The 53,612-nt window shown below is 34.2% G+C and overlaps 2 protein-coding genes across 2 annotated transcripts; both read right to left on the bottom strand.

Annotated features, from left to right (window-relative positions):
- Positions 1-305: 305 nt before the first annotated feature.
- On the bottom strand, positions 306-21,900 carry LOC139973951 (fibrinogen beta chain-like). The gene is made up of 6 exons (XM_071980842.1): positions 21,761-21,900; positions 16,135-16,180; positions 15,525-15,697; positions 14,243-14,510; positions 13,767-13,924; positions 306-494 (listed from the first exon to the last, which is right to left on the bottom strand). Exons 1-6 carry the CDS (start codon positions 21,836-21,838, stop codon positions 306-308), a joined length of 912 nt encoding a protein of 303 aa, XP_071836943.1. The 5' UTR covers positions 21,839-21,900.
- A 17,748-nt stretch (positions 21,901-39,648) lies between these two features.
- LOC139973950 (uncharacterized) lies at positions 39,649-44,053 on the bottom strand. Its single transcript, XM_071980841.1, has 7 exons — positions 44,026-44,053; positions 43,675-43,847; positions 43,174-43,441; positions 42,645-42,856; positions 42,143-42,454; positions 41,403-41,667; positions 39,649-40,012 (listed from the first exon to the last, which is right to left on the bottom strand). The coding sequence occupies exons 1-7, from the start codon at positions 44,051-44,053 to the stop codon at positions 39,783-39,785; spliced, it is 1,488 nt and encodes a 495-aa protein (XP_071836942.1). The 3' UTR covers positions 39,649-39,782.
- Positions 44,054-53,612: the final 9,559 nt, after the last annotated feature.

Here is a 53,612-nt window from a genome sequence, read left to right as displayed (position 1 = left end):
TGTAGATTTGAACTAAAATTAACCTATTTAAAAAAAATAAATTTATGCCGCCTAATCGAGTTTGGCATCAATCTATTATAGGCGATATTCATTCAAAATCTTTGTCCATAATCTGAATTTAATCATGTTTAAGAATTTTTAATTGTCTTTGAAGTGGTTGACTGCTAGACATGGACGTTCACACAAATATGGTTAGCATAAATAACAGCAATGTCCCTATAAAGTAATTCATGGTTAATTATACATACCTGCAGTTCCACTATACGTTCCAACCTCGGTTAACCGATAGTTGTCGCTTTCGTCGTTTATCCGAAAAAAGTCAAACTTGGCGTAGTATGGAGCTCCGTATCTATTTCATATCTCTTTTGGTTAGTCAAGTAATAAAGTTTATCATTTCGGAGCCAAAAATTAAAACTTAAATTCCCAAATCCTTCTTTGTAGCTGTTCCATCCAAGGTAGAAGTCCTCACTCCCATCGACACGTCGTTGGAACACCTATAAGATTTCAAAGGAAATATCGTAATTATAGTTTGTAACACAAAGTTGCATAATATTGGTGGCCTCTCGGATGTGGAATTCTGAAATCTCGTATTCTTGAAATGGAATACCTTTATGGTAATGTGATTAGCAAAAACTTTCAACCTAGGCTATACAATGAGTATATATGAAAAAAGAAATCAGAATTCCTCAGAAGGTGAAGATTCAACACGATGGGATTCAAAAAATGCATAAATGGCAATAGATTGCGGTACAACTCATGTGAAATAATATTAAAATTATCCGACAGAAGCCATAGATCGGTGAAAAGTCTGTTAACGATTAAAGTAAGCCTTACATCAGAAAAAATCCATTCCATTTCAAGTTCTAGAAATGAACTATATAGTTCGTAATGTATTCCCGTGCCTATCGTAGGCTATAACACTTACCGTCCATCCTCCTCCGTCAGACATGTTACAGTAGACCTCAAATGCTGACCCTGTCCATCCGGTCGGTTTGATTCTGTATATACTGCTGTTTCTGGTACTATCATCCTCAAAAATTTCTTGACAATCTTTAGGTGGTCTCGTGCAATTTACACCGTCCCCTCTGTAGCCATTAGCACAATAGCATTGTCTTATTTCATTCCGTACGCCACACTCCGCTTTAGGGCTGCATGCGTAACCTTCATCCCAGATGATCTCACCGTTCGTACAAACACCCTTTCTTGTACATCCAGAATTCACAAAAAAGTCACCTTCCTGTCAGAAAAATGGTATGTTATAGTTTAACACGTGTTGATATCACAATATGCAGTCATCCCTTACTCCAGTTTGTAGCAATTATTTAAATTGAGATTAAAGTTATGTATAACATATTAGTAACGTACAAGTTCTACATTAAAGTTTATTAGTCGTTTTTATTATTTCTTTAATGGATGACTCCTGTACTTACTGCTACGATCGTCTGCCCTTCTGATACGTAACATCCACATTGTTTAGGAGCTACACAGTGAGATCCCTTCATGAAGAATCCATCGGGACAAAACAGACTTCACCATCAGTACAGACCTCATCCTGACAGATTCCTGGGGCTTCACAAGTTCGTTGACACGCGGTACTGCAGTTATCAATGTCCATATTGCTGGGACAGAATGTTAAAGCATCTGTAAGATAAAATTAATTGGAACTATTATTACATTAATGTTACTAGGAATGTATATAATCCAATGAAAAGAATTAAGTGTTTGATAAGTAAAGTTCAGATGTATTTTTGTATTTAAACGATGGTTGACGATAGAGGGATGTACCAAATGGGCCAGAGAGGATTGTCAGTGATATTCCCCCCGATGACCCTGCATATATGTCATATTATGTAATGTTTAACGACGTCACGAAACAATACATTTTCACATATATATAAGCCTTTTATGTCATATGAGTATGTTATTGCGTTGTTAACTAATTTATTAGTGATAACTCACCAGTATTCTCTCCGGAATAATTGCTGAGGTTGCCCAGCTTGAAGTGACTAAAGGCGTCACTTACACGGAAATGATTGTAAGATACTCGGATTAAGTAACCACTTGATGTTGTTATCTCAATCACCAGCTGGTATTTCTTCTGGTTGGTCAAGAAAGACAACTTCTCGTTGCCTAGCCAGAATTCATGAGAGAGAAACCCGAAGCCAGACTTGTAGCTGTCCCAGTCGCGCCTGAAATCGATGGATCCGTCGGTGCGCCTTTGTATTACCTATTGACAGAGTCGTTACCGAAATGATTTTGTAGCCAGTGATCTCACATTCAATCTTCAAGCAACAAATAAAATGTATTTTTCTTTACCATATGTAACTTATACATATAAAACATTGTTAACGGTATTTTAACATCATGAATACTATTCCAGCTGCTGTGAACAATGTCATTTCAGTCTGAAAATTTTTGACATACCGTCCATCCACCGGAACTGTCGATGTTATCACAGTAAACCTCAAATGGATCGGGATAACCATCTGGTTTGATCATAAAGACACCGGAAGAGTCATGGGATGAACATTGCTCCTGAACTTCTCTGCAATCTCTCGGATAAGTCGATTGTTGATAGAAGAAAAATGATGATTGACCTATGATGTGATGGAATAAAAAAATAGTTGTTCTCATCATTGTTAACTTTGCGTTTTCAATGGGTTACGCATATAACACACAACACGTTCTTAATTCCCCTATTCGAAAGACTTCACATCCGTAGCTTTGCAAAAAATATGTGACTTTAGGAAAAAAATATATCTGTGAAAAGGTGGAACACTACGTACTTTACACTTCAACAGACATATCTGACATAAGTTACGGCGACTAATTTGAATTTAATTTGAATGCTCGAAAACACCTTAAATTACCTTCCATTCTCGACCACCAATACTTCAGACGAAGCCCCGCAAACCACGCCCCAATTCATGTGTATATTTTTTAAGTATTGTCTACGTTATAAATCTAATGTTACAAGGGTTTAATTTTAATTTTAATTACATGTTTGGAATCAAGATGGGTAAGCATCACTCACCTAATATATTTCCATTAGAAGATCCATCACTTGTCTGTTGAGCACTCTAACCGAAGAAAAATAATATTTGTAACCAATAACAGGAAAGTGACTTTGTTGTTTTAAAAAATGGAATAGAGCAAAGAAGTATATGGATTAAAAATGATTCGAATCATTGACCTCTGGATATCAAGCTTTGAAAAATATTTCAAACTTTTTTGAAAACTGGTTTTCATTATATTTCCGAGTCAGTGTGAAGTATGTGTCCCATTTATGTTGAGTAGTATTACTGGGAAAACGTATTGGGTGTACTTGAATACAGCAATGAACAAAACCAGAAGTGATTGCCTGTGGAATAGATTTGGGGACGCAAAGATGTCAGTTACTATATGGGTGCAACAATCTTGTTCTTGAAATTGAAATTATTGAAATTGGTTCAAGTCATTTAAAATTAGAAAGAAAATGTATTCCAATTGAAATGAGAAGACAGAGAGGGGGCTGATGATAGACACAAATCACTCGCCTTGCTTTTATCTATTCTCAAGTTGATCATTTAAAAAATGTTTTCGCTAACAAGCTCACATATTTCTATCTCAAACAACGGGAGGGGAGGGGGAAACATGTAACGCCAAGGCATTGAGTGTTTTATTTCATTTAAAAGTCTTATACATATATTGGTTATGTACCGTTATAAGAACATGGTACGGGAAAGCACTAAACAGAATTCAGATAAATATCCTAATTCCACTATACATAATCAATAATCATAAATCTTTCGAGGGCTCATCAGACAACGCTCGAATGATAATGAATCAAAAAGCAAATTAAAAGCTTAGTCTAGAAGATAAAAAAAAAAATTTTACTTAGTTGTGTTTACGTTTTTACAACGATTACTCTTCCTTCTACAGTTCTTACTTGCATTCATCAATCTTAAACCTTCCTGGTTGACAAAACAATAATTGATGTAGGCATTGTTGTTTTTTTCTAAACAGAGAATAACCTCAATCTTTGCATTCGAAATTTTACACTAAAGAGAAACAATTTGACGAGACAGTTAAAGCGAAAATGCACTTATTTCATTTACATGCTCTAAGATTTTTATATCTACAAGGAAACAATATAATTCTCTTTTTTTCTTCTTTTTTTCCTCCATTTATTGATAACTTCAGTCAAATTAATAGACTTCATATTTTCATACTATAGATGCTTCATATTAAATAAACGTCATAACAAAATAACAGTTGTTTTAATAAACAGCACAATAGATCAAACGAGATTATTGGAAAAGAGAATCACATGTCCTAAAGGCTTGTTTAAGCTGCATAAAGTTAACCTTACTTTTACTACGATATCGATGTTGTGTACTTTTTTACACTTATTGTAAACTTAAATTTATAGAAGAAATCCTCTACAGCAGGAATACATTTATTCAATTTACATTGAAAGATGAAATGCTTCATATATAAAATAAGAAAATTGTTTGGGTGAGCTACATCAACACTGAAACCAAGAAGGATATCCTTCTTGGAGAAAGAGAATTGCTTATTTAATAACATAGCCTCAACCCCTAAAATAAAGGTGGATGTCACACTACACTCCCAGAACAGATGTTCTATACTTTCAATATGCGTATCGCAAAAGGTACAGTTTGGAGAGTCGGAACAATATAATTATATCTTACTGAATTAAATCCTGCAAATTTCTTTTAAGGTTTTTCTGTTGCCTTTGAAAACTTAACTATATTATTATTTTCTTGTCCGGGGAGGTGTAAGGGAGTTAGAAGATTTAACATTTTCGTACCAGCTTTGTTAAACATAACGAAATCAATAAAGTGAGAAAGATTGAACAATGCACATCTAGTTTCAGGTTATGTTGTAAAGACATATCAACCTATTTTTAAAGTGACAACGGAACCAGAAATAGCAAATTAAAGTATAAATTTGTTAGGTAACGATACAGGATAAATAAATTACGACATATTTTTTAGAAAATCCTATACGTGGCATTCCCTTTAAATGAATTGTTACTATTGTATTTTTCATAAAATAAAAAAAAACACAGACATTGCTCCGAAATTTCAGTTTATTTTGAGAAGGAAATACTTTTTTTACAATCGAAAATGGTGTATTAAACTTCAGAGGAAAATATAGATAACAAGATAGTTAATGAAAAAAATGCGAAATCTTCTGCTGGCTGACAACAAGTTGTGGCATTAGAACTTCCTCCATTTTTTGTTATCTTACGGTTTTTCTTTTTCTTTCTAAGTAACACTTTATTTGTATTGTTATTTATAATGTAAAATTTATGTATCTACGAGTATGGGATTGGTGTAACTGTTAGTCAAATCAAAGTAAAGTCCGGTGCCTTTTTAAAGGTACTATGACATACTCGGTTAAGAAATGTATACCAATAGCTAATAGTATTGCCCAGCTAACATAACAATAATACACAGAGGTAGCCTATATGTACAAACGTATCGTCAATACATTAAGTATCAATGTTCAGCAATATAATTTCAGTGTTAAATTAAAAACATCTCGTCACATTGATCTAAATTATGAAGACACAAACAAATAGAAGATCAAATCAACAAAATATTGAATTTTTAAGATTTTTAAAAGTCTCAGCCTATTTAGTTGGATATAAGGTCTTTCCAAATTTATCCTGCATTCCGGATTCTTTGACTCTAAGTAAAGTGGTCGAGAGAAGCTATCGAAGGTTATATTTTCGAATACGCAATGACTTTGGACATAATATTCTTATAAGACATTTGGCTGGAATAGGTTACGATCTGTTAAACCAGGAATATATATTGATCGCGCATCATATCACTTTGTATGAGCAATGATTAATGATAATGATTTTCAAATTTCATTGGAATTAAGCAAAGTATGTGTTTTCTTTATTTTTATAGTACATATCAATGTTTCACATTTACTTAGGATCTCCTGATTTTTGTTTGTAAATAAAGCAAATCTTATCATTGTGGGAAATTGTGGAACAATAAGCGAAAATAACCACAAACCACATACTTTTGTCTATGAAAGTAAAAACAAATATTAATAAGTTTAGGCCTACATCAACAAGGTTGCATATTACGTTGCAGAATAATTTATCTTACCAGTATTTATTTGAACGATTTAGTCTTAGTAATTTATTTGACAGTACACATTTCGTCCGTTTCTTAATTTTTTTTCGTGAACGAAGGTCGTAATATGCAGCTTATATACGGTTGACATAACTTCGCACTGGTGAAGCGAGTCTCATAGGAATGTATTAGTTTAAAATATAATCACGTTATAACGTTATGAGGCGATACTGAACAATACCAATACTAAGTACGGTAGGCATTGATTATTATATTAACAATTTCATTTCACGAGACTGTTCTATGATTGAAAAATTATTGGTGCCCAAAAAATGTTAATAACAAAAAAAATGTTTTTAGTTATAACCGAACCTTTAACGTTACGTGACAAAGAAAATGTCCTCTTTACACTAATTTCAATTCGATTTTTGCAATTTGCGTTGTTTGAGATATTAAAGAATATTCTACTTTCTTGAAGCTATAACACAAAATATGAATTCATTGATCATATTACGACGAGATACAATATACGTATGCTGGTCTATCCTTTTATTTTAAATTCAGAACATGTTTTATTTACTTTCTGACTTCTCCTATCCTTGTATAATCTTAAAAGAGTTGTATAACTCTTGGAAGACTGCAATACGTTAAGTGAAGAAACAGTTGAGTTTAGCTTTTTCTCTAAATCTTTGAAGGATATAAAAATGTATATATAGGTTAACTACAAATGCTCGACAAATTTTTCAAATCTTAAGAAATAATTATTTAGTTGCTTGAAGTTTTATCGTAGACTTTGCGAAAATGTCCTTGTATATTGAAATGATATAAAGTTCATGTATTTTTGCCTTCTCTCATTTAAACTCCTTAATTTTCTTTCTCCTCAGTAAATCATGTAGAGTTTACGCTAAATTGGTTACTCAATTAAAAGAAAACTTTGTTATGTGTTCATAGCCTAATTAAATTTGATAGATTACTGTTAACTAAGGAAGATGTAATATTCGAGCATTGGAATACAAAATTGGCAGCATTATAGTAAATCATAAGTTTCAATGTGAATTGAAGTAGACGGATGAAAACTTTAAGAGAAGTAATATGAATTAAAAACATTTTTTTCTCGTTAATTATTATAAAGTTAAGAAACTGAAGCGAGATATTCAAAGTATGGGCATGTAAATCTTAGCTATAACGTTTCTATTTATATAATTGAAACTACCGTAATCGATTTATACTATCGGTAAAACTTGCATTTATGACATTCTGCATTTTGTCTGCTATCATTAGTATTTAATCATATTAACAACTTTAGCACGTCTTTAATGAACACATGAAAGTTCTGAATTTGTGCCGGTGGGGAAGATATACAATTAACAGGTGAAATTGCTGTTGTTAAGTTATAGATGGGGAATACTGGTTTATAAATTACTAACTTAACAATAGCTAAATATTGTATACCTCTTTTATACCTATTATATTTATGGAACTTTTAATTTTCACTACATGTTTGTGTCTTAAATGGTTCCAGAGCGTTACTAAGTTATTATTAATATTACAATAAACTAATTTATTTGAAAGATTTCAAAAATCCCATACCTGATATTCGATCTATCATCTACTACATTTACTCACAACTAGTGGCTTCTTCAACGCATTGCAGAAAGTCTACATGTTTACGCTTTTAATTTCTGAGATGAATATAAAACATGAAAACACTTGAGAGCATTATATTTAATTTAATTAAAATCTAATTTAAACATCTTTGCCAAAAATATAAATATTTAATGATTTTCGAATCTCTTTTTTTGGTGGAATTTTCTTGATTCGTTACAATATAGTCAAAAGGAGACTTGCTGTTCAAGATTTGATTGCTTGTCTTTTGTTTCAATTTCGAGACTTTTTTGTGGGAAGTTTAAAATAAATATAAAGTACTTAAATTAATCTGAAAAAAAGATATACCTGAATCTACTCAAACCTTAACTCCAATTACTGAAATATCCTTTGCGATTATTATTATTTTGTTGAATTATTTATCACGCACTCTTGAAGCGATACAGAACATCATTTTACTTCAATACAGACAAATACAGGATTCCAAAAGATGAACATTGTATCGAGTTTGAGGAATTATGATGTCTCCATTTCAAATATCTTATAGGGAGCTTAAAGTTAATTTAAAGTATTTAATTTATCTGAAAAAAAGTGTATCTTAATCGACTTGAACGTTTACTCCAAACACTTCAATATCCTTTGCGTTTACTTTTTGATTGATTTGTTATGGACTTTTGAAGCGTTACAGACAATCATGTTTATTTCGATACAGATCACTACAATATACCAAATATGCAAATTTCATGGATTTGAGTAATTATCATATCTCCATTTCCAATATCTTATATCATCTTTGAACAATGAAAACTTAAGTTTCAAATTCTGTAATCGCTCAAGTACATTAAAAGATCTATACTACGACAGATGACTGAAGAAGGTTAAAATGAAATGCGTTTAAAATTATTTTCTCTTTTTTTTCTGTGTGCTACATTAGAAGGCACCAAAATAAAATTTGACTTTGACTTTTATGCTGGGTTTAACTTAAAAATATAAAAGTCCTAGAACTTACCGATTCACGAAAAACGAGGCAGCTCGTGGTCCACATGAAAAATAAAAATTGGAACAGTGAATAAAACTTGCTGATCATTTTGACGGAAGAGTGAAATCTTTTCTGGTGACTCGCCCTTCTCTGAATTCAAGTTGATAATGACTTTCATCTCTGTCGATGACATAACGTACCTTGCATCGAGTAATTTTAGAATGTACGGTAGAAAATACTGAACATTGGTAACTCATTTAGAAAAGGAATTAAAGTAAAATGGTATTTTCAACTAAATGTTGTCTCTTATGCGCATCGGTAGACAGAAGAACAAGGAAGTCAAACCTCTGTGAGCACGGATATTGAGACTACTGAAATCGTACAGTACAAACTATGAGTCAGCCATCTTGATATGATTATTCCCCTCGTGATCTCTTTCGGGAAACACAACTGTGATTTTTGGTCAATAGCCGTGGTTTAAATGAATATTACTTAAATTAAATAAAATAAAATATTTCTGTATTCAGAAGAAAGGTAAACTGTAGAAAAAGGGTTGGAAGAAGATTGCGCATATAGGAAGCCAATCTAGGACTTATCGAGGTTCTAATTTCCCGTCAAACCCTGTCCTTCTTTTTAACTTCCTGACGAAACGATGGAAGAACAATGTTATACGCTGACAGTAAACTGAAGGCAGTAAATCCCCGTAGTTATATATTACAAGTAGGGCTAAACTGATGGAGAAGTATAACTAGCCATTATCATATATAAATGAATGAGAAAGGGAGTCGCAAACGATTAACAGTAAAATCCACTTGAACACATCTACATCAACGTCTGTAGTGTTTCGCGTGGGGATTGTTACTTTATCAATTGCATATAAATACACTGGTCTGAAGACTTATATAGGCCTGACAAGGATAGTTTGGAATAATTGTGGCATTTTGAATATTTCTTTTTGCAAGAGCTTATATTTTGTGGTAAGAAAGTGAAGCTTTTGCTTATAGCAAATTGCATCCTGAAAAATTAACTTCTTATCGTTATTCAAGAAACTATTAACTTGTCCATACAATCACTTTGCATAGGTAATAGGCTTTTCCTGCAGGAAATAGAACTTTGGGGAAATGTTTCGTTCATATCGTCATGTCTCTCGAGCCATTGGCAAAAAACACAAAATACAATGCAACATTAAGTAAATATTTACAAATCTTGAAGTTCTTATGTACACCCACCAATTGCTTCGTGGAAAATATGATATTTACAGAAGTAATGCCAATGAGCCATTGTTCTTCAATTTGAAGCAGTTTGAATGTGCACGTGAGAATTTGTATTCTTTGTTAGTGGTTTCTAGGTTGTCGTAGAAGACACGGTTAGAATCTTAAGTCAATCACGCGAGGCATGATTATTGTAGCATGCTGTGTTTAAAATTATAATTTTTATAGGGCGTACTCTAAGCTGAAATTTCGGATAAAGATATGTGAAGATGTGGGATGTATATGAGCAATTATTTAGGTTGTCAAAGGGAAAGGATGTGCAAGCCTGGTGAATCAGTTCTGTGAATGGGTAAATACGAACGAAGCGTCTATTCCGCAAATGAAGATGATTCGAAATGTAATAACATTAATTCGGGGTTCTGTATTTAGGTAGTACTCCTACAGTGGTCGCGAAGCAAAACAACGGAGAAGGTAAATTCCTCGAAAACGACTAATTTATAAAAAAAGGAAACTAGAAATTTCATGGATTCAAACGACATACTTATAATTTCTTAACCAATCTATTTATTTCTTGGAAGATGATATTGTATTTGCTTTTCTTAATCTAAAACTTGACTCCATTCACGCGATTTGGGAACATCCAGGTTTTTGGAAATCCCTACTCCTATGGCACCGCCATTGGTGAGAAAAACACGTACAGAAATAACGGGAAATACATTCATGACACGCCGTTTGCTAAGCTTTCTTTCTAGAATTTACGTTTCCTGCAGAATCTCAAAAACCGTTGTCAGACGGAAATATCGCTGGCGTTTCAAAAAATTCTTTACGACTGATTTGATTTGATAATGAAGTTAAATGCGAACGAAACATTATTCAAAGCCACACGGTAGATTTTTTTTTCTTTCGGTAACCGATGATTTTGAACGCATTGCGTCAAGTGGTAGGGGGTATCAAAGGCAATTTGTCGATGATATCGTTGCTTAAAATTTCCGTTAATTGTGTTCAAGATATATAATATTGGTAGCTTACTATAAACACATCAATTCAAATATTGTAACTATACCTATATTTTCCCAGTTAAAGAAAAAAATAGAGGACTGTCCAAGACTCAGCAACATATAGTTTAGGGATATCAAGATAGAGTTAAGTTGTTTTTTTATCGCGTTGCAAATTACCATGATGTCAATATAGTTGTAAAGCAGAATGGAAAGAACTATAAGATATACGGTATACGATATACGATATATATATATAATTTGTAAATGCACAAGTGGGGGGGGGGGCGTCACTTGCACCCATGGCTACGCCACTGTCATTAGCTTTAATTCATTTCCTTTAATCTATATATTTTTACAATATTGCTCATATCGTATCAAACTACTTTATTCGTTTCATTTTATCCATCACACGTTTAAGTAGTATAGATACGGTAACGTGGAACGAAATGCGAGTAGTGCTATTAAAACATGGTCACATGGATTCAGAGTTTCTTTATTATTTTCAAATAAAAAAAAACAATTGTTGTTTAAATTAATATCTTAAGTAATGTTTTTTCTACGATCAGCGATGTAACAGTTTTCTCCCTTCATCTGATTCAGTCTTTAGATAGGGCGGATCTTCATCTCTGTAAATTTGACATAATAATAACTTCCGGGGAGGTTATTCCACTGGAAATAGTAAGCGGCATAGACACCGTTCAGGTTAGAATGATGACAACTCTTGTACCACCATGCACCGTTATAATAATAATAATAACTTGCACAGTTATAAGAACCATAAGCGTCATTGTCTCGGTCCTTTGTTGTAAACTGCTGGTTCAGGTGATAACTTAGAGCATCTCCTGGAAGAAAGAATCAAATACAAAGACACACCGTCAATACCAATCATCAATATAACTGTTGTACGTCTGATACATGCTTAACCTTCTCAATATCATTTTCTGTAATCACTAACATATAACCAGACTGGTTGATTAACATTCTTCACGTCAATTCTATTATTCCAATGTATGAATTTAGTTTTAGGGAAACGAGATCATGCGAGGCTTTTTCTCTGGTTAATAGCTATTATTGGATTTTGGTATTATTGATAATACTTATACGATATTAGTTGTTGATGAATATTTTAATGTAGTCAGGTGTACCCATATGACCATAATTCTCTTTTTTTATTGCACATCATACTAAATCAATACATTCCAGTGAGTATCTCTAAGATACATCTTATCACCAAGTATCACAATGTAGCTGTAAATTATATATCTAGCTGATCACATATGCGACAATCGTCGTTTTGTATAGACCTACTAAAGACAGAATGCTTATTTATTGTGTCAGAGTAAGATTCACTTTTTGTTATTGTGCTATTAAATAAAACACACTAGATTTAGTGTCTACATTTGTTCGTGGTTTGTTATTCATCACCAATGTATGAGAGGTGTAATTACATGTATGCATAGTGATGAATTGTGTGAATTGTCAATACTGCATGTTTTTATGATCTACTCACTTATATTATGCAATTGGGTAACAACAACAAAATAGTTTTGAGCAATGGATGTCCCCCTCCCACTCCCGGGATACGTCTCAGAGAAATTAACAAATGTAAGGATATGTGGAGCAGTTCTAAATGTTTTGAGCATGCCAGTCAGTCATTAGATAGTGTTTTGAATATGTATCTTGAATCTTGAATTGTAAGTTAAAATTAAGTCTATTGTTAAGCTTTTTGCAATGTCCTCTTTGGACTAACTTATTCCGTTTCCTTATACGTGATACATGCAGCATTCTCTTCCTGTCTGTATTTATCATTTAGTGATTGCTTCTAAATAGTGGTTTAACGGTGCTTATAATTAGTGTCCAGTCATTGCACTTTTGGAGGTATTGGACAATGTTGCCAGGATTGTGGAACTGGTAACTATAAAATACAGCTTTAGGTAGTTTCCTATGCTGATGCATTTTTAATCTGGTTGGCCTCCATACCTTGTTATCTACTTCTTTATCCTTAAGATGATGTCAATATATACTATACTTAACTGAAGTAATAATATATTTCTAGAGAAAGGTAGTTTCGATGAAACGATAACCTGTTCATGTCTCATATCTAGTAAGACTGAAATACCATATTTAGTATTAAAGGAGATGTGTAGGCTACAAACCTGCTGTTCCACTGTAGGTCCCAACACCGGATAACCGATAGTTATCGCTTTCGTCGTTTGTCCTAAAAAAGTCGAACTTGGCGTAGTATGGAGCTCCGTATCTGTTCACTAAGTCGATTCTGATTTCATATCTCTTTTGGTTGGTCAAGTAATAAAGTTGATCATTTCCGAGCCAAAAATTAATATTTAAATTTCCAAATCCTTGCTTGTAGCTGTTCCATCCAAGGTAGAAGTCCTGACTACCATCGACACGTCACTGGAACACCTTAAAGATTTGAAAATGATAAAAGTAGTTAATAACACAAACGTGAATAATATTTGTGGCCTCCCGGGTGTGAAATTTGAAATCTCATATTCTCAAAATGAACTACCCTCTTAAGGTTATTTGATACGTAAAAACTTTTCATCTGGCAAATTAATTAGTTCAAAGGTAGAACAAACCAAACTTCCTCAATCATGGAGGTAAAGAATAAAAAATAAATGTCAATAGACTGTGGTACAATGTAAAATGTTCTTGTATATAAAACGAATATCATTAAGAACAATGACAAAGAAAATCACGAAAAATCCAATAAAAGACATAGATCGGTGATAAGAATGGTTACGATTAAGGTTAGTCTTACATTAGAGAAAAATGTATTCCAGTGCAAGATCTACTAATGAACTATATAGTTCATAATGTAATCTCCGTGCTTATCGTAGGCTATAACACTTACCGTCCATCCTCCTCCGTCAGTCATGTTACAGTAGACCTCAAATGCTGACCCGGTCCATCCGGTTGGTTTGATGCTGTTTATACCGTTGTTTCTAGAACCATCATCATAAATTTCCTGACAATCTTTTGCTGGTGTCAATGAAGTGAATGTTATGGCATCTGTAAGATAAAATTAATTTGAATTATTATTACATTAATGTTACTCGGAATGTATGTTACCTAATGAAGTGAATGAAGTGTTTGATAAATAAAGTTCACATGTATTCTGTTATCAAAGCGATGGTTGACCATAGATGGATGTACCAAATGGGCCAGAGAGGTTTGTCAGTGAATCTCCCCTGATGACCCTGCATATCTGTCATCTAATGAAATGTTTGACGACGTCACGAAACAAGTAATCTTCACATATATTAAAGCCTTTTAAGAAATGTGGGTATAATATTGCGTTTATATCTAATTTTTTCCGTGATAACTCACCAGTATTCTCTCCAGAATAGTTTCCGAGGTTGACCAGCTTGAAGTGACTAAAGGCGTCACTTATACGGAAATCATCGTAAGAAACCCGAATTAAGTAACCGCTTGATGTGGTTATCTCAATCACCAATTGGTATTTCTTCTGGTTGGTCAAGAAAGACAACTTCTCGTTGCCAAGCCAGAATTCATGAGAGAGAAACCCGAAGCCAGACTTGTAGCTGTCCCAGTCGCGCCTGAAATCGATGGACCCGTCGATACGCCTTTGTATTACCTATGGACAGAGTCGTTACCGAAATGATTTGAGAGTTACTGATCTTTCATTCAATGCGCAATATTTGGCATCCAGCACAGCCGTCTCTGTCTTTAGGTAATTAAAAAATAAATGAATAGCACAATGTAACTTAAACATATATAACATTGTTACCGATATTAGTAACCATAGGCGTAGGAGCCTAATTTGATTGGGGGGGGGGGGGGGATGGGCTGTAACGACTTGCCCGAAAAATATAACCAAAATTTTTGTTCGCTCCGCGCGCGTTCAACAAGTTAATGTGCTATCAAATAGGCATTCATCGGTTTTACATCACATGCCGATAACCGATGAAAGCCTATTTGACATGCACATTAAGATGTTGAACGCGCGCGGAGAGCGCGAAAAATATTCCGTGTTATTACCATTCCATATTGGTTAGAATTATTGGGGAAGTCGTTACAATAATAACGATAATAATAATATCAGTTTAACCATTGAAAAACACATTGCAAATTATTCTTTTTTCAGTAGATGCCCGAAAAATTCTCAGCATATTGCCCGAATTTTCACTCCCCAAAAAATGAAAAACATATTGCAAATTATTCTTCTTTCAGTAGGTGCCCGAAAAATTCTCAGCATATTGCCCGAATTTTCGCCCCCCAAAAAATGAAAAACACATTGCAAATTATTCTTTTTCAGTAGGTGCCCGAAAAAATTCTCAGCATATTGCCCGAATTTTCACCCCCCAAAAAATGAAAAACACATTGCAAATTATTCTTTTTCAGTAGATGCCCGAAAAATTCTCAGCATATTGCCCGAATTTTCACCAAAAAAAAAAATGAAAAACACACTGCAATTTTTTCTTCCGAAGTTTCACAAAAAAAATTGGTTGTGGGGCTGCAGCCATCCCAGCCCCCCCCCCCGCCTCCAACGCCTATGTTAGTAACATCGTTAATACTCTTCCAGCTGCTGTGAACATGATTGTTTCAGTCTGACAATTGTTGATAGAAGAGCAAGAAACCAAAGACATACCGTCCATCCACCGGAACTGTCGGTGTTATCACAGTAAACCTCAAATGGATCCAGATAACCATCTGGTTTGATCATGAAGACACCGGAAGAGTTATTGGATGAACATTGCCCCTGGACTTCTCTGCAATCTCTCGGATAAGTCGATTGTTGATAGAAGAAAAATGATGATGAACCTAAAAAGCAAAGAAATAAATAAAAAATTGTCTACATTATTTTTTTACTTTGCATTTTTGATATTGGTTTACATATATTGCATACAACACGTTCTTAATTTCAACTATCCGAAAGGTCTCACACTTGTAGTTTTGCAGAAAAAAGTTACTCTAACAGCACAACCTAACACTGCGTACTTTACACTATACATACAAATCTAACATGAGTTATATCTACTGTTTTGTTTAACTGTTAAGATAGATTTCTATTTGAATGCTCCAAAACACCTTACCTCCTCTTCCATTCTCGTCCACTAATACTTCAGACGAACCACCCCCCCCCAAAAAAAAAAATCATGCCCTAATGCATGTGTTGTTTACATGATAAATATAATGTAACAAGGGTTTACTATATTTAAATTACATATTTGGAATCAAGAGGGGAAAGCATCACTCACCTAATATCTTTCCATTAGTAGATCCATCACTTGTCTGTTGGGCACTCTAACCGAAGAAAAAAGATATATATATATATGTAAATGAATAACAGGAAAGTGACTTTGTTGTTTTAAACAATGGAATAGAGCAAAGAAGCTTTTGGATAGAACATGATTCGAATCAGTGACCTCTGGATATCAAGCTCTGAAAAAAGATTTCAAACTTTTTTGAAAACAGGTTTTCATTATATTACGGAGTAAATGTGAAATGTGTGTCCCATTTACGTTGAGAAGTATTACTGGAAATACTTACTGGGCCTACTTGAATGCATCAACTAAAAAAACAAGTAGTGATTGCCGGTTGGATAGATTTGGGGATAGCGAAGATGTCAGTTACTCTATGGGTGCAACAATATTGCTATTGAAATTGAAATTATTGAAATTGGTTCATTTAAAATTAGAAAGAAAAATGTATTCCAATTGAAATGAGAGGGCAGAGAGGGGGACCGATGATGAACACAAATCACTCGACTCGCTTTTATCTTTACTCGAGTTGTCCATTTCAAACATTAAGCTAACAAGCTCACACATTCCTCTCTCAAACAACGGGAGTGGGAGGATGAAAACATGTATCGCCAAGGCATGGAGTGTTTGAATCTATTAGAAGTGTTAATACAGATATTTGTAATGTACCGTTAAAAGAGACATGGTATAGGTTAACACTAAACAGAATTCAGATAAACAGCCTAGCTCCACTATAAATAATCAGTACTCATAAATCCTTCGAGGGCTCATTAGACAACGCTCGAATGATAATGAATTAAGATGCAAATTAAATGTGTAGACTAGACTAGCAGATGAAAATGATTGTACTCTGTTGTGTTTACGTTTTTACAACAATAACTCTTCCTTCTACAATTCTAACTTGCATTCCCCAATCTTAAACCTTCCTGGTTGACAAAAAAATAATTGATATAGGCATTGTCGTTCTTTCTAAACAGAGATCAATCTCAATCTTTGCATTTGAAATTTTACACTGAAGAGAAAGAAATTGACGAGACAGTTAAAGCGAAAATGCACTTATTTCGTTTACATGATGTAAGAGCTTTATATCTACCAGGAAACAATATAATTATAACCTTACTGAATTAAATCCTGATAATTTCCTATACGGTTTTTATGTTGACATTGAAACCTTAATATATTACTATTTTTTGAGGTGTTAGGGAGTGGGAAGATTTAAAATGTTCGTACCAGCTGTGTAAAACATAACGAAATCAATGAAGTGACAAATATTGCACAATGCACATGTAATTTCAGGTTATGTTGTAAACACATATCAACACCCCCCCTTTTTTTTTTAAAGTGACAACCGAACCAGAAATAGCAAATTCAAGTATAGATTTGTTAGCTAATGATACAGAATAAATAAATTACGACATATATTTTTTTAGAAAAACTTATAAGTGACATTCCCTTTAAATGAATTGTTACTATTGTATTTTTCATTAAAACAAAAACAGACACAGACATTGCTCCGGAATATCAGTTTATTTTGAGAAGGAAATACTTTTTTTTTACAATCGAAAATGGTGTATTAAACTTCAGAGGAAAATATAGATAACAAGATAGTTAATGAAAAATGCAAAATCTTCTGCTGGCTGACAACAAGTTATGGCATTACAACTTCCTCCCTTTTTTGTTATCTTACGGTTGTTTTTTTTTTCTTCTTTCTAAGTAACACTTTATTTGTGTTGTTATAAATAATAATTAATGACGTAAAAGTTATGTATCTACGAGTATGGGATTGATGTAACTGTTAGTTGTGATCAAATTTAAGAAAAATGAGGTGCCTTTTTAAAGCTATTATGACATACTCGGTTAAGAAATGTATACCAATAACTAATTGTATCGCTCAGCTAACATATCAATAATACACAGAGGTAGCCCTTAGGTACAAACGTATCGTCAATATATTAAGTATCAATGTTCAGCAATAAACTGTCAGTGTTAAAATACAAACATACAGTCGCTGTGATCTTAATTATTAAGAGTCTGACATAAAGAAAAAGAAGATCAAATCAACAAATGTTGAATTTTCGAATATTCAAAAAATTATCAGCCTATTTAGTTGGATGTAAGGTCTTTCCAATGTATCCTGTATCCCGGAATCTTTTACTCTAAGTAAGTATTCGAGAAAAGTTATCGGAACTTATATTGTTCGAAACGGCAATGAATTGAGACTTAACATTTTTTATAAGATATTTGCTGGAATGGGTTACGATCTGTTGAACCAAGAATATATATTGATCGCGAATCATACTACTTTGTAGGAGTTATGAGCAATAAAAGTATTAGACGCATAGCGATTTTCAAATTTCATTGGAATTAAGCAAAATATGTGTTTTCTTTATGTTTACAGTACAAATTAATGTTTTACATTTACTTACTATCTTCTGATTTTAGTTTGTAAATCCACATACTTTTGCAGATAGTCGAACGTAAGAACAAACAGTTACAACTAAAAGAAAACATCAACATGGTTGCCAATAACGTTGCAGAATACTTTATCTTACATGTATTTAGTTGAACGTATTTCTCTTAGTAATTAATTTAAAAGTACACATTACGTATGTTTCTTATATTTTGTTGTTGTCCTGAAACGAAGGTCGTAATATGCAGCTTACTTACGATTGACACAGCTTCGCACTGGTGAAGCAAGTCTCACAGGAACTTTACCAGTACTAAAAACACTCATATTGACGATACTGTTCTATGTTTGAAAATTTATTGTGCCCAAAAATGTTTAAAAAAAAAAATGTTTTAGTCATAACCGAACCTTTAACTTTAAGTGACAAAGAAGGGGTCCTTTTTACAATACATTGATTTTGATTTTTTCAAATTGTCTTGTTTGAGTTATTATTGAATTTTCTACTTATCTTGAAGCTACACACAATATATGATTTAATAGATCATATAACGACAATTTACAATAAACGTATGCTGGTATATTCTTTTATTTGAAATTCAGAACATGCTCTATTTACTTTCTGACTTCTCTCATCCTTGTATAATCTTAAGCGAGTTGTATAACTTTTGTAAGACTACAATACATTAAATGAAGAAGCAGTTGGGAAGAATGATATGCCAATGGTTCTCAAAGTTTAGAAGGTGAAATCATATTGACTCATTCTTTCGCCAAATTGATGTGCAATATGACTTATTTGCTTTTTTTTCTAAATCTTTGAAGGATATAAAAATATATCTATGGGTTAACTGCAAATGCTCGACAGATTCTGCAAATCTTAAGAATTATTTATTAAGTTTCTTGAAGTTTTATTATAGACTTTGCGAAAATGTCTTAGTATATTAAAATGATATATATTTCATGTATATTTGCCTTCCCTCATTTAAACTTGGCAAATTGCACAAAACTGTAAGTCCAGAGATTTTTACGTCTAACATTAACTTTAATTTTATTCATCCTCAGTAAATCATGTAGAGTTTACGCTAAATTGGTTACTCAATTAAAATTTAACTTTGTTATTTGTCCATTGCTTCATTGAAATTGATAGATTTCTGTTAAATAAAGAAGATCTACATCGGAATACAAAATTGGTGGCATTATATTAAATCATAAGTTTCAATGTGAATTGAATTAGACGGATGAAAACTATAATTAATATCAAGTCAAAACATTCTTTTCTCGTAAATTATTATAAAGTTAAGAAACTGAAGCGAGATATTCAAAGTATGGACATGTACATCTTAGCTATAACTTTTCTTTATTTGAAACTACCGTATTTGAATGATACTATCGGTAAAACTTGCATTTATGACAGTCTGCATTATGTCTGATTTCATTAATGATAAAATCCTATTACAAATTTTAGCACGTCTTTTTTAAACACATGACAGTTCTGAAGTTGTACCTATGAGAGATATACAACTAACAGGTTAATGTTCACTTTTAAAGTTAAAGGTAGGAATACGGGTTTATGAATTACTAACACAACAAGAGCTCAATATTTTATACATCTTTTATATCGTTTTTATTTAAAGAACTTTGAATGTTTAACTACATGCTTGTGTCTTAAATGGTTCCAGAACGTTACTAAGTTACTAGTACTATTACCATTATTTATCGAATTTGCAAAAAAAAATCCATCCTGATTATCCGATCTTTCATCTAACACCTTTACTTTACATACAACTAGTGCCTTCTTTACCACATTGCAGAAATTCTAAAGGTTAATGCTTTTAATTTCTGAGATTAATGTAAAACATAAACGAACTTGAAAGCATTAGATTTAATTTAATTTAATTCTAATTTCAATATTTTTGCCAAAAATATAATATTTAATGATTATCGAATCTCTTTTTATTTCTTGATTTGTTAAAATATAGTCAAAAGGAGACTTTCTGTTCAAGATTTCATTGCTTGTCTTTTGTTTCAATTTCGAGACTCTTTTGTGGTTTGTGGGGAGTTTAAAATAACTTAAGTACTTAATTTAATCTGAAAAAGGTTTAACTGAATCAACTTCAACGTTAACTGTAATTACTGAAATATACTTTGCGTTTATTATTATTTTGTTGAATTATTTCTCATGCACTTTTGAAGCGATACAGACCATCTTTTTTATTTCGATACAGACAAATGCAGGATTCCAAAAGATGAACATTGTATTAAATTTGAGGAATTATGATGTCTCCATTTCCAATATCATATACCATCTTTTGAACAATCAAAACTTTAATTCAAAATATGGTCAAAAGGGAGAATTGCACTTCAAGATTTGAACGTTTTTACTTTGTTTTAATTTGAAACTCTTTTTGTAGGAAGCTTAAAATTAATTTTAAGTATTTCATTACTCTGAAAAAAGTATTTCTTAATCCACTCAAACGTTTACTCTACACACTTCAATATCCTTTGCGTTTATTTTTTTAATTATTTGTTACGGACTTTTGAAGCGTTACAGACAATGATGTTTATTTTAATACATATCACTACAATATACCAAATATGAACATTGTATTGAATTTGAGGAATTATGATGTCTCCATTTCCAATATCATATACCATCTTTTGAACAATCAAAACTTTACTTTAAAATATGGTCAAAAGGAGAATTGCTATTCAAGATTTGAACGTTTTTACTTTGTTTTAATTTGGGACTCTTTTTGTAGGGAGCTTAAAATTAGTTAAAAGTATTTCATTACTCTGAAAAAGTATATTTAAATCTACTCGAAAGTTTACTCTAAACACTTCAATATCCTTTGCGTTTAATTTTTGAATTATTTGTTACGGACTTTTGAAGCGTTACAGACAATGATGTTTATTTCAATACAGATCACTACAATATACCAAATATGAACATTGTTCTGAATTTGAGGAATTATCATATCTCCATTTCCAATATCTTATATTATCTTTTGAACAATCAAAACTTTAGTTTCAAATTCTGTTATCGCGCAAGTACATTAAAACATCTATACTACTACAGATGACTGAAGAAGGTTCATAATAAAATGCGTTTAAAATTCTTTTCTGTAGTTTCTGTGTGCTACATAAGAAGGAACCAAATATGAATTGACTTTGACTTTTATGCTGGATTAAATTAAAAAATATAAAAGTACTAGAACTTACCGATTCACGAAAAACGAGGCAGCTAGTTGTCCAAAGGAAAAATAAAAATTGGAAGATTGAATAAAACTTGCTGATCATTTTGACGAAAGGGTGAAATCTTTTCTGGTGACTCGCCCTTCTCTGAATTCAAGTTGATAATGACTTTCACCTCTGTCGATGACATAACGTACCTTACATCGAGTAATTTAGAATGTACGGTAGAAAATACAGAACATAGTTAACCTCATTAAAAAATGCATTTTAGTAGTATGGTAGTTTCCACCTAAATGTTGTCTCTAACGCGCGTCGGTAGACAGAAGAACAAGGAAGTCAAACCTCATTGGACAAGGAAATCGAGACTACTGAAATCGTGCAGTAAAAACTACGAGTCAGCCATCTTGATATGATTCTTCCCCTCGTGATCTCTATCGGGAAACACAACTGTGATCTCCGGTCAAGTCCATAACGTTAAGCTAAATAGCCTTGGTTTAAATGAATATTACTTAAATTAAATTTAATTAAATATTTCTGTATTCAGAAGAAAACTAAACTTTAGAAAAATTGTTGAAAGAAGACTATATATAGGAAGCCAATCTAGGACTTATTGAGGTTCTAATTTCCCGTCAAACCCTGTACTTTTCTTTAACGCCCTGACGAAACGATGAAAAAACTACGGTATGCTGACAGTAAACTGAAGGCAGTAAATCACCGTAGCTTTATATTACAAGTAGGGCTATACTGATGGAGAAGTAAAACTAGCCATTATCATATATCAGTGAATATGAAAGGGACGCAAACGATTAACAGTAAAATCCACTTGAAACATTTACATCAAAGTCTGTAGTGTTCCGTGTGGGAATTGTTACTTTATCAATTGCATATTAATACACAGGTCTGAAGACTTAAAGAGGTCTGACAAGGATAGTTTGAAATAATTGTTGAATTCCATTTTTTCTTTGCTAGAGCTTATGCTTTGTGTTTAGAAACTTAGTAAAATTGAATCATGGAAAATTAACTTCGTATCGTTATTCAAAGAACTATTTACTTTTTCATGTTTGAAAATAAATAAGCGAGAGAGCTTGCTGTATTTAAAGGTATAAACATTATAGAGCTGCATTTTCGGATAAAGATGTGTGAAAATGAGAGAATGTGACGATGTACTCAATCATTCTACAGTGGTTGCGATGAAACCAATATAATTCAATGTCCAACAAAATATTTGCCTAGTCAAATCCTCAAAAGGGACTCACTAATCAAATGGAAACCACCTGACTTACATTGATTCAAACAACATACTTATAAACACTTTGCTTATCTATTTATTTCTTGAAAGATGATATTGCATTTGCTTTATTAATCTCATTCTTTGATTCTTTCACGCTAACAAAAGGAATACCCTTTTAGGTAAGGTTAATAAAATATGTAAACTTTGCAATGATCATGGTAATTTATGTTTAACATCGGCACGGACTGCATTATAAAATATACCTAAATTGTTGTAAAATCACTGCTTGTTGTTCAATTTGATGTTAACACCAAGTAGCTTAACATATTTCTACATTAGAGTTATATTTCAAGTAATGAACTTTCAATTGGAGTATTTCAATATTATGTTTTTGATATGAACGTTCATGAGTAAAAACATATTGGAATTTGAAAAAAAAAATGTTTTAATAGTAAATCATCAACCTTTGCTAAGAAGAAATATGCAAGGTCGTGTGTTCACCGGAAGCAAGTCATTGAATGTAATCGAGAGCATGTGTGTTGATCCATTTGTCTTGCTGTCTGTATATATTCTGTGTTACTAACCCAAACATAACAATTCACCTAAAATAGTAACGCCTGTTTCACGGATTTATTCATATATTTGTTGCTGTTACCTGCTCCCTCGGTGGCATGTTCGTTCATAATCGTCGTTTTCAAAGTAAAATAATTGGCAAACAGTCGTACCAATATCATTGTTTGTGTTTGTATCTGGTGCTCATTCGAGCGGGGAGAGAACTTCCACGTCCCCACTCCTTGCTGATAACCTGTCAAGAAAATATTTGAGTTGTATTTTTAATATTAAGTGTAATTTGGTATGTAGTTATTTCCCCATCACATTACTTTAAACATGTGATTCCATGCCTCTTTGTCTTAAGAGTAACTACTTACTTCCTGTTCATGACTTATTCACCCCTACACCCACATCATATTCGTAGAAGCCCCCTTTGTCTTAATTCCATGAACTATTCATGCTGACCCACAGATGTTGCATCTCATGTGTATTACAAATATGGTTAGTCATAGTCATCTCCTATGTGTCTTAGTAATTGTAAGTAATTATAAAGAGATATGGAAAAGGATTTGTATTCAAATACAACTTTTATAAAAAGGACATTAATATCTCAAATAATTGTATTCGTGACGTGAGTTATGCATGGTCGGATTTTTACTACAGACCCCCAGATACGTATTGTAACCAGATTGTTTTGAATAATGAATTCATCAATATTGATAATAAGATCCTTTTTTTTTCAAATATTCTCAAACAAAAAGGTGCTTTTCGATTGCGTGACTTTTTCGACAACAATGGTTATTGGTTATGATGGTTTTTGTACTAAGCTCGATCTGGATCATTTCACTTTTACTTTTTATTTCGAAATTTGGTCGGCGGTTCCAAAACCTTGAAAGAAAAGTGTAAATAACGCTCACAACACAAATGGTATTAAGCAACGCCTTGTAAAAGCTATTACGTCACCCAAAGTAACCAAGTATTTTTACAAATATCTAATAGAGAACAAATCACAACAACCAACAGCAATCCAGAAATGGCATGAAATCGATAGCAAGACGTATGACTGGAAATCATGTTTACGTTACCTTATCTGGCTGTAAGAGATACCAAAACACATTACTTTCAGTTCCGTTTCTTGCATAGAATACTTAGTACCAACATGTTTTTATTCAAGATCAATGTAAATGATAGCTCGTTTTGTAAATTTTGTCAGAAAGAAAATAAAACACTAAAGCATTTGGTTTGAGAATGTGATTTTGGTAAAACCTTCTGGTTAGAGTCTGATAACCTCTGCCTGGAGAGAAACGTTGGTATTAACCATGATCACGCTTAGTTTGGTTATATCGAAGAAGCTAAACATCCGATCAACTGTTTATCTTTTACATGCAAAGTATTATGTCCTCAGTTGCAAATTAGGTGATAAGATGTCAGATGCTATTTCATTTTACTCCAAACTCAAATATTACTTACAGGTAGAATATTACATACTTAACAAAGCAAATAAGGAATGCCGTAGTACACTCTTAAAAATGACAGGTTCAATAAATGAATGTATTAATTACTTTCTAAGAAACAATGACAATATTTATTTATCATTATTATTTTTTTTTGGGGTGGGGCTATGTGATTTTCTTTTCTATTAATTCTGTTTGTTTATTTATAATTGCTTATGAGTTTACGTGTTACTTTGTTAGGTCGTTAATGTAATCGTTTATATAATTTTTAGCAAATCGAACTGCAGTTTAAAATTGATTGTTCATTGGAAACGAAAGATATCAATATATGGAGTTAAAAAATGTAATCAAATATATATGTTATTTTCTTTCATCAGCTATCAATATGTATTGATATGCTTTGAAATAAGCGAATAATGATTGGTGACTTTTAATGGTTATGACGATGTCACATATTTGCACTCCGTATGATATTTTTTTCCCCTATGAAGCATCTATATAAAGAGATGTATTTTAGACACCAAAAATTTTACTTGAATTGAGGAAGACGCCTGTCCAAAGGAACATGAAACTCGAACTAACGAATAAAGTTTATTACAGTACATCTTGATGGTCGCGTATCGTCTTCTACAGAGACCTGCTCTTGTCTGAATTACAAGTTGAAAGTAACTTTCACCTACTAACAGGTTGCTACAGATACTGCCTGGGGGAATTTATAACGTACAGTAAAACATTGTTTCCATCTTTGTTACTACAAATAATTCACTAAACGTATTGGTTCAATTCATTACGTGATAAATACATACAACAAATGGAAGACATTGCATGAGAACTGCTACTCAACAGCGTCCGTAGAAAACAGAACAAGGAAGTCTGAAACCTTGGACACGGATTTGTGCTTGAAATAAAAGTAAAGCTAAAATCATAATAAATATTATGACTCATGAGCCTTTCTTTTATGGAATACTACGGTATCTTCATTGGACTTTTTGAAACCAATCATGTTATCGATTTGATTCTCTTTGAGTCAAAATGATCTTTAATTGACGTCAATTGAGCAAATTCTAATCTGCTCCGGTTGTGGTGTCCTTTCTATTGGATAAAGTCTACCATGTCTTAAATACTTGGCTGCAATAGAGGGTTGACTCTGTTTCCCTTGACTTGGCTAAAGGTCATCAATCATGGGAAGGAACGGGGGAGGGGGCAGGGTGATACTTAAGAATAAATGATTTTATTTGTAGCCTAAATTAAATGAGGAACAGCGCCCATATAACTCTGAGGCTATATAATGAGCCAGCAGATCACGAAAGCCAACAGCATTCGCTAATCTCCTTTCCAGCATATTATTTTTAACCTGCATGGAGGGGGGGGGGGGAGGCAGTTGCGCCCGTGAGAGTTCAACTTCCTAGATGGAAGTAGGCCTATGATTATGTGAACGCCTGGACTATATACTTATTACGTCTTTGTGTATCTAAAGGCTTATCAGTTATATTGTTAGCCCCTTAATCAGTGACCCGTTGATTTAACTAAAAATATTGAGGCTCAGTCAGTTACACGGCCGATCCACTCAGCTCACTTGCCCCCCCCCCCCCCCACACCCTCTAGTAGGTCCCTCTTTGGTATGTGAAACAAATATTATAGCTTATGAAGTAACGTTAAGACCTATTTCTCCCTTACGAAGTGATTTTCTCCCGCAAAGATTTCTTCTCATATAATTTTTTTTTGTGGAGGGTAAAATTTTCTACAACATGAGATCTCACATTTTAGAATGTTCATATGCAACTTACAAGGCTCGCAATGTACCATTTCCGGCAATCTGGGCGGGCATTTTTCACAAAATAATTTCTTGCTGAGCTACGCTCCAACCGATGCGGGCGCTACGTTTCGATAGTGTCATAATGGTCCAGTTTGGGAGGTGGCCCATTGACTAACAATTTCGTAAAAGGCCCTAGTATATACCCACATCATTTAGACGATACATAATTGTTCTAGATATCACTCAACTACCCCTAGAGATTCTACCCTGGCTTGGGAACTGAAGTATTTTTATTGTATGTTTCCGATAAAGTGAATGTGGCCAGATACTCAATGGTGATTTTTTTTTATTGTACTTCAGGTACCAAATTGTAGACATCTGTATAACAAGATTATTGTATTTGAGAAACAAAAAAATGAGAATGTTTCCGTTTGGGTTCAGGATTCGATTTTATCAATCATGATAAAGGCCCTAAGTTTCACCCGGATATTAAATAGATAAGTCTTTCCTAAGTTATGTCTAATCACTTGCCAGGTCTGACTTTTGGTAAAAATGCAGTAACCAAACAGAAACAAACTGGAAGACTTCGGCTCTTGCCTGGACTTTTACCCTGGACCCCGTCAGGGCCCTTAGGCGGCCCTTTGACCCCACCCGAAAAAAAGATTTTGCCCCGAGGCGCTCGCTACGAGCAGACTCCTTCAGTTTTATCCGTGTTCAGTCTTTTATGAACCGCCCCCTCACTTTTCAATTGGCATTCACGCTCATGTCTTTACTTGTTACAAAACATTACCGCATGAACGGATTGATTGACTTTAAAGCAAAATTGAAACTGATTGCTTCCCATATTATGTGACATCGGATCTCGTAGCGAGAAAAAAACAAGACTTATCAGAGAAAATAGTCTGTCATTATTTCAATAATGGTAATTTAAAACATACGCAACGGTGATTTCAAGTGATATCTGTGAATTAAGAGCGAATTTCAGTGAGGATATGTCGACTATGGTTGTCTAAATTTCGACAAGAAACTGAGTTATATTTGATCGCCGAAATTAATTCAGCTTCCTTGCTGTATAAGACAAGCTAGAAGTTCACGGTCTTGTATTAAATTTCTCTTTTACCTTTTCAGAAATAAACTTTAGGAATTGGAGGGTGTGGTCAGCTGATTCACACTGAGGTTACAGCAACTACTGTAAATCTCAAAGTTTTGTACCACAGTGAACACTGGATCGTGCTGATAAATCGGTAACATGTGCTAGTAGATTTACAGTAAGAACTAAAGATATGTGTTTTCCCAACAAATTCCAACAACTGGATTTGTTTATATTACACATTTCCTCAGTTCTTACTGTAAACACAATAACACATGCTACCGGTTTATAGCACGATCCAGTTTTTACCTAGTCACAAAACTTTAAGATTTACAGTAGTAACTGTAACTGTGTTATGTGTGTATCGTGTGCTGTGGTACAAGAGTTTAGACAAGCAGTTAAGGAAAAATGTCAGTTCAGGACATAAGTGAGGTGTGACAATTGTGTTTAATCAATAAACCGAAGTTATTCCTATACGACTCTTTTTTATCAAACGTAGCTGTGATTTCTTCGGAGTTGTGATACACACAATTAGTGAACAATACATTCCTGGAATATTTCATTGTCCTGCTGATTCCCCGTGTGCTATGATACATTGCTCTCTTCTTTATCATTTAAAACGTATGCAACTAAAAAAAAAGACACGATGACATTGAATTCAAACAAGATATGAAGCATAGAAAAAGAGAAAATACTTCTTAATTTTAAATATTATAATACAGCAAATTCTCTGTGCTATCGTAATCTTGTTAAGGTAGTAAGCTACGGTTTTTTAATCGTGTTTCATAGTAAACCACTGCAGTATATTTAAAACAGCGCACCTATGAGGGCTAAATGATGTTCTATTTCGTGTTTAATATGCTTTTGAAGTTTACACGTAAAGTAATTATATAATAAGTGGAAGATGTAATAGCCAATGATATTCATTAGTATCCAACAAACACAGAACTTTATAAATACAAAAATGGAAATGTAATGATTTGAAATTTCATACTTTGTGACTACTTCTACAAACTTTTCGGTAATGCTGTCCCTTACTCAGGTTTAACTTGACGATTCTTCATTTCAGTATATTTGATTTATAATTCGATCCTGGGATATATTAACAATAGATGCTAGAATCACTTTCTAAACTGACGTGGTAGTGGTTAGAATAGTAACAGTTATCGTACCACCTTGAAAACAAAAAAACAAAATTATTACTATAAACATCGCTGTCCCTTTGTTTGGTATTGAACTCGTGATTTATGTAATAACGCAAGAAATAACCATCTCCGTTTTTTTTTTCTGTGGAATGGAATGAAACCTAGCACGTCATGTAGGGATACATATAAGTTAGTTGGTGCAACGTACTTACGGTTGTATGTATACCAGCTGCCGAATCAATTCAGAGGGAGAGAGTGGGTCAGGAGTATGGCTTACTTTCTCACAAGAATAAACTGAATAATTATTTTGGTTGTAGAAGTTTCTACTTTACTTATTCATCTACACCATTTATGTTATTGATTTTCTGTTTGGTGATATTTGCATTCCTGAACTGGTATCGATATGCATACATAATAATTACTACTAAGAATTTAGCTTACAAGTAATTCCAATTATTATATTTACCGTACTTTTACTTGCCTTGTTGTTTAATACAGTTTTAGAAGCATGTAGCATATAGCTATGAAATAATTACTGCAGCTGCTCATAGAGTTTGTTGTATTTGTAAACAAACGACATTGTTAAGAAATGATCAGCTTTGTAAATGGTAAAAAAATGCCAATTGTTTAACTGTTGGACGCATCAAATGCATGCCGGGAAGTTTTTTTTCTCATAACGTTATAGCATTTTATAAATAAATTCAATTAACCGATTGATACGATTACAGTTAAGTACAATATGGCGTTACTGTTCATTTGGGAAATGTACATGCAATAGCTCAAAGCACTACTGCTGAGTATTCATTGGTGTTTTGGGTGACTTTCACTACCAATTTATCCGTGGGACGAAGGTCGGGAGTGTCACAAACGTGTTATCTTTACTAATGTGTCTGTAATTTATTAAAAGCACACTCTCAGCTAGGAAATTTTTAGAGGGCGGGCCAATTTCATATGTTTCGATGGTTCACCGTTAATCACGTGACACGGTATTTGTAATATACTGCCAGTGTACAGTGTACCCTGTATGTAAATATACGTAATATATAGCACAGTTTCATGCAGTGGTAGCATAACACACGTAACGTGTATATTGTGGCCGCGTCGCCGCGCTGTTTACGTGAAAGGCACAGGTTGCTCTATTGTGGGTCCCAATGCCAAAAGCAGTGAGCGACAAAACGGACATGAAATGAAAAGTGTACTTGAGCTGGTGCTACGTACGTGGACTGGGTCTCCAAAAGCGATCTACTGGAACAGAGATCGGGGATCTACAAAATGACCAATGCTACCTTCGCGGAGCATTTACTGGCATGGCAGATCATACGAGAAGGTAGGCAGCAAATTATGCTAACGACTAACGTTATATATTTACTATTTAGGCTACTGCATACTGTTTTCCGGCCGAAGTGTTTGGTCTGCCGTAGGCTTCATTGTTATATTGTTCAATAGATCATGCTAGCTAGGCCTACTACTACGAGTACTACAAACTAAGGCAACTAATACACCGAGAGACATAGGCTAGTACAGTAGTAGTATAGTCAGTTTTGCGAAGTTTGGAACACTGTGAAGTTCGGACACCCCTAAGAAATACGCGATTTCACGATGAGACAACCTACAGCAAGAGCCAATTGCACAAAAAACTACGAAGCTACAGTTGTTTTCTCTCCAAAATGACCCAACATATATCAAGTATAGTTTCAGGTGATTTATACCATGAGATATAGTTTTGGGGTGTTTTAAGGCTTAAGTGTCCGAACTCCGCAGTGTCCATGCTACTGCAGTGCAGGCTGCTGTACAAACTGTAGCCTAGCCTAGGCCGAACATTTCATGAAGTGTTATTTATGCTTTTCTACTTATATTCGCCTACTAAGCATGATCAGTATGGAAGTGTGCGGTATCATTTGTTTGGTTTATGATTCGGTAGCTTTGCAAATATGAATAGGACTTAGCCTACATTAGTGTAATATGGATTTGGTAGGGAGATCTCCCCACAAGAAAATTAAACTCGAAAGAAATGCAACTTCTTATGAGCGGAGCAATAGCAAAAGTAGGACTACTGTAGCCTAGCTCCAGGCCCAGATTTATAAAATTATGCACCATGGAGGGCCTGCCTCAATTTGATGGTTATTCCTGTCAAGAGCATTTTTGATATGGGCAAATTTATTTTGTAACTGTAAGTCTAGTATGCAATGAGATACGTGAGGGACGGGCCTATACGCAATAAAGTAACTGTTTTCATTTCCTACTCTACTTTACCAGCACAATTATAGAGTTCCTAGCAACAAATAAATTAGTCTGACAACTTGAAAATTTACTGCACATTTGCATGCATGGTCATTCTCAGTTATAGACTACTCATTTGTGTAGCCATTTCAGTTTTGTCTTTTTTTTTTGTCTGAGAATGGGTTCTTAAGTGGTGAAATAACCTCGAATCTGCTGAGCAACTCCAAGATGAATTAAGTTACTAAGGCATTGGGTTCTTTACTTTTTTAAGTCTAATATGCATCGGCTAGGATATTTACTTTGCTTCACTTGTTTGTCAAACCGCATAGCCACTTTAGCTGTGGATGATTCTCCACTTGCAAAGAAAAAATGTACGAATTAATTTAAAGGCCGTGGCTATTCTTATGACTAGTCGTAACAATTATTTATAAACTATTCTTACAACATCGGCGAATTCATGCGCAGTGAAGTAAATAAAGCAACTGCGTATGTAGTAGGGGTAAACCTAACCCTAACCCTAACCCATCCCTTAACCGTAAAATATTGTTACTCCTAGTCGTAAAAAGAGTACTCCTAGTCGTAAAAATAGCCACGTTAAAGCAACTGTGCATGCGTAAAAGGGAATTATTGTTACGACTAGTTGTAAGAATAGCCACTTTGTAATTTAAACTCTTTCACCCAAATTAGAGTTTGCCTATAATACTCCCAACTTGGTATAGTAACTTAAAAAACGGTAGCGGCTTTTCCTGTAACTGTAGTGTAAAGTGATAACTGATATTACTAAGTCTTCCAAATTAATTCAAAACTCAAAAGCCTTCTCAGAAAGAAGCTACACTAACTCTACAGGCTCCTTTGTTGAATTAGTGAAAGATAGTAGATATTGTTCACATGTTTATGCATTCATAACATGATAGTTTGCTATCATCGTTGTTTAATCATAAAATCAAGGACAACATAAACAAATCAATGTCACCAATAATTGTGAATGCCACCATTTTATGTTCGACAAAATTTATCACATTTAATTTAAAGGATACACCATGCATGGCACATTGACGGACACTGAAGCACATATTGTAGTTGTAATAACGCACCAAATATGCGCCTCATCAGACATGACGCACCATTCCGGGGGTCGTTGAGTCCGTCTTACAATAATTGATAATTTCATCATGATATTGAAATTAAAGACATTTGCCAAAATATAACAACATCATAGGCTTCATAGCTCTACACATAATCTGATCATGCAGTTCTAAAAATTATACAAAATGAAAATGATACTACTGATTTGTGAGAGAACTAGAATGGTCACCCATTATATACCATATCATGTTTCTGTAGTATATATCTTTTAAACACTTCATTGTTTAGGGCACACCTGTAGAATATTCTGTAATTTTTAGTCTTGGAAATAAGCAAAGCCTAGCTATATATTTGAAAGCAATTATGCATCCCTGAACATGATGAAATTAAGTGACATATTAGTGTATGAGCAAGCCTACTGGGACACTGCCATTGTAACATCAAACGTTATGACATTTAGTGTATGTAAGGTATTAGTAGATGAGTTATAATACTGCAGGTGTATACTACTAACATAGAAATAAGAAATATAATAGAAATTGTTGCACATCACTAGTTTAGGTTTGCACTATATTAGTAAATGGACCATTCTTGAATACTTGCAGAGTTGACACTATACATACTGTAAATCATAAAGCAGATGTGATGAATTTATGCTGCCAATAGCAAAGTTCTGTTTTAACTAGTAGTGTTATTACTGTCCTGTGTTTGCAAAATTGATTTGAATTTTTGACTATTTAGTGAAGGGCAAAATGTGGTATTCAGTAATTTATGTTGGAAGTTATATAATTCACTATGTCAGGAATTTGCTCACACTGGGCAGCTATGGTACGCCCAGCAGTTCTGAATGCCGCCCCGCACAAACAGTATTTAACCTTTTTCGCCCAGAACATTTTGATGATAATTTAATAAGTTTTACCATAACCAAAATCTGGGAGAATATATGGCACAGAATAGGAATATAGCACCACCTAAGCATACTTCATGTGCAAAATTTGTCCATTTGGGGGGGGGGTACCCCACCCATGAAATCCCTCTCCCAGGGTGTGGATCACACTACCGCCCAATCTGCCTGGCACTCAAATATTCATGAGCACTTCCCTGCTATGCGTACAGTATGCATTCTGATATATTATTAACTTTGCACATCCCGGTATTATTTGTCTTTTTCAGTTGAAGGTGTGCGCCCAATTAAGAAACTCGAAATAAGTCTACATTTTAACTAGGTCTGCAGTCTACTACTGTAGGACTGTATATGACTAACCAGATTTAGGACATTGGACACATTTATTCATTTATTGTATTATGTTATATTAATGACATAGACATGTAGTGCTAAATATGGTGCTAATACAGCCACTGGAGGTCTGTAAATGTGTGGGACCCAAAAATGTTCAAACCCCACAAGTGAATGATAACAGTACCTGTAGTATTTTTCCTTATCTCTGAAAAATAAAGACATTTACCAATCTTGTAGAATGTGGTACCTACCTGTCTGAAGCAGTTTGTGTTCAAAAATTGCACTTTTATTCTTTTCTCTTTATGTTTTTATTACAATGAGTGCAAGTTACAATCTCAGTGAATAAACGAACATAACATTTATGCTGGCTCCAACCCAGTTACCTTGGCTATGAGCCTGAATGTCTCTTTTGCAATTAAAATCAAATAAATCATATCTTGGAAAATCATTTGAACAGGTATATCTTTGTGACACTTCTGTCCTCACACAATGCCATAAATATGTCTTTTTTCCATTTTCATTTCACATTACAGATGTACAGAACATCCTTTAGAGGAACAGTACAGCACAGCATAGCGTTATGGCATGATGGATGTTTTGCAAGCAGATATAAGGGTTGGAACTGGAAGTATTTGTGTTGGATTGTTTCATTAATAAATGTGTGCTTCTCTACTTTACGTAAGATGATTGTCATATTTCTTGTTCTCCAGTGAAAGCTATGGATTTGCATAGTGAACGTTGTTAACATGGATACGGACAATTTTGAAATAGCTGATGTCAAAGCAGTTTCTCAGCTTATTTTAATACCATACATCAAGGACACAAGAGTGGACAATGGGAGTAACAAGTATCCAGAATGTAGATATCACAAGGCTTCAAGACAATTGGACAAACTGTACCATAACAGACAACAACAAACATGGTGTCTCAGTAAAATGAAGTTACTAAGCTAGTGCAATGTATCATAGGAATTTATCTTCTCCATGGTGTCAAACATTGATTGTTGCATTCAGTACGTTATGTATCCTTCTCCTTTCTGTAGTATTTAGCATTGATTTGCATGTTCATTCATAGTGTAAGTAAACTACATAATTGATGTCATCAAAGTTACAACTGTGTCATATTAAATAAGTAAATGATTGAAATATTGGTTTCACTACATACTTGATTGTACACTATTTGGCTTTCCATGATAGCAATATCTGATCTTTTTAATTACTGTAGTTTGTTCAGTCATACCAGTAGTTCTAATGTGACATTGATCTTGGGTTATTTATTGTTGGTACAGAATAACTTGTCTTTATTTTGTATTGTGTGAGATCAATTTAACATAACATATTTTGTGATGTCATAGAGTGTTGAAGAGGTACTCTAACTTGCAGCTAGCAGTGATAAAACAGTTCATTCAGTGCTCTCATGATAACCCCAGTCCGGCCCAGTGGCAGATGGAGATAGTGGCAGATGGAGATGTTTGAAATGCAGGGGACATTATAGGGTCTTTTGAAGTTTTGGCAAAAGTTATTTTGCATGTAAAGCTGCTATACTTACTGTATGATGGAGAAGTTCCACAATGGAGGCATGGCGTCTCCTAGCCTTATTTGGGTATATGTCCTTGCATTCCGTATTTTGAACACTGCCCTACTATTGTTTGTATTGCTTATTCTAAAGTTAGGTAAGTCAGTATTGTAACATGTTTTTATTTGTAACACATTGATTGCATCTGTACAGTTCTTACATTGAGTTCAACTATATACAATAACCATGAGCAGGGAAAACTTACCACTATCTCACTTGCATTTCTTAATGTTCAAGTGACCATATTCATACTTTAACCAAAGCATTTCTTCCATATTAGATAGTGTTTATCCAGAGTAGGTTACAGGATATTTTCAAGGTGGGCTATGTAGTATTGTCCCCAATTTAGCATGCTATAATTGCTAGAATATTTAATATGTTCCTAGAGGTATTTACTTTCCAAATTGTTCGAAGGCATTTTAATTGAAAGCATAAGATGCCTGAATGTCCCCGTGAGGTAAATTTCCTGGAAGGTGGTAATAAAACCAGTTTCAAAACTTTGACCAAAGGTAACCATATTTGAATATCTGGTTTATTTGGGGCCAATACAGCATACTCTGGTCAAGAGTTGGTGTGGAAGCCATTATATGTTTGTAGTAATGCAGTAAAATGTAGTAAAGGCAGCTGGAGGAGTCCAGTTTACCCCTGTGCCGAAGGTCATTCATCTTTTAGGTTTTTTTGGAGAACACTTTAACCTTCCCAACCACAGAGCTCCCAACTGACCCACAATTCGCGGGTTGGACCCGCATTCTAACACCCAAAGCCCCTGACCCGCTCAAGCATCCCAAAAACCTGCATTGTAATTGACAAGTAAACATACAAAAAATTGCATCAAATTTGGACTTAGCAGCCATCATTTCTTTAGCATTAAGCATAATAGAGTATAAAACCTCCTTTACATCATCATTTGAACCTCAAATTAGGCTATATTTCATTTCATTGGGGCGAGCAGCGAACATTTTCATGCCACGGGCAAGAATGAATTATCACCTACTACTCAATTTATTGATGTTACACACAAAAAAATGCATATTTCTCAAAAAATTGTGGGTGACAAAAGCCTTTCTAGGTGCCACCAGTTTACATGTAGGCATCACCAGGATTCAAAAAAAAATAAAAAGGGGAGGGAGACACCCCCCATATACCCCTCCCCCAGGACGGCAATTCGTGGCATGGACCAGCATTTGCCTTCTCAAGAGTTGGGAGCTATGCAACCATACCATTAACGACATGTCTCTATAGGCCCAGGGGATTGAATCCTTAGGTAGCCGTCCTGAGCTAGTGCAAATCAGCAGAGAGAGGTTGTGGATGCTACGCCTTCGCACCATTCAACCTCATGGGCTCAACATTCAGGAAGGACATGACTAACTTTTCTTCATTCCCCTCCTTCTCCCCTTGCCCCCCTCCCCCATTACTCCTCTTCTCATAGCTTTTTCCACCCCTTTTTTTCTCCACACTTTTCTGCCGTTGTCCTTCTCCAGTTTATTCCCTACCCCTTCCCTTAATCCTCTCTTTGTCCCTCCACTGTTTATCTCCTACCTATCCTCTTCCCCTGTTGGTTTTTATCTTTCATTCTTCTCTCCATCCCTTGTCTACTAATCCCCTTACATCTATCTCTTTGTGTTCACCATGCTCATTAACCTGTCTGTATTATGTGCGTGTTTTTTCTACACAGGCTCTCTAGTGGATAAGCTGTTTGCTCACTGTTTTATTTTATTTTGAACTCAAGTATTGAAGAACGTTAAGCCAGAAGCAAGTCGTTTCGTCAAATAACAGTACATAAGCAGCACACATTCAGTCACATGTTTATAGAGAATAACACGACGAAACTATTCGCATTTTATTTCTTCAGCAATTTCTCCAACAAAAATCGGCAGCACGAGATCATACGGGCCCATATGACTTTCCATAACAACTATCTGCTGCTACGAGCTGGTATAGCGTTTTCCCAGCAGTACAATATGCACTGTTCCATATAGCAAATCGAAAAATTGCGTAACTCGAATAGCACACAGTACAATTACACAGTGTGCCTATAGGTTACGCAACACTGAGAGGCAGATTAGAATCTCGGAAATCTGATACCTTCGCGGTAACGGTACCCATTTGCGTATGCTGTTTATAGCTAAGGATGAGAATGCCATATTAAAGAAATGAATATGTTGCCGCTGTGAGAAGAGGGCAGCATTGTTTTTATTTTTTAATCGGGGAATACGTTGAGACAAGATTTTTTATTTTAGCAATTTCCTAGCTGAGAGTGTGCCTTTAATAAAACAAGTTGTATGTACTGGTTTCTTTAAATTCTAATTATATTTCTAATTAATTAATTATTTTTCTAAAAATTAATTCTATAATAAAGCAGTTTTCACTACACATGTATTTCCTTGCCATGCTATTATGAACCATTGTTTACTGTTAATATATGAAAACATTTCCAACCCATTTCATGATAATAACATTTCTGTAATCCAAATCATCATAGTGACCCCACCTTTCCCGTAGCTATATCAAATAATAAAAAAAAAAAAAAAATTGTAAAGTTAGTTTCAAACCATGAATTTGGTGAATAACTTACAATCTTTTACAACGCAGGAGCCACTAAATCATTTATATTTAGTATGTTACCCACCTACTGCTCTACTGTATGTCCCAATTCCCAACAGGCGGTAGTTGTCACTCTCACCATTGCTGAGAATTCGTTGTATAATTATTAACAGGTGACTTTAATTCGTTTATGTCACTCGTTTCAGTCCCGTGCTTGTGTGTTTCTATCCTTTACACTTCAGTATAATCGTTCTATTTAAACAATGATAAATCACTATAACCGAATAAAAAACACACCCAACTGGTTCTAGTTCGATAAAACTCGGCGTTCGAAAACAACAAGCCGATGACGTCATATTAAAGCTTCAATTGAATGTGTCACACTTACGCAGTCACGCGAGACGAGTTGTAGTCGGTTGCAGTCGGTTTAGGACATTCACCTATACATAATACATTTTACAGTAACTAAGAAATGAGTAATGAAATTATTTTGTATCGGGAATCAAGTGAAGGATCGAGAGGAGCATGGCAATGTTTCTGACAATTGATAGATACCCTTAATATTTATTGAAATGGCATGCAAGAAGGAACTTGTCAAATATTTGATAGGACACTTTGAATTGTTTTCTTTCAACGTGAGAGAAAGTGTCGGCCTATTTGGTGGTAGGAGAGGGGATTGTTACTGGAGGAGTGGTGAGTGAGGGGACAAGCGAACAATTTAGGGAGAAAACATTTTGGAAGTGCAAAAGCGCACGTTTGTTAAGTTCAAAGTCCCCGGAAATAGTTTGAATTTGAGATATCTCTTGTTCTTTCTTAGCGACTTTAAGAACAAGACCACATATCGGAAAGATGAATTTCAATTTTTGTGGGAGGAATTCTAAGCCCGGAAGCGGCAGTGGTCTCAGACATCTCACTTGTAGCTGTTTATCGTAAGCACAGAGAAACACTTTAGAGGTTCCAATTTCTTTGAGCCTGTAGGTATCCAGGGAGCGAAGCCCAGGAAGTTATAGCGCTTGTTAGCCTACACAAACAAATTTTTGGACGTCAAATAATTTGTTTCGGTTTCTTTTACAGCAGCGACCGAGCGGGAGGTAGTTGGGAAGGAGGGGGTGGGGGGGGGGGAAACTGAGGAAACATGTTGATTTGAGGGAGTCCCCTACTCCCTTTGCGCCGCCACTGATGAGACAAACACGTATACAGAAATAATGGAAATAGATTCATAAAACGGAGTTCGTAAACCGTCTCTTCTAGAATTATACGTTTCCTGTAGATTCCCAGAAGCTGTTTCTTGCGTAAATTTCATAGCATAACATAGATTATACCTATCTGCTTGACCGACCACCATGTATAGGTGGCGTCGGGGGTACTCCCGAAAGAAGACACAAATAAACCTAATTGACGTCAAGTGATGTTTTCCGAGTTATATTTAGACTTTAAATTATGCCTAAAATTAGGTATTATCACTATCACTCATTCTGAAACTTTGAGTTTGGAGGGGGGGGGGGGGGAGGTGGTTGGTACAATACCAAAAACATACTGGGTGCGAGCCTGAAGGGGAACATTACTACGAAGGGGTGTTCTGTTTGCATTAAGGAAATCTTGTTTAATATTAGGGTGAATGTGTCATTTTGTTTTAAACTGTTTTATAATTTCAATAAAAATAGCCTATTCGACAATCAATTTGAGGCGCGCTCCTTGAATTCCATTTTGTATCCTAACTGTAAAATCAATTAGCTTATCCTATCTAAATCATATACATTTCCTTATCTTTTGTAGATGACACTATTTTTTTTCTTTCTAAAAAAAAAACGTATGTGAAGTGGGGTAGGAGGGGGGGGGGCACTTGCACCTATGGCTGAGCCACTCTGTATTGTCATTTTTTTTTCATTTCCATTTAATCTATTTCAATTGTAATTTTTCACAAATCGTATCAAACTCCTTTTTATTTCATCATATTCAATCGAATGTTTAACGGGAAAATAAATTAGATAAATTAACTTGGATAGAATGCGAGTAGTGCCATTACACATTGGACAAGTAGTTCTATTTATTTGCAAATAAAAAACATTCAATTGCTCTAAAAATTAATATCTCTTGTATTTTTAATTTCGTTGATCAGCGATGAAACAGTTTTCTTCCTTCGTCAGCTCCAATATCTAGATAGGGCGAATCTTCATCTCTGAAAATTTGAGATAATTATTGCTTCCGGGTATGTAATACCAACGATAGTAATAATTCTCGTAGACACCGTTCAGGTTAGAGTAAATATTACAAGCATTGTACCACCACGCACCACTATAATAAGTTGCACAGTTATAACTATAAGCGTCATTGTCTCGGTCCTTTGTTGTAAACTGCTGGTTCCGGTGATAACTTAGAGAATCTCCTAGAAGAAAAAATCAAATACAAAGACACACCGTCAATGCCAATCATCAAGATACATCTAATACATGCTAAACGTTGTATACTTCATTTTCTGTAATTACATCGCACTATAATATACTCAGTCTGGTTGCTTAATTATTTAAATGTAAATTGTGATATGCAAATTTGTAAATCTAGTTTTAGGGTAAACAAGATCTTGCACTGCTTTTACTGTTTCTGTTATCGATAATCCATATATGCTATACGTTGTTGATTTATATTTTATGGTAGTTAGATTTACACATATGACCATATTCTCTCTTTTATTGCACATCATACTAGATCATTACATTCCTGGTTTGTCACTAAGAGGAAGGCACCTTATCATCGAGGATCATCATGTAGCCGTTAAATATTTAATTAGCTGATCACAAATGCGACAATCGTCATTTTGTATAACCTTCTTAATAAATTATGTACAGAATGCTTTTATAATTTTCCAGAGTAAGATTCACTTGTTGTGATATTGAACTATTAAGTAATCGCAATAGTATTGGTGTCTACATTCGTTCGTGGTTTGGTATTGTAAACCAATGTATGAGAGGTGTTATTGCATGTATGCATTGTGATGAAATAAATTAACATAATTGTTGCATGTGTATTGTTAACGTTATGTGAGATGTCATACTGAATGTTTTATTATCTAAGATATATTTTTCACTTGGGTTAAAAAAACAAGTTTCGCGCAATAGATGTAACAGTTCAAAGGCCCCACTCCCATTATTCGTCTCATAGAAATTAACAAATGTGAGAATGTGTAGATCCTTTCTAAATGTTCTGAGCATGTCAGTCAGTTATTTACTACTTTTAAAACCAAACGAAGACAACAAACACTCGTCTGTGGATTGATAACGTGAATAATATGAATTTTAAGTTCAAATGTGTGTATTGTTTACCCTTTGGACTGACTTTACCCTTTTCTAATAGGTGATACAGACAGAATTCTCTTCCTGCCTGTATTTATCAGTTAGTCGTTGATTTTAACTAATGGTTCAACGATGCTTATAATTAGTTTCCAGCCGGTACAATTTTGAAGGTATTTAACAATGTTGACAGGATTGTGGAACTGGTAACTATAACAGACAACTGTAGGTAGTTTCCTATTTTGATGCAACTTTCCATTCTCGGGCTTTTAATTACAAATAGAATCTATCTTTCATCTGCTTGGCCTTCCTACCTTGTTATTTACTTGTTTCCCTAAGATAATGTCAGTATATACTATACTTAACTAAAGTTATATTATATTTCTAGAGAGAGGTAGTATCGATGAAACGATAACCTGGTGGTGTCTCATTATAAAGTTATGCCAAAATACTGTAATTAATATTAAAGGAGACGTGTAGGCTACAAACCTGCTGTTCCACTGTAGGTCCCAAGACCGGATAACCGATAGTTGTCGCTTTCGACGTTTGTCCTAAAAAAGTCAAACTTGGCGTAGTATGGAGCTCCATATCTATTCACTAAGTCGATTCTGATTTCATATCTCTTTTGGTTGGTTAAGAAATAAAGTTTATCATTTCCGAGCCAAAAATTAATATTTAAATTTCCAAATCCTTGCTTGTAGCTGTTCCATCCAAGGTAGAAGTCCTGACTACCATCGACACGACGTTGGAACACCTTAAAGATTTGAAAATGATAAAAATAGTTGATAACACAAAGTTGAATAATATTTGTGGCCTCCCGGGTGTGAAATCTGAAATATCATATTCTCAAAATGGTATACCTATTATGCTAATTTGATACGTAAAAACTATTAACCTGTTAATGTAAATAGTTTAAAGGTAGAATAAACCAAACTTTCTCAATCATGGAGGTATACAGAATACACATTCTGATATTCGCAATATGTAAACATGTCAATAGACTGTGGTACAATGTCAAAAATTTCTTGTATATAAAAACGAATATCATTAAAAACAATGAAAAAGAAAATAACGAAAAATTCCGACATTGGACATAGATCGGTGAAAAGAATAGTTACGATTAAAGTAAGTCTTACATTAGAGAAAAATGCATTCCAGTGCAATATCTACTAATGAACTATATAGTTCATCGTGTAATCTCCGTGCTTATCGTAGGCTATAACACTTACCGTCCATCCTCCTCCATCAGTCATGTTACAGTAAACCTCAAACGCTGACCCGGTCCATCCGGTCGGTTTGATTCTGTATATACCGCTCTTTCTGGTACTATCATCATCATAAATTTCCTGACAATCTTTAGGTGGTCTCGTGCAATTTACACCGTCCCCTCTGTAGCCATTAGCACAATAGCATTGTCTTATGTCATTTCGTACGCCACACTCCGCTTTAGGGCTGCATGCGTAACCTTCATCCCAGATGATCAGTCCGTTATTACAAACACCCTTTCTTGTACATCCAGAATTCACGAAAAAGTCACCTTCCTGTCAAAATTATCGTATGTTATGATTTAACATGTTTTAATATTACAGTATGCAGTCATCTCTTACTCCAGTTTGTACCAATTCTTTGAACTGAGATGAATGTTATACATAACAAAGCAGTAACGTACAATTTGTTTATTAAAGTAAAGAGTCGTTTTGTATATCTGTAATGGATGGCTCCTGTACTTACTGCTACGATCGTCTGTCCTTCTGATACGTAACATCCACATTGTTCACGAGGTACACAGTCAGATCCCTTCATGAAGAATCCATCGGGACAAAAACAGACTTCACCATCAGTACAGACCTCATCCTGACAGATTCCTGGAGCTTCACAAGTTCGCTGACAAGCGGTACTGCAGTTATCAATGTCCATATTGCTAGGACAGAAGGTTAAAGCATCTGCAAGATAGAATTAATTGGAATTATTATTACATTAATGTTACTGGGAATGTATTTAACAATATGAAGTGAATTAAGTGTTTGATAAGTAAAGTTCAGATGTGTTCTTAAATCAAAGCTATGTTTGACCATAGATGGATGTACCAAATGGGCCAGAGAGGTTTGTCGATGATATTCCCCTGATGAACCTGCATATCCGTCATCTTATGTAATGTTTGACGACGTCACAAAACAATACATCTTTACTTATATCTAAGCATTGTAAGACATGTGGGTATGATTATGCATTGTAAACTAATTTATTCGTGATAACTCACCAGTATTCTCTCCAGAATAATTGCTGACGTTGCCCAGCTTGAAGTGACTGAAGGCGTCACTTATACGGAAATGATCGTAAGAAACCCGGAGTAAGTAACCGCTTGATGTGGTTATCTCAATCACCAGTTGATATTTCTTCTGGTTGGTCAACAAAGACAACTTCTCGTTGCCGAGCCAGAATTCATGAGAGAGAAACCCGAAGCCAGACTTGTAGCTGTCCCAGTCGCGCCGGAAATCGATGGACCCGTCTATGCGCCTTTGTATTACCTATGGACAGAGTCGTTACCGAAATGGTTTGTTAGTCACTGATCTTTCATTCGGTGTTTTAAATGTTGGCATCCATAACAGTCGTTTCTTTCTTTACTCAATAAAAACAGAACGTATTTTTGTTTACCACATGCAACTTGGTCACTTGTATTACTAACATCTTTACTACTCTTTCAGCTGCTGTGCTTCAGTCTGAAAATTGTCGAGAGAAGAGCGAGAAACCAGAGACATACCGTCCATCCACCGGAACTGTCGGTGTTATCACAGTAAACCTCAAATGGTTCCGGATAACCATCTGGTTTGATTATGGAGACACCGGAAGAGTTATGGGATGAACATTGCTCCTGGACTTCTTTGCAATCTCTCGGATAAGTCGATTGTTGATAGAAGAAAAATGATGACTGACCTAGGATATGATGGAATAAAAAAAAATAGTTGTCCTCATGTGTTACCTTTGTGTTTTTTTTCTTTGGTTACATATATAGCATACAAAGCGTTCTTAATTTACACTATTCGAAAGACCTCACACCCGTTGCTCTTCCAACAAAAAGTGACTTTAAGAAAAAATGTGGATCACTACGTACTATTCACTTCAATAGACTTATCTGACATGATTTCTGACGACTATTGTGAATTTGAATGCCCAAAAATACCTGAAATCAGCTTCCATTAATAAAATTCATATATGTAAATGAATAACAGGAGAGTGACTTTGTTGTTTTAAACAATTGAATAGAGAAACAAAGTTTATGGATACAACATGATTCAAATCAGTGACCTCTGGATATCAAGCTCTGAAAAAGATTTCAAACTTTTTAAAAACAGGTTCGTATTATATTCCGAGTCAATGTGAAGTATGTGTCCCATTTACGTTGAGAATTATTAATGGCAATACTTACTAGGCGTAATAATAATAATAATAACAGAGATTTATAATGCGCACATATCCACCCTACAGGGTGCTCAAGGCGCAACATGGAAAAAAGTCAAATAAAACTACTGGAAAGCTTCACGCATAAGGTGAGTTTTAAGGTGTTTCTTGAAAGCTGCAATACTGGTGCATGACTTCAGTTCATATGGTAAAGTGTTCCAAAGGCGTGGGGCGGCAACCCTGAAGACCTGTCACCCCACAAATGTTTAGACCTGTGTTCCTGGAGGTTAAGCGTGCTGCTTGAACGAAGATTCCGTGATGGAGAGTACAATTGGAGTAATTCTGAAAAATATATAGGAGCCATGTTATTAAGTGATTTAAAAACAATGAGTAGAATTTTGTAGATAATCCTATAAGAAATAGGTAGCCAGTGTAGATCTCGTAGTATAGGTGTTATATAAGACGATTTTCTTGACAAAGTTACAACTCTAGCTGCAGTATTTTGAAGACGTTGAAGTCGGGAGAGCTGAGATTGTGGTAAACCAAAGAGTAAGGCATTTCCATTATCCAGACGAGAAGTGATAAATGAATGAACGATTTGTTCAGCAGCAACACGATTTAAGTACTTTCGAATCCTACCAATGTTCCGAATGTGTAATGAGGATGAACGGATAACATTAGAGATATGTGGCTTCATCGTCATGAAAGAATCAAAGACCACTCCTAGACTTCTAGCTTGAGAAACAGGAACAATTTGTGAGTCCCCAATTCGTATAAAAGGGAGACTGATCTTTGATAGTAGTTGCCGAGATCCGAAAAGCACAAATTCAGTTTTATCATCATTCAGTTTAAGGAAGTTTTGCTGCATCCAACACCGAATTTCTTGTATACAATTTTCCATAATTCTGAGTGATGAGTCAGCATCGTGTTGACAGGATTTGAATGAGAAGTAGATCTGAGTGTCATCAGCATAAACATGATACTGGAGATTATACTTGAGGATAATATCTCGAACTGGATAAGTATGGATAGTGAAGAGTTGAGGACCCAAAACCGAGCTTTGTGGAACAGAGTAGTCGAGAACAACAGCATCGGAGATGGCATTACCGATGCAGATATGTTGTGTACTTGAATAAATCGATTAACAAAACAAGTAGTGAGTGCCTGTTAAATAGATTTGGGGTCGCAAAGATGTCGGTTACTATATGGGTGCAACAATCTTTTCATTGAAATTGGTTCATTTAAAATTAGAAAGAAAATGTATTCCAATTGAAATAAGAGGAACGAGAGGGGGGCGGGTGATGGACACATATCACTCGCATCGCTTTTGTTTATTCTCAAGATGTCCATTCCAAAATATTTTCGCCAACAAGCTCACATGTTTCTCTCTCACACAACGGGAGTGGGAGGAAGAAAAAATGTATCGCCAAGGCATGGAGTGTTTGAATCTATTTAGAGGTGTTAAAAGATATTGGTAATATACCTTTACAAGAAACATGGTATAGGTAAACACTAAACAGAATTCAAATAAACATCCTAATCCCACTACAAATAATCATTACTCACAAATCCTTCGACGGCTCATTTGACAACGCTCGAATAATAATGAATCAAAATGCAAATTACATGTGTAGACTAGCAGATGAAAATGATTGTACTCAGTTGTGTTTACGTTTTTACAACGATAACTCTTTCTTCTACAATTCTAACTTGCATTCCCCAATATTAAACCTTCCTGGTTGACAAAAAAATAATTGATATAGGCATTGTCGTTCTTTCTAAGCAGAGAATAATCTCAATCTTTGCATTCGAAATTTTACACTAAAGAGAAAAAAAATTACAAGACAGTTAAAGCGAAAATGCACTTATTTCATTTACATGCTGTAAGAGTTTTATATCAACCAGGAAACAATATAATTATACCATAATAAATTAAATCCTGATAAGTTCTTTTAAGTTTTTCATGTTGCCTTTTAAATCTCAACTATATTATTAATTTTTGGCCGGGGAGGTGTTAGGGAGTGGGAAGATTTAACATTTTCGTACCAGCTTTGTTAAACATAACGAAATCAATAAAGTGAGAAAGATTGAACAATGCACATGCAGTTTCAGGTTATGTTGTAAAAACATATCAACACTTTTTTTTAAGTGACAACGGAACCAGAAATAGCAAATTCAAGTATAGATTGCTCGCTAATGATACAGAATAAATAAATTACGACATATTTTTAAATCCTACACATGGCATTCCCTTTAAATGAATTGTAACTATTGTATTTTTCATAATAAAACAAACACAGATATGCTCCGAAATTTTAGTTTATTTTCAGAAGGAAATACTATTCTTTACAATCGAAAATGGTGTTTAAAACTTCAAGGGAAAATATAGATAACAAGAGAGTTAATGAAAAATGCGAAATCTTCTGCTGGCTGACAACAAGTTGTGGCATTAGAACTTCCTCCATTATTTGTTATCTTACAGTTGTTCTTTTTCTTTCTAAGTAACACTTTATTTGTGTTGTTATTTATGATGTAAAAGTTATGTATCTACGAGTATGGGATTGGTGTAACTGTTAGTTGTGATCAAATTTAAGTAAAGTCAAGTGCCTTTTTAAAGGTACTATGACATACTTGGTTAAGAAATGTATACCAATAGCTAATAGTATTGACCAGCTAACATAACAATGATACACATAGGTAGCCTATATGTACAAACGTATCGTCAATATATAAAGTATCAATGTTCAGCAATATAATTGCAGCGTTAAATTAAAAACATCTCGTCGCATTGATCTAAATTATGAAGACACAAACAAATAGAAGATCAAATCAACAAAATAGTGAATTTTTGAAGATTTTTAAAAGTCTCAGCATATTTAGTTGGATATAAGGTCTTTTCAAATTTATCCTGTATCAAGTATTCTTTTCTCTAAGTAAAGTGGTCGAGAGAAGCTATCGGAGGTTTTATTGCGAAACCGCAATGACTTTGGACTTAATATTCTTATAAGACATTTGCTGGAATAGGTTAAGATCTGTTGAACCAAGAATATATATTGATCGTGAAACGTATTACGTTGTATGAGCTATGATTAATGATAATGATTTTCAAATTTCATTGGAATTAAGCAAAGTATGTGTTTTCTTTATTTTTTATAGTACATATCAATGTTTCACATTTACTTAGGATCTCCTGATTTTTGTTTGTAAATAAAACAAATCTTTTCATGAAAATAACCACAAACCACATACTTTTGTCTATGAATGTAAAAACAAATATTAATAAGTTTAGGCCTACATCAACAAGGTTGCATATTACGTTGAAGAGCAATTTATCTTACCAGTATTTAGTTGAACGTTTTACTCTTAGTAATCAAATTGACAGTGCACATTTCGTCCGTTTCCTAATTTTTTGAAAACTATAATTTATATCAAGTCAAAACATTCTTTTCTCGTTAATTTTTATAAAGTTAAGAAACTGAAGCGATATATTCAAAGTGTGGGTATGTAAATCTTAGCTATTACGTTTCTATTAATATAATCCAAACTACCGTATTTGATTTATACTTTCGGTAAAAGTTGCATTATGACAGTCTGCACTTTGTTTGCTATTATTAGTATTAAATCATATTAACAATTTTAGCACGTCTTTAATGAACACATGAAAGTTCTGAATTTGTGCCGGTGATATACAATAAACATGTTAAATTGCAGTTGTTAAGTTATAGCTGGGGAATACTGGTTTATAAACTACAACCTTAACAAGAGGTAAATATTTATACCTCTTTTATACCTATTATATTTATGTAACTTTTAATTTTCACTACATGTTTGTGTCTTAAATGGTTCCAGAGCGTTACTAAGTTATTATTAATATTACAATAAACTAATTTATTTGAAAGATTAGAAAAATCCCATACCTGATATTCGATCTATCATCTACTACATTTACATACAACTAGTGGCTTCTTCAACGCATTGCAGAAAGTATGCATGTTTACGCTTTTAATTTCTGAGATGAATATAAAACATGAAAACACTAGAGAGCATTATATTTAATTAATTAAAATCTGATTTCAATATCTTTGCCAAAAATATAAATATTTAATGATTTTCGAATCTCTTTTTTTGTGTGGAATTTTCTTGAATCGTTACAAAATAGTCAAAAGGAGACTTGCTGTTCAAGATTTGATTGCTTGTCTTTTGTTTCAATTTCGAGACTCTTTTGTGGGAAGTTTAAAATAAATATAAAGTACTTAAATTAATCTGGAAAAAAAAGATATACCTGAATCTACTCAAACTTTAACTCCAATTACTGAAATATCCTTCGCGTTTATTATTATTGAGTTGAATTATTTGTCACGCACTTTTGAAGCGATACAGAACATCATTTTTACTTCAATACAGACTAATACAGGATTCCAAAAGATGAACATTGTATCGAGTTTAAGGAATTATGATGTCTCCATTTCAAATATCTTATACCATCATTTAAACAATTAAAATACTACTTTAAAATAAAGTCAAATGGAAAATTGCTATTCAAGATTTAAACATTTTTACTTTGTTATAAAATTCATCTGAAAAAAAGTATATCTTAATCGACTTCAACGTTTACTCCAAACACTTCAATATCCTTTGCGTTTACTTTTTGAATGATTTGTTAAGGACTTTTGAAGCGTTACAGACAACCATGTTTATTTCGATACAGATCACTACAATATACCAAATATGAAAATTTCATGGATTTGAGGAATTATCATATCTCCATTTCCAATATCGTATATCATCTTTGAACAATAAAAACTTAAGTTTCAAATTATGTTATTTTTTCTGTGTGCTACATTAGAAGGCACCAAAATAAAATTTGACTTTGACATTTATGCTGGGCTTAACTAAAAAATATAAAAGTAATACAACTTACCGATTCACAAAAAACGAGGCAGCTCGTGGTCCACAAGAAAAATAAAAATTTGAACAGTGAATAAAACTTGCTGATCATTTTGACGAAAGAGTGGAATCTTTTCTGGTGACTCGCCCTTCTCTGAATTCAAGTTGATAATGACTTTCATCTCTGTCAATGGCATAACGTACCTTGCATCGAGTAATTTAGAATGTACGGTAGAAAATACAGAACATTTGTAACTCATTTAGAAAAGGAATTAAAGTAAAATGGTAGTTTCCACTAAATGTTGTCTCTTATGCGCATCGGTAGACAGAAGAACAAGGAAGTCAAACCTCTGTGAACACGGATATTGAGACTACTGAAATCGTACAGTACAAACTATGAGTCAGCCATCTTGATATGATTATTCCCCTCGTGATCTCTTTCGGGAAACACAACTGTGATTTTTGGTCAATTCCATAACTTTAAGCTAACTTTAATAGCCGTGGTTTAAATGAATATTACTTAAATTAAATAAACTTAAATATTTCTGTATTCAGAAGAAAACTAAACTGTAGAAAAAAGGGTTGAAAGAAGACTGCACATATAGGAAGCCAATCTAGGACTTATCGAGGTTTTAATTTCCCGTCAAATCCTGTCCTTCTTTTTAACTTCCTGACGAAACAATGGAAGAACAATGTTATACGCTGACAGTAAACTGAAGGCAGTACATCACCGTAGATATATATTACAAGTAGGGCTATACTGATGGAGAAGTAAAACTAGCCATTAACAGTCAAATCCACTTGAACACATCTACATCAACGTCTGTAGTGTTTCGAGTGGGGATTGTTACTTTATCAATTGCATATAAATACACTGGTCTGAAGACTTATATAGGTCTGACAACTATAGTTTTGAATAATTGTGGTATTTTGAATATTTCTTTTTGCAAGAGCTTATATTTTGTGGTAAGAAAGTGAAGCTTTTGCTTATAGCAAATTGCATCCTGAAAAATTAACTTCTTATCGTTATTCAAGAAACTATTACATTTTCCACACATCACAATCACCTTTCATTAGTAATAGGCTTTTCTTGCAGGAAATATAACTTTGGGGAAATGTTTCGTTCATATCGTCATGTCTGTCAAGCCATTGGAAAGAATACGTGTATATAGCGCAACATTGAAATGTTATAACATTAATTCGTGAAGTTGCCTCGGGGTTCTGTATTAATGCAGTACTCATACAGTGGTCGCGAAGCAAAACAATATAATTCAATGTCCCACAAAGTAGTAGGTAAATTCCTCGAAAGCGAATCATTTATCAAAAAAGAAACCATATAAATGTTGTGGATTCAAACGACATACTTATAATTTCTTCACTAATCTATTTATTCTATTCTATTTTTATAGTAAGATGATACTGCACTTGCTTTCTTACTCTGTTTCTTGATTCTTTTCACGCTTACATAAGCCTTTTAGATAGGGTTAGTAAAATGTGTAACGATTATGGCAATTTATTAGAACAGAGGCACGGACTATAAAATCTACCAAAATTAGTATTGAAGACATTTGAATTCGTATTTATTGGAGAAAACAAAAATCGAATTTGGATATTGAAGATGACCTTGGAGAATCTGCAATATTTACTTACATATTTAGATATATTTTAAACGACATGTTATCCCAATAATCTTCTTAAAGCAACGTTTGCAGTTGAATTTAATGTTATCACTATTCCATACTAACATTTCAATTGCTGAACACATTTCTATATTAAAGCTTAATTTCAGATAATTAACTTACAAAAGATTAAAATATTCCAATAGTATTAATATGATATGAATGTTTTTGAGTGCAAGAAAAATATGTATTGTGACAATTTCTTTTAATAGTTAATTGTTATCCTTCATTAAGAATACATATGTCAGATTATGGGTTCGCCGGAAAAAATCCTTATAATCAACATCAGTTTGTGTATTAATTTGTCTTGTTGTCTGTATGGGTTCTGTGTAACTAATCCATATAAGAAATATCACTGGAAATAGTAAGACCCGATGATTTTGTTGTTAACTACAGTCTCAGTTGCATGTTCGTTAATAGTCGTCGTTAAAAATGTTAACGTATTTGCAGAAAGTCTTAGTTTTATAACATGTTGGTATTTGCATATGGACTCTTTCATGTAGGGAGGGGGAGGAGCCTCTTCGCCCCATCATCTGGCAGAAAACGTGTCAAAAATTGTCCTTGGGTGAGACTTTTGAATTCAAGATTCATTATTTCATTGGTTTTAATTTTAGTTACTTGCATTAAGCCTGTTTGGATTACAATACAAGTTCTCGCATAGACATGTACGAGACCAATACGTGTAGATATGCCATGCTTAGAGTTGGACAATCGGTTTTTATTAGGCTATAAAGTTTTCCCACGAAAGTTATGACAGGGATAAATCTGAACTTCCCATTACACAGTAAGGAAAGTATTATACATTGCGGGTCAAATGACGTGCTCAATAACGTATTACTAATAGATGCCCTGTATGGTTTTTCAGTGCTACAAACGAATTTTATCCAATAATACTGCCCAAATAAAGTAATTTGTTGACTTAAAGGAGAATGTTTCCTTTCTTTTACGGCAGCCGACTTGGGCGGGGGGGGAGGTGCTTTGGGAACATCCTGATTTTTGGAAATCCCTACTCCCTTGGCGCCGTCACTGGTGAGAGAAAACACACATAGAAATCACGGGAAATAGATTCATTACACGCCGTTTGTTAACCGTCCATTCTAGAGTTTACGTTTCCTGCAGAATCTCATCAGCTGTTTTCAGGCGGAAGTATCGTTCGAGTTTCAGACAATTCGTTACGGCTGAGTTGGTTTGTTTATGAAGTTAAATGCCAACGAAACATTATTCACAGCCACACGGTAGTTGTTTCTGTCGGTAACCGATGATTTTGAACGAATTGCGTCAAGTGGTAGTGACACCGACGGCAATTTGCCGACGATATCGTCGATTAAAAAATCCGTTAATTGTGTTCATGATATAAAATATTGGTGCCTTACTATATACACATCAATCCAAATATTGTCAATATTCATATAATTTCCCAGTTAAAGAAAAAAATGGAGGACTGTCCAAGACTCAGTAACATGCCTAGTTTAGTGATATCAAGACAGAGTTAAATTGTTTTTAATCGTGTTGCATATTATCATGATGTCAATATAGTGGTAGAGAAGAATGGAAGAAGTATAAGATATACGGGTTAATACGCTGACATGAGGAAATTTGATATTGTGTTTTAGCAAGGTAGCCTATGTATTTGACATATCAGTTAGGTTTTTTTTTCAAATTGATGTCACTCTACCACTCAAAGTAACATGAGTCATAGGTCATTATGACATCGAACGACTGCCTTGTGTCCTCTAGAAATAAAATATATAGCCGAAGTATTTGCATGAATTGTTTATTCTGTGGTATATATGTTGTTTTAGTCTAATATGTGTAGTTGTATTTATTTCATACTAGTGAGTACATGGGTTTGAGAAAAGGGAAAAGGGAAGAAATGTATGCACAGGAGTAAGACAATAACTGAAGTAAAACAATTCATAACAAGTTATCGTGCGCACTTTAGAACCGCTTGCTATAATATCAAGCACTTAGCCATTCTTTGTGGTATGGCGGGGAAAAACTATATTTTGTCCTCATTTTAGGAACCAGAGCAACTGCTTGCATTGGTAAACAGACTTTCCAGAACACCACATACATTTTACCCATCTGCCTGAACGATCACCATGTAGTTGGCGTGGGGGTTCTCCCCGGGAAAAAAACCCTTATAAACGTCAAGTGGTACATTCGGAGTTATATTTAGACTTAAATTATGCCTATAATTAGGTTTTACAACTATCACACATTCTGAAAGTCTCAAAGTCTCAAAGGAATGCGGGAGGGGTAGGGGGATAATTGGTGGTACAATAACAACAACACAATTGGCCCGAGCATGAATGGCGGAGGGGGGGGGGGGGGGCGGCGAGTTCCTTTGAAGTGGTGTTCTGTTTCCATTAGGGAAATTTTGTTTATATTAGGGTAGATGTTTCATTTGCTTAAACTGTTTAATAATTTATAAAAAAAAAAGGAAGCCTTTTCGACAACCAATGGGAGGGGCGCTCCTTGTATTCCCCTTTGCATCCTTACCGTAAAAAACATGTCTATGCTTAGCATGTCTATATAATAAACATTATTTTGCCGTCCCTGTGTTTTTTTTTTCTAAAAGAATATGCGAATGGGGGGGTGGCACTTGCACCTATGGCTACGCCCCTGTGCATTAGCTTTATTCCATTTCCTTTAATCTATTTCATTTACAATATTGCAAAGATCGTATCAAACTCCTTTATTCGTTTCAATTTATCCAATCGCACGTTTAAGT

Source organism: Apostichopus japonicus, chromosome 9 (genome assembly GCF_037975245.1).
Source record: "Apostichopus japonicus isolate 1M-3 chromosome 9, ASM3797524v1, whole genome shotgun sequence".
NCBI classification, from domain to species: Eukaryota; Metazoa; Echinodermata; class Holothuroidea; order Aspidochirotida; family Stichopodidae; genus Apostichopus; species Apostichopus japonicus.
This window is presented reverse-complemented; position numbering and strand designations above follow the sequence as displayed.

What these genes read in the sequence shown, in the direction of transcription:
- LOC139973951 (XM_071980842.1), bottom strand. Translation starts at nt 21,838, where the DNA reads ATGATCAGCAAGTTTTATTCAATCTTCCAATTTTTATTTTTCCTTTGG. An exon ending in TACTAATGGAAAGATATTAG is followed by an intron (nt 15,698 to 16,134) that starts GTGAGTGATGCT and finishes TTTGCTTTTTAG; the next exon opens with GTTCATCATCATTTTTCTTC. An exon ending in ACAGTTCCGGTGGATGGACG is followed by an intron (nt 14,511 to 15,524) that starts GTATGTCTTTGG and finishes CTCTGTCCATAG; the next exon opens with GTAATACAAAGGCGTATCGA.
- LOC139973950 (XM_071980841.1), bottom strand. Translation starts at nt 44,053, where the DNA reads ATGTCAGATAAGTCTATTGAAGTGAATA. An exon ending in AAGGACAGACGATCGTAGCA is followed by an intron (nt 42,455 to 42,644) that starts GTAAGTACAGGA and finishes TAATTTTGACAG; the next exon opens with GAAGGTGACTTTTTCGTGAA. An exon ending in CTGATGGAGGAGGATGGACG is followed by an intron (nt 41,668 to 42,142) that starts GTAAGTGTTATA and finishes CAAATCTTTAAG; the next exon opens with GTGTTCCAACGTCGTGTCGA.